This window comes from Eleutherodactylus coqui, chromosome 3 (genome assembly GCF_035609145.1).
Source record: "Eleutherodactylus coqui strain aEleCoq1 chromosome 3, aEleCoq1.hap1, whole genome shotgun sequence".
Classification (NCBI taxonomy): Eukaryota; Metazoa; Chordata; class Amphibia; order Anura; family Eleutherodactylidae; genus Eleutherodactylus; species Eleutherodactylus coqui.
This window is the reverse complement of record NC_089839.1, coordinates 161,486,173-161,558,261: the sequence shown is the minus strand read 5'-3', so window position 1 is coordinate 161,558,261 and position 72,089 is coordinate 161,486,173. Positions and strand designations below refer to the sequence as shown.

Here is a 72,089-nt window from a genome sequence, read left to right as displayed (position 1 = left end):
GGTTCCACAGAAGTGCATCAACCATGCCAAGGCTCATGCAACACGCAACAAATCAACGCCCGTAGCTCTGTGCAAACACATCATTTCACACACGGCAGTAAAAGCAAACCTTTGACAGGCGCTTTTACTGCATGTATGATTATGAAATGTGTAGACATTGCACAGGAATTACCCAGCAGTTAAATGGCCTTCTTACCTTAATATCAAGCCGAGGAGACCGCTGTGGAATGCATATCGGATACAGACTGTCGATGACCAAATCACCGGGTCCAGGAAGGTGCAGGAAGAAAGCGTATCTTCAGCCGCTTGCATTTCTTCGCACTAACTGCAAAACAACTTTTCGGTTAGTAGTAAAAAATGCAATCTCAAAATCAGGCCTTTCAGCTTTCTGAGACATGATGATTGCATAGTCCACTTTTAAAGATTTTTTAGGTCTGATGGGATGGGGCAAATGTAGAACATACTCACCACCCAGCAGGATTTTGGTCTTCTTTCCACAAGATCGACCATCAATTTCGACAGGCAAACGAGAGCTTCAAGAACACCAATTTTCTGGCCTAGAAGACATAATAAGAAAAGATCGAGTCAGTTGAAACAAATAAGTAAAAGATCTTTATAGAAATGTATTTAAAAATTTGAGACAAATAAAGACACTTTAATACTTACTTTGACTTGGTGTTCTCAAACGTTAACTGTGGGCTTCAAGTTTTCTTCAAATTGCATCTCATGCAATCCAAGCTTGATAGGAGGTCCAAAATGCCTTCTAATACCAAAAGGAAGAATAAGCTGCTTCAAGAGATATGGATGAACCATTCCATGGTTCCACAGAAGTGCATCAACCATGCCATGGCTCATGCAACACGCAACAAATCAACGCCCCTAGCTCTGTGCAAACACATCATTTCACAGCGCGGCAGTAAAAGGAAACCTTTGACAGGCGCTTTTACTGCATGTATGATTGTGAAATGTGTAGACATTGCACAGGAATTACCCAGCAGTTAAATGGCCTTCTTACCTTAATATCAAGCCGAGGAGACCGCTGTGGAATGCATATCGGATACAGACTGTCGATAACCAAATCACCGGGTCCAGGAACGTGCAGGAAGAAAGCGTATCTTCAGCCGCTTGCATTTCTTCGCACTAACTGCAAAACAACTTTTCGGTTAGTAGTAAAAAATGCAATCTCAAAATCAGGCCTTTCAGCTTTCTGAGACATGATGATTGCATAGTCCACTTTTAAAGATCTTTTAGGACTGATGGGATGGGGCAAATGTAGAACATACTCACCACCCAGCAGGATTTTGGTCTTCTTTCCACAAAATCGACCATCAATTTCGACAGGCAAACGAGAGCTTCAAGAACACCAATTTTCTGGCCTAGAAGACATAATAAGAAAAGATCGAGTCAGTTGAAACAAATAAGTAAAAGATCTTTATAGAAATGTATTTAAAAATTTGAGACAAATAAAGACACTTTAATACTTACTTTGACTTGGTGTTCTCAAACGTTAACTGTAGGCTTCAAGTTTTCTTCAAATTGCATCTCATGCAATCCAAGCTTGATAGGAGGTCCAAAATGCCTTCTAATACCAAAAGGAAGAATAAGCTGCTTCAAGAGATATGGATGAACCATTCCATGGTTCCACAGAAGTGCATCAACCATGCCAAGGCTCATGCAACACGCAACAAATCAACGCCCGTAGCTCTGTGCAAACACATCATTTCACACACGGCAGTAAAAGCAAACCTTTGACAGGCGCTTTTACTGCATGTATGATTATGAAATGTGTAGACATTGCACAGGAATTACCCAGCAGTTAAATGGCCTTCTTACCTTAATATCAAGCCGAGGAGACCGCTGTGGAATGCATATCGGATACAGACTGTCGATGACCAAATCACCGGGTCCAGGAAGGTGCAGGAAGAAAGCGTATCTTCAGCCGCTTGCATTTCTTCGCACTAACTGCAAAACAACTTTTCGGTTAGTAGTAAAAAATGCAATCTCAAAATCAGGCCTTTCACCTTTCTGAGACATGATGATTGCATAGTCCACTTTTAAAGATTTTTTAGGTCTGATGGGATGGGGCAAATGTAGAACATACTCACCACCCAGCAGGATTTTGGTCTTCTTTCCACAAGATCGACCATCAATTTCGACAGGCAAACGAGAGCTTCAAGAACACCAATTTTCTGGCCTAGAAGACATAATAAGAAAAGATCGAGTCAGTTGAAACAAATAAGGAAGAGATCTTTATAGAAATGTATTTAGAAATTTGAGACAAATAAAGACACTTTAATACTTACTTTGACTTGGTGTTCTCAAACGTTAACTGTAGGCTTCAAGTTTTCTTCAAATTGCATCTCATGCAATCCAAGCTTGATAGGAGGTCCAAAATGCCTTCTAATACCAAAAGGAAGAATAAGCTGCTTCAAGAGATATGGATGAACCATTCCATGGTTCCACAGAAGTGCATCAACCATGCCATGGCTCATGCAACACGCAACAAATCAACGCCCCTAGCTCTGTGCAAACACATCATTTCACAGCGCGGCAGTAAAAGCAATCCTTTGACAGGCGCTTTTACTGCATGTATGATTGTGAAATGTGTAGACATTGCACAGGAATTACCCAGCAGTTAAATGGCCTTCTTACCTTAATATCAAGCCGAGGAGACCGCTGTGGAATGCATATCGGATACAGACTGTCGATGACCAAATCACCGGGTCCAGGAAGGTGCAGGAAGAAAGCGTATCTTCAGCCGCTTGTATTTCTTCGCACTAACTGCAAAACAACTTTTCGGTTAGTAGTAAAAAATGCAATCTCAAAATCAGGCCTTTCAGCTTTCTGAGACATGATGATTGCATAGTCCACTTTTAAAGATTTTTTAGGTCTGATGGGATGGGGCAAATGTAGAACATACTCACCACCCAGCAGGATTTTGGTCTTCTTTCCACAAGATCGACCATCAATTTCGACAGGCAAACGAGAGCTTCAAGAACACCAATTTTCTGGCCTAGAAGACATAATAAGAAAAGATCGAGTCAGTTGAAACAAATAAGTAAAAGATCTTTATAGAAATGTATTTAAAAATTTGAGACAAATAAAGACACTTTAATACTTACTTTGACTTGGTGTTCTCAAACGTTAACTGTGGGTTTCAAGTTTTCTTCAAATTGCATCTCATGCAATCCAAGCTTGATAGGAGGTCCAAAATGCCTTCTAATACCAAAAGGAAGAATAAGCTGCTTCAAGAGATATGGATGAACCATTCCATGGTTCCACAGAAGTGCATCAACCATGCCATGGCTCATGCAACACGCAACAAATCAACGCCCCTAGCTCTGTGCAAACACATCATTTCACAGCGCGGCAGTAAAAGGAAACCTTTGACAGGCGCTTTTACTGCATGTATGATTGTGAAATGTGTAGACATTGCACAGGAATTACCCAGCAGTTAAATGGCCTTCTTACCTTAATATCAAGCCGAGGAGACCGCTGTGGAATGCATATCGGATACAGACTGTCGATAACCAAATCACCGGGTCCAGGAACGTGCAGGAAGAAAGCGTATCTTCAGCCGCTTGCATTTCTTCGCACTAACTGCAAAACAACTTTTCGGTTAGTAGTAAAAAATGCAATCTCAAAATCAGGCCTTTCAGCTTTCTGAGACATGATGATTGCATAGTCCACTTTTAAAGATCTTTTAGGTCTGATGGGATGGGGCAAATGTAGAACATACTCACCACCCAGCAGGATTTTGGTCTTCTTTCCACAAAATCGACCATCAATTTCGACAGGCAAACGAGAGCTTCAAGAACACCAATTTTCTGGCCTAGAAGACATAATAAGAAAAGATCGAGTCAGTTGAAACAAATAAGTAAAAGATCTTTATAGAAATGTATTTAAAAATTTGAGACAAATAAAGACACTTTAATACTTACTTTGACTTGGTGTTCTCAAACGTTAACTGTAGGCTTCAAGTTTTCTTCAAATTGCATCTCATGCAATCCAAGCTTGATAGGAGGTCCAAAATGCCTTCTAATACCAAAAGGAAGAATAAGCTGCTTCAAGAGATATGGATGAACCATTCCATGGTTCCACAGAAGTGCATCAACCATGCCAAGGCTCATGCAACACGCAACAAATCAACGCCCGTAGCTCTGTGCAAACACATCATTTCACACACGGCAGTAAAAGCAAACCTTTGACAGGCGCTTTTACTGCATGTATGATTATGAAATGTGTAGACATTGCACAGGAATTACCCAGCAGTTAAATGGCCTTCTTACCTTAATATCAAGCCGAGGAGACCGCTGTGGAATGCATATCGGATACAGACTGTCGATGACCAAATCACTGGGTCCAGGAAGGTGCAGGAAGAAAGCGTATCTTCAGCCGCTTGCATTTCTTCGCACTAACTGCAAAACAACTTTTCGGTTAGTAGTAAAAAATGCAATCTCAAAATCAGGCCTTTCAGCTTTCTGAGACATGATGATTGCATAGTCCACTTTTAAAGATTTTTTAGGTCTGATGGGATGGGGCAAATGTAGAACATACTCACCACCCAGCAGGATTTTGGTCTTCTTTCCACAAGATCGACCATCAATTTCGACAGGCAAACGAGAGCTTCAAGAACACCAATTTTCTGGCCTAGAAGACATAATAAGAAAAGATCGAGTCAGTTGAAACAAATAAGGAAGAGATCTTTATAGAAATGTATTTAGAAATTTGAGACAAATAAAGACACTTTAATACTTACTTTGACTTGGTGTTCTCAAACGTTAACTGTAGGCTTCAAGTTTTCTTCAAATTGCATCTCATGCAATCCAAGCTTGATAGGAGGTCCAAAATGCCTTCTAATACCAAAAGGAAGAATAAGCTGCTTCAAGAGATATGGATGAACCATTCCATGGTTCCACAGAAGTGCATCAACCATGCCATGGCTCATGCAACACGCAACAAATCAACGCCCCTAGCTCTGTGCAAACACATCATTTCACAGCGCGGCAGTAAAAGCAATCCTTTGACAGGCGCTTTTACTGCATGTATGATTGTGAAATGTGTAGACATTGCACAGGAATTACCCAGCAGTTAAATGGCCTTCTTACCTTAATATCAAGCCGAGGAGACCGCTGTGGAATGCATATCGGATACAGACTGTCGATGACCAAATCACCGGGTCCAGGAAGGTGCAGGAAGAAAGCGTATCTTCACCTGCTTGTATTTCTTCGCACTAACTGCAAAACAACTTTTCGGTTAGTAGTAAAAAATGCAATCTCAAAATCAGGCCTTTCAGCTTTCTGAGACATGATGATTGCATAGTCCACTTTTAAAGATTTTTTAGGTCTGATGGGATGGGGCAAATGTGGAACATATTCACCACCCAGCAGGATTTTGGTCTTCTTTCCACAAGATCGACCATCAATTTCGACAGGCAAACGAGAGCTTCAAGAACACCAATTTTCTGGCCTAGAAGACATAATAAGAAAAGATCGAGTCAGTTGAAACAAATAAGTAAAAGATCTTTATAGAAATGTATTTAAAAATTTGAGACAAATAAAGACACTTTAATACTTACTTTGACTTGGTGTTCTCAAACGTTAACTGTAGGCTTCAAGTTTTCTTCAAATTGCATCTCATGCAATCCAAGCTTGATAGGAGGTCCAAAATGCCTTCTAATACCAAAAGGAAGAATAAGCTGCTTCAAGAGATATGGATGAACCATTCCATGGTTCCACAGAAGTGCATCAACCATGCCAAGGCTCATGCAACACGCAACAAATCAACGCCCGTAGCTCTGTGCAAACACATCATTTCACACACGGCAGTTAAAGCAAACCTTTGACAGGCGCTTTTACTGCATGTATAATTATGAAATGTGTAGACATTGCACAGGAATTACCCAGCAGTTAAATGGCCTTCTTACCTTAATATCAAGCCGAGGAGACCGCTGTGGAATGCATATCGGATACAGACTGTCGATGACCAAATCACCGGGTCCAGGAACGTGCAGGAAGAAAGCGTATCTTCAGCCGCTTGCATTTCTTCGCACTAACTGCAAAACAACTTTTCGGTTAGTAGTAAAAAATGCAATCTCAAAATCAGGCCTTTCAGCTTTCTGAGACATGATGATTGCATAGTCCACTTTTAAAGATTTTTTAGGTCTGATGGGATGGGGCAAATGTAGAACATACTCACCACCCAGCAGGATTTTGGTCTTCTTTCCACAAGATCGACCATCAATTTCGACAGGCAAACGAGAGCTTCAAGAACACCAATTTTCTGGCCTAGAAGACATAATAAGAAAAGATCGAGTCAGTTGAAACAAATAAGTAAAAGATCTTTATAGAAATGTATTTAAAAATTTGAGACAAATAAAGACACTTTAATACTTACTTTGACTTGGTGTTCTCAAACGTTAACTGTGGGCTTCAAGTTTTCTTCAAATTGCATCTCATGCAATCCAAGCTTGATAGGAGGTCCAAAATGCCTTCTAATACCAAAAGGAAGAATAAGCTGCTTCAAGAGATATGGATGAACCATTCCATGGTTCCACAGAAGTGCATCAACCATGCCATGGCTCATGCAACACGCAACAAATCAACGCCCCTAGCTCTGTGCAAACACATCATTTCACAGCGCGGCAGTAAAAGGAAACCTTTGACAGGCGCTTTTACTGCATGTATGATTGTGAAATGTGTAGACATTGCAGAGGAATTACCCAGCAGTTAAATGGCCTTCTTACCTTAATATCAAGCCGAGGAGACCGCTGTGGAATGCATATCGGATACAGACTGTCGATAACCAAATCACCGGGTCCAGGAACGTGCAGGAAGAAAGCGTATCTTCAGCCGCTTGCATTTCTTCGCACTAACTGCAAAACAACTTTTCGGTTAGTAGTAAAAAATGCAATCTCAAAATCAGGCCTTTCAGCTTTCTGAGACATGATGATTGCATAGTCCACTTTTAAAGATCTTTTAGGTCTGATGGGATGGGGCAAATGTAGAACATACTCACCACCCAGCAGGATTTTGGTCTTCTTTCCACAAAATCGACCATCAATTTCGACAGGCAAACGAGAGCTTCAAGAACACCAATTTTCTGGCCTAGAAGACATAATAAGAAAAGATCGAGTCAGTTGAAACAAATAAGTAAAAGATCTTTATAGAAATGTATTTAAAAATTTGAGACAAATAAAGACACTTTAATACTTACTTTGACTTGGTGTTCTCAAACGTTAACTGTAGGCTTCAAGTTTTCTTCAAATTGCATCTCATGCAATCCAAGCTTGATAGGAGGTCCAAAATGCCTTCTAATACCAAAAGGAAGAATAAGCTGCTTCAAGAGATATGGATGAACCATTCCATGGTTCCACAGAAGTGCATCAACCATGCCAAGGCTCATGCAACACGCAACAAATCAACGCCCGTAGCTCTGTGCAAACACATCATTTCACACACGGCAGTAAAAGCAAACCTTTGACAGGCGCTTTTACTGCATGTATGATTATGAAATGTGTAGACATTGCACAGGAATTACCCAGCAGTTAAATGGCCTTCTTACCTTAATATCAAGCCGAGGAGACCGCTGTGGAATGCATATCGGATACAGACTGTCGATGACCAAATCACCGGGTCCAGGAAGGTGCAGGAAGAAAGCGTATCTTCAGCCGCTTGCATTTCTTCGCACTAACTGCAAAACAACTTTTCGGTTAGTAGTAAAAAATGCAATCTCAAAATCAGGCCTTTCAGCTTTCTGAGACATGATGATTGCATAGTCCACTTTTAAAGATTTTTTAGGTCTGATGGGATGGGGCAAATGTAGAACATACTCACCACCCAGCAGGATTTTGGTCTTCTTTCCACAAGATCGACCATCAATTTCGACAGGCAAACGAGAGCTTCAAGAACACCAATTTTCTGGCCTAGAAGACATAATAAGAAAAGATCGAGTCAGTTGAAACAAATAAGGAAGAGATCTTTATAGAAATGTATTTAGAAATTTGAGACAAATAAAGACACTTTAATACTTACTTTGACTTGGTGTTCTCAAACGTTAACTGTAGGCTTCAAGTTTTCTTCAAATTGCATCTCATGCAATCCAAGCTTGATAGGAGGTCCAAAATGCCTTCTAATACCAAAAGGAAGAATAAGCTGCTTCAAGAGATATGGATGAACCATTCCATGGTTCCACAGAAGTGCATCAACCATGCCATGGCTCATGCAACACGCAACAAATCAACGCCCGTAGCTCTGTACAAACACATCATTTCACAGCGCGGCAGTAAAAGCAATCCTTTGACACGCGCTTTTACTGCATGTATGATTGTGAAATGTGTAGACATTGCAGAGGAATTACCCAGCAGTTAAATGGCCTTCTTACCTTAATATCAAGCCGAGGAGACCGCTGTGGAATGCATATCGGATACAGACTGTCGATGACCAAATCACCGGGTCCAGGAAGGTGCAGGAAGAAAGCGTATCTTCAGCCGCTTGCATTTCTTCGCACTAACTGCAAAACAACTTTTCGGTTAGTAGTAAAAAATGCAATCTCAAAATCAGGCCTTTCAGCTTTCTGAGACATGATGATTGCATAGTCCACTTTTAAAGATTTTTTAGGTCTGATGGCATGGGGCAAATGTAGAACATACTCACCACCCAGCAGGATTTTGGTCTTCTTTCCACAAGATCGACCATCAATTTCGACAGGCAAACGAGAGCTTCAAGAACACCAATTTTCTGGCCTAGAAGACATAATAAGAGAAGAGCGAGTCAGTTGAAACAAATAAGGAAGAGATCTATATAGAAATGTATTTAGAAATTTGAGACAAATAAAGACACTTTAATACTTACTTTGACTTGGTGTTCTCAAACGTTAACTGTAGGCTTCAAGTTTTCTTCAAATTGCATCTCATGCAATCCAAGCTTGATAGGAGGTCCAAAATGCCTTCTAATACCAAAAGGAAGAATAAGCTGCTTCAAGAGATATGGATGAACCTTTCCATGGTTCCACAGAAGTGCATCAACCATGCCATGGCTCATGCAACACGCAACAAATCAACGCCCGTAGCTCTGTGCAAACACATCATTTCACACATGGCAGTAAAAGCAAACCTTTGACAGGCGCTTTTACTGCATGTATGATTGTGAAATGTGTAGACATTGCACAGGAATTACCCAGCAGTTAAATGGCCTTCTTACCTTAATTTCAAGCCGAGGAGACCGCTGTGGAATGCATATCGGATACAGACTGTCGATGACCAAATCACCGGGTCCAGGAAGGTGCAGGAAGAAAGCGTATCTTCAGCCGCTTGTATTTCTTCGCACTAACTGCAAAACAACTTTTCAATTAGTAGTAAAAAATGCAATCTCAAAATCAGGCCTTTCAGCTTTCTGAGACATGATGATTGCATAGTCCACTTTTAAAGATTTTTTAGGTCTGATGGGATGGGGCAAATGTGGAACATATTCACCACCCAGCAGGATTTTGGTCTTCTTTCCACAAGATCGACCATCAATTTCGACAGGCAAACGAGAGCTTCAAGAACACCAATTTTCTGGCCTAGAAGACATAATAAGAAAAGATCGAGTCAGTTGAAACAAATAAGTAAGAGATCTTTATAGAAATGTATTTAGAAATTTGAGACAAATAAAGACACTTTAATACTTACTTTGACTTGGTGTTCTCAAACGTTAACTGTAGGCTTCAAGTTCTCTTCAAATTGCATCTCATGCAATCCAAGCTTGATAGGAGGTCCAAAATGCCTTCTAATACCAAAAGGAAGAATAAGCTGCTTCAAGAGATATGGATGAACCATTCCATGGTTCCACAGAAGTGCATCAACCATGCCATGGCTCATGCAACACGCAACAAATCAACGCCCATAGCTCTGTGCAAACACATCATTTCACACACGGCAGTAAAAGCAAACCTTTGACAGGCGCTTTTACTGCATGTATGATTATGAAATGTGTAGACATTGCACAGGAATTACCCAGCAGTTAAATGGCCTTCTTACCTTAATATCAAGCCGAGGAGACCGCTGTGGAATGCATATCGGATACAGACTGTCGATGACCAAATCACCGGGTCCAGGAAGGTGCAGGAAGAAAGCGTATCTTCAGCCGCTTGCATTTCTTCGCACTAACTGCAAAACAACTTTTCGGTTAGTAGTAAAAAATGCAATCTCAAAATCAGGCCTTTCAGCTTTCTGAGACATGATGATTGCATAGTCCACTTTTAAAGATCTTTTAGGTCTGATGGGATGGGGCAAATGTAGAACATACTCACCACCCAGCAGGATTTTGGTCTTCTTTCCACAAGATCGACCATCAATTTCGACAGGCAAACGAGAGCTTCAAGAACACCAATTTTCTGGCCTAGAAGACATAATAAGAAAAGATCGAGTCAGTTGAAACAAATAAGTAAAAGATCTTTATAGAAATGTATTTAAAAATTTGAGATAAATAAAGACACTTTAATACTTACTTTGACTTGGTGTTCTCAAACGTTAACTGTAGGCTTCAAGTTTTCTTCAAATTGCATCTCATGCAATCCAAGCTTGATAGGAGGTCCAAAATGCCTTCTAATACCAAAAGGAAGAATAAGCTGCTTCAAGAGATATGGATAAACCTTTCCATGGTTCCACAGAAGTGCATCAACCATGCCATGGCTCATGCAACACGCAACAAATCAACGCCCGTAGCTCTGTGCAAACACATCATTTCACAGCGCGGCAGTAAAAGCAATCCTTTGACAGTCCACTTTTAAAGATTTTTTAGGTCTGATGGGATGGGGCAAATGTGGAACATATTCACCACCCAGCAGGATTTTGGTCTTCTTTCCACAAGATCGACCATCAATTTCGACAGGCAAACGAGAGCTTCAAGAACACCAATTTTCTGGCCTAGAAGACATAATAAGAAAAGATCGAGTCAGTTGAAACAAATAAGTAAAAGATCTTTATAGAAATGTATTTAAGAATTTGAGACAAATAAAGACACTTTAATACTTACTTTGACTTGGTGTTCTCAAACGTTAACTGTAGGCTTCAAGTTTTCTTCAAATTGCATCTCATGCAATCCAAGCTTGATAGGAGGTCCAAAATGCCTTCTAATACCAAAAGGAAGAATAAGCTGCTTCAAGAGATATGGATGAACCATTCCATGGTTCCACAGAAGTGCATCAACCATGCCATGGCTCATGCAACACGGAACAAATCAACGCCCGTAGCTCTGTGCAAACACATCATTTCACACACGGCAGTAAAAGCAATCCTTTGACAGGCGCTTTTACTGCATGTATGATTGTGAAATGTGTAGACATTGCACAGGAATTACCCAGCAGTTAAATGGCCTTCTTACCTTAATATCAAGCCGAGGAGACCGCTGTGGAATGCATATCGGATACAGACTGTCGATGACCAAATCACCAGGTCCAGGAAGGTGCAGGAAGAAAGCGTATCTTCAGCCGCTGGCATTACTTCGCACTAACTGCAAAACAACTTTTTGGTTAGTAGTAAAAAATGCAATCTCAAAATCAGGCCTTTCAGCTTTCTGAGACATGATGATTGCATAGTCCACTTTTAAAGATTTTTTAGGTCTGATGGGATGGGGCAAATGTGGAACATATTCACCACCCAGCAGGATTTGGTCTTCTTTCTACAAGATCGGCCATCAATTTCGACAGGCAAATGAGAGCTTTAAGAACACCAATTTTCTGGCCTAGAAGACATAATAAGAAAAGATCGAGTCAGTTGAAACAAATAAGGAAGAGATCTATATAGAAATGTATTTAGAAATTTGAGACAAATAAAGACACTTTAATACTTACTTTGACTTGGTGTTCTCAAATGTTAACTGTAAGCTTAGAAATTTCCTCAAATAGCTTCTCATGCAATCCAAGCTTGATAAGAGGTCCAAAATGCCTTCTAATACCAAAAGGAAGAATAAGCTGCTTCAAAAGATATGGATGAACCATTCCATGGCTCCGCAAAAGTGCATCAACCATGCCATGGCTCATGCAACACGTAACAAATCAACGCCCGTAGCTCTATGCAAACACATCATTTCACACACGGCAGTAAAAGCAAACCTTTGACAGGCGCTTTTACTGCATGTATGATTGTGAAATGTGTAGACATTGCACAGGAATTACCCAGCAGTTAAATGGCCTTCTTACCTTAATATCAAGCCGAGGAGACCGCTGTGGAATTTATAACGGCTGCAGACTGTCAAGATATCCATCAGTCATGGCAACAACCTGCTATCCCAATGTGCAGCCACCATATCACGGTCATCTCATCATTTTATCTAATTTTAAATGCAATTGCATATTCTAGTAATTCATTGCTTTTATGGCCTTTTTCACTTGGGGGCAACAGCGATATCGCTGCTAACATATTGCGGCAATGCTGCAGCCTTGTACACGAGATTTTGTAGCATCAGTGATGCTTTTTCTTGCAAAACAAATCTCGCATCGTGTCGCTGCTGCCTGCAATTTTCTTGCGCTAGAAAGTCGTGCGATTTTATTACAAGAGAGTAAATAGGAGTTTCTAATGTCAAATTTGCATCACACAAAAATCACATGTTTGTGCAATGTGATGCGATAAACAAGGAGGCTCCATAGGGAAACATTGGCTACAAAACCTGCAACTATTAGGTTCTATTGAACCTAATAACTTTCTGCCTGCCAATGCTCAAATACGGAATTCTACGGCGGATTTCCGCAGCAGGAAATAAATAGTGGCATGTTCTATTTGTCGTGCAAATGTCACGGAATTACGCTGTGGGAGGTCTCCATTAGGGTGACTACCCACTAGCGTTTGCAAATTTGCTGTTTTTTTTCCCAGGTGTCTATGGGGCTTTCTAATGTTAAAAACGCATCGTGGCAAAATCGCAATTTACTGCGGCATTGCGATTTTGCACGATGTGATTTTAACATTAACAAGTTCCATAGACCCCTGGAGAAAAAAAACGCTGCGAATTTCGCAGTGAAAAAAACCTGTAGTGAGTAGTCACCCTAAATAAGCATTAATGGAGACCACGGAATTCCACGATCATCAGCAGACACTTTTTGTTTTTAAACACGGTACACCCGTGGCATAAATCCGCGGGCATATCCCGCGACGCTTGCGGGCATAAGCCCTTATTTTAACACTATCTTAGTAGCTTTAGATATAATTTCTGCTTGTTATCACTGACTTTGAGGCCATTCGATAGTTGAGTCAACACCTAAACGTTTTTGTTACATTCATTCCTGAACACTTTTTACAGTGAGGAGGGGCATCAACCTGCTGAAGAGTCCTCTGCTATTTAGCACTATTGTTGCCATAAAGGGGCGCTTTTGCTTTACAACAATATTTATGTAAGTGGTTCCTGTCAAAGTAGCATTCATACAATTATCAGAATCCAGTGTTTCCCAGGAGAACATTGCCTGGAGGATCACACAGCCCCATTCACTTCTTCCCATAGTGTATTCGGGAGCAATCTCTTCATTCTTTATCTCATTCCAGACAACTGCTTTACACAACACAATTCTCTCACATATAACCTATTAATAATGGTATCGTTACCATTCCTATCGTTAATAATGGTTACCATTATGGAGACCTGCAAATAACATGGAATGGAAGGCCCTTTATATAGGATTGCAATATGAGAGATGTTGTGGAGTTAATGTGATCAGGGCTATAGCCCTGGTTGTTGTTCCCCCTCAGGACGCCGCAAGGCCAAACATGTCGGGGCAGCTCTTGGTTAGATTTTTTGGTGGTGCTGATTTATTAATCTCTACATAGGCTTTTGGAAGTTGGCCACCCAGGCCTATGTTTTAGGGCTCGGTTAGATGAGCATGTGTTTAGCTCCGATACAAATAAACACTTCTAAAAGAACCATAGGTTTTTATAGAAGCATTTATATGCGAGGAATTTGCAGCGCAAAACGGCGCACACCTAAAATAGATAGAACATGCATTATCTTAGGTGCGCGCCACAGGAGTTTCCATTGACTCCTGTGGGAGCAGGAAACTCCTGCCATGCCAATAGATTACCCGCTGCTTACAGCAGGGCATTTAAAAGGTGCTTCTGGCCAGAAACACATTTTAAATGTCCCGCTGAAAACTCCTGTTACTTCCAGCGGGGATGAGGGGACTCCCCGAGGGTTCCATTAATCCCCGCAGGGAGTCCACTCATCACTGAACACTGTGACAGCACTATCATAGTGTTCAGTGATGATGGGACTCCCCGTGGGGATGAAGGAATTCCCTGCCACAGCTGTCATAGGTGTAAATTTTCCCGGACTAATCCGTACAGCATGTTGCGCAAAATTTTCTGCAGGTTCATATCGGATCTATGCTGGAGGCTTGGAATGAAGCTCTGGTGTGAATATAGTATAGTCTAAGGTGTTACATATCTGCAAATATGTCAAGCAATATTTAAAGGAAAAGTAGCACTAAAACTCTACAGATAAGGAGTCAATGATCCAACAACAATTGTATAAACAATTGCATAGTAAACAGCGGGGGTATAAGAATTGTCATCACATTTAATGCAATGCTAAGAACACTTCTTTGATTTTAAACCATTCAGACAGTGTCCAACCTTTCAAGTGTCCCTTTCTTGGAGGGACAGTCCCTTTTTTTGACCCAAGTCCCTCTATCCCTCTTTGGCCTTTAAAGGAGATGTCTCGAGGAAGCAGTGATTTTTTTTTTTTGCCCAGTCCCCCTAATTAAACATACATTACTAATTACCCCTGTAAATTACTTTTCTAGCTGGTTCGTACTTACCGTTCCAGCGTTTCAGCAACTTATAAAAGTTTCCCCAAGATGGCCGCCGTCTCTTTCCCCGTCGCTCGCTGCAGCCCGACGTGCGCGCTCCCGAGACGCTGCCAGCTGTGTCTCCATGGCAACCGGACGCCAAGCAGCCGCCGACCGGACGCTCCGCAGCCGCCGACCAGTCACCCACCGCCAGGCAGAAGGTAACCGGCGCAGCCCCCCCCCCCAGCGACAGCCCCCCCGGCCTAGCGCTAGTTCCCCCATCACAGCGGCAGCCCCCCCCGGCGCAGCGACAGCCCCCCCCGGCCTAGCGCTAGTTCCCCCATCACAGCGGCAGCCCCCCCTGGCGCAGCGACAGCCCCCCCCGGCCTAGCGCTAGTTCCCCCATCACATCGGCAGCCCCCCCGGCGCAGCGACAGCCCCCCCCCCGGCCTAGCGCTAGTTCCCCCATCACATCGGCAGCCCCCCCGGCGCAGCGACAGCCCCCCCCGGCCTAGCGCTAGTTCCCCCATCACAGCGGCAGCCCCCCCGGCGCAGCGACAGCCCCCCCCCCGGCCTAGCGCTAGTTCCCCCATCACATCGGCAGCCCCCCCGGCGCAGCGACAGCCCCCCCCGGCCTAGCACTAGTTCCCCCATCACAGCGGCAGCCCCCCCGGCGCAGCGACAGCCCTCCCCGGCGCAGCGCTAGTTCCCCCGGCGCAGCGGCAGCCCCCCCCGACCCATCACTTACCTGGGACGCTTCTCGGGGCTGCTGGGCTGGGCTGGGCTTCTCCGCTGGGCAGCTCCAGTTTCTGCACCTTCCTCTAACAGAGGAAGGTACAGAATGGCCGCTCCAGCGCGCTCCCGAGCAGTGACAGCTCGTCTGCGCATGCGCAGAAAAGCTGTAGCGGGGAGCACACTGAAGCGGCTCGTGCTGAATGGAGAAGACCGGACTGCGTAAGCGCGTCTAAAAAAGCAAGCTGCCGGCGAATTTAGACGGAACCATGGAGACGAGGACGCTAGCAACGGAGCAGGTAAGTGAATAACTTCTGTATGGCTCATATTTAATGCACGATGTATATTACAAAGTGCATTAATATGGCCATACGGAAGTGTATAACCCCACTTGGTTTCGCGAGACCACCCCTTTAATGTTCCTCTTTTTGACCTTGGAAATAGATTTGCAATAAACTTACCATATTGCTCCATAAACTATCTGTGTGGTTCCTAACTGTATCTGAGACCCCAATGTCCATATTATTTCATCACATGATGCCATTTGGATCATAACATTTTCTATATTACAATAATTTTTTGTGCTAATACTTAACTAAAAATGATCCAAGTGTCAGATATGGATGGAAAAACTAATCTGTCACACAATGTACCATAAGTGTCCCTCTGTGACCATTCAAAAGTTGGGAGGTATGAGTGTGTAGAGAGTTGTACAGCCCAACAGAAGTGCCTAATGACAATAATGGGATTCTAAATGGGCTTCAAAACTGTCAAAGCTGCTAAAAGTGTCTATGGCTGACATCTAATAATTAATAAAGTAGGTATTAAAATAATCAGTAGAACAAGATGGCGATACGTACATACTGAAACTGTGGAAGCTTGAAGCCAAAATGCAACTTGCTATACTTAGTGTTTGAGTCTGTAAACCTCCACTAGAGATTAGAAATGAGCGAGCACCAAAATGCTCGGGTGCTCGTTACTCGAGTCGAACTTTCAGTGATGCTCGAGAGTTCGTTTCGAGTAACGAACCCCATTGAAGTCAATGGGCAACTCGAGCATTTTTGTACATGACTGGTGCTCCACTAAGGTTTTCATTTGTGAATATCTTAGCAAATCACCAAAGTCATGTAAAAAACACAGAAATGGATAGGGCAGGCGAGGAGCAACATGCAGGGCTGCATTTCGGGCTCCAAGGTCTCACTATTAAGCCACAATAGTGGCAAGAGTGAGACACCCCCCCCCCCCCCCCCCGCACTGTCAGCATAACGATCGTTCTCCTCTGCCACAGCTGTAACAGCTGTCTTTTGAGCGAGAATCATTGGATCTAAATGCAGGGACATCATGCAGTTCTTGTGCATGATTCGTTCATCGTTCAGCTCTAGTTCTCTTGAATTGAGCAATGAACTCTTATCAGCGGGGTGCAGGCTGTTATCACAGTCAGCAGCATTGATAAGATTCTTACAGCCCGTGTCCCGCTGGTAGTTCACAGTGGGACGCCGGCTGTAATTGCGGAGAACAATACAGCTGTATGCCTATGCAGAACAGCTGTATTGTTCGCAGAGTGATAGCGGCGATGTCCTGCTCCACCGGCATAGTTCTTTCATAGCTTCTTAGCTACTATAGATTATGCAAAGATGATCGCTCAAAACTGTCACTCAAACTATTATTTGAGCAACTTTTAAGTGATCATCTGTCAGTGTCAATGGGGTCTTACATGCTGTGGACTTCTAGGTGTGCGCATCACTAATTAGATTAAGAGTGCTAGGAAGTGATATGAGAGAGCATAAAGTCCTGACAGCCGTGGTGCATGGCTGCTAGACTGAGATAAAGAGCCTAATAACACATAATCCACAAAGTGCAAAGATAGTAAAGTGCTTGCTATATGAAGTAGAAAATCAATGCATATTGCTTAAGGGGTCACCCAAGTAGTGGCAGCACAGAGGCTAAAGCACATATATGTATCACATAGCATAATGCATCAGTGCTGAAAGGACCATCCAGGTGGACGGAGCAGGACAACTAACGTGCGGACTATTTGAGCCTATTAATCCCTTAATGACCAAGCCCACTTTTTTTTCCATGTTCATTTTTTCCTCCCCCCTTCAAAGAAATCGTAACTCCTTTATTTATCCATCGATGTCGCTGTATGAGGGTTTATTTTTTGCGGGATGAGTTGTATTTTTAAATGGTGCCATTTACTGTACCATATAATGTAGTGAAAAACTTTTTAAAAATTCCAAGTGGAGTAAAATGAAAAAAAAAAATGACATTCCGCCATGTTTCAGTGCGTCTTGTTTCTACGGCGCACAGACTGAAACAAAAATGACATGATATCTTTATTCCATAGGTCAGTATGATTGGTACGATACCAAACTAACGTTTTTTTTACTGTACTACTAGAGATGAGCAAGCCTACTTGGCCACATCCCTTTTTCGCCCGAGTACCGCGATTTTCGAGTACTTCCGTACTCGGGTGAAAAGATTCGGGGGGCGCCGTGGGTGAGTGGGGGGTTGCAGCAGGGAGTGGGGGGGGGGGAGAGAGAGAGGGCTCCCCCCTGTTCCCTGCTGCTACCCCCCGCGCCGCCACACCTCCCCCCGCCCCCGGCGCCCCCCGAATCTTTTCACCCGAGTACTGAAGTACTCGAAAATCGCGGTGCTCGATCGAGTAATTACTCGAAACGAGTACGTTCGCTCATCTCTATGTACTACTCTTTTTTTTTCAAAGACATTTAATTTTTTTCAATTATTTTATGCCACCATCTTCTGCACGCAATAACTTTTTTTTTTTCCGTCGACGTAGTTGTTTGAGGGCCCATTTTTTGCAGGATGTCCTGTAGTTTACGTTGGTACCAATTCGGAATACATACAACTTTTTGATCACTTTTTATTGTGTTTTTTCTGGGAGACAGGGTAACTGAAAAAGTGCTTCCTGGCGTTCTTTATTTTATTTTTTTGGACAACGTTCACCGTGTGTGGTAAATAATGCACTACTTTGATAGATCAGACCTTTACAGACACAGCAATACCAGATATGTTTTTTTATTTTATGATTTAGATTTTTTATGTTTCAAAAGTATTTATTGACAGTAATTTCAAACTGTTGGCAACATTCCTGCCGCATAGACCCCGCGCAGGGGGAGAAAAGTTATACATAACAACAGGAATTCTAGGTGTAGTTAGAATAGATTAGTTCCAAAAAATATTCATCAACTTATATAAACTTGTACAAATATTAAACCAACAATGTATAGGGCAGAGATTGGGGGGAGGGGATGATAGAGTCTACCGGTACAACACAATATAAGCACTTTGTTGGTGTTTGACAGTAAGTCGGGATGGTGGTATTTTTATTATAATAATTAATCTTTTTTTTTTTTCCTTTTCTTAATTTATCTAGTCATCTATCTTTCCCATTAATGATACGCTTTAGGTACAGGTGGTCGGTGAAGTAGCTAGAGTTGGTAATGTAGATTAGGGATATTGGCAAAGGTGATCCATGGCTACCATACTGACTCATATTGTGCTATCCTGCCCTGGCGTATTGCAGTCAACCTCCCATTCAGAAGAGTCCAGTTAATTCGGGGGATGAGGGAATTAAAGGGTAGATGCGATTGTCGCCAATGATAAGCAATATGAATTCGATCTGTCATAGTGATAAACTGCATAAGCTTAAGGGGAGCATTACGCATCTTTTTCGGTTTATTGCCCAACAGTAGTATGAACGGATCTAATCCAAGAAAAGATGCTGTGACTGAGGAAATAAGATGAGAAACCCTTTCCCAGAAGGCCTGCACTATGGGACTGGTCCACCAGATATATAGTTGAGATCCAATATTGCCACATCCTCTAAAACACAGGTTGGATACCTTGGGATAAATAGCATGTATGCGCGATGGCACCAAGTATGCTCTATGTAGCACCTTTAGGGAAGTCTCTGTGCGACTGACTTGCCAACTATTTTTGCTTAGACTCTCGCTACAATGGTGCCATCTTTCTATAGATAAGGAAGCATTTAAGTCTAATTCCCATTGGGTCATGTAAGGCAATTTGTCTTGTTGCGTTTTATTTAGTGCACTGTAGAGGTGTGACAATGTACCTGGATAGATTGGACAATATTTGCATAGTGCCTCTAGTGGGTTCATTTCTACCTTAGACTACCTTAGCTGACCAGAAATGGAATACCTGAATTATTCTCCACCACTCGGTTGGGGGTGGTTGGAAATGGTTTCTGAAAGCGGATATTGAGGTTAGCCTACCATGAAGCAGAAAGTCATTGAGGGTAGTTATTTTATGAAACTGCCACCAGGAGAAACTAAGGGTAGCGGAGTCAGAGGTGACAGACCGGAAGAAGACGCCAACCTGAATCGGGCTTGACGCCGTAGTAAGATGGTGAAGAAAGAAAGTGGAGCTGAATTTTGGAGAGTAGAGTCGACCAGTTATGGGGACAAACTTGCATATTTTCTATGGAGACCCACAGAGGGGAGTTAGATCCTGCATAAATTGGTGGAATTTAGGCTAGTCTGGCTGCCTTATAGTAGTTAAGGAGGTTGGGAACCGATAAGCCGCCGGACTTCTTGTGAAGGAACATGATTCTCTTTGTTATCCTGGGGCGTTTATGAGACCAAATAAAGGACATAATTCCTTTTTGTAGTGCATGTATGGCCTGATGTAGTACTTGAACCCGGAGTGTTCTAAAAAGGTACAGTATCCTTGGCAAGAGCACCATTTTGATACTGTGGATCCGGCCCATCCAGGATAGGTAGGGGCTTTCCCATTTTAGTAGGTCTTGCTTAAGTTTACGGATAAGGGGTTCGTAGTTCCACTTGTAGATAGAGTCTATATTACTTGTTAATTTGATTCCAAGATAGGGTAAATAATGTGGACAGATGTGAAATCTGAAATTAATATCTATGAGTTTTTAAATGTGGGTGGGAACATTACAATGAAGAATTTCAGATTTTGATTGGTTAATCTTAAGGCCTGAGACCATTTCAAATTTTCCTAAAACAGACATTAAAATTGGGAAGAGAGGTCAGGGGTTTTGTCAGGGTTAAGAGAAGGTCATCAGCAAAGAGGCAAATTTTTTAATTTTGCGAGTTCACTGGGACCCCAAATATATTAGGTTTATTGCGTATGGCTACAGCTAGGGGCTCTATTGCAAATGCAAATAAGACTGGGGAGAGTGGGCACCCCTGTCTAGTGCGTCTTAGTATATTAACAGGAATGGGTCTGGTAGATGGGATTTTAAGAAATGCTGTGGGTTTAGAATAAAGGGCTGACATGAGGTTTAGGAATGGCCCCCCAAATCCTATTCGATGAAGAACGAGTTGCAGGTAAGACCATGATAAGCTATCAAAGGCTTTTTCAATATTGAGGGTGAGAACTGTTAATGGTGTTTTTTAGTGGTTTGCAATGAGGATTAGGTTAATTATTTTGCGGACATTGTCAGGTGCCTATCCGCCTGGGATGAACCCCACTTGGTCTCGGTGCACCAAAGAAGGGAGGAGTTTATTTATTTAGATTTTGTAATTCTAGATATGGTAAAAGGGGGGTGCCTTAAACGTTATAATTTTTTTTTACAATAAATAAAACTTTATTGCTCTGATTTACACTTTTTTCTTAAGTCCCTCGGGGGACTACAACATGCTTTGATCGCTCCTGCAGTATGACGTAATGCTATAGCATTACGTCATACTGCTTTTTGACAGGAAGTCTATCAAGCCACCCCACGGGAATGGCTTCATAGGCAGTCTGCCAAGGCAGCCCTGGGGCCTTTCAGAAGGCCCCCGGCTGCCATGACACCTGCACGGCACCCCCGATCTCAATGCGGGGGGGCAGAACGGGACCCCCGAACATTGTTCGGGGAATTTAAATGCCGCTGTCAGAATTGACGGCGCCATTTTAAGGGTTAATAGCCGCGATCAGCCGCATGGCAGATTGCAGCTATCGCCCGCGAGTGTCAGCTGTAATAAACAGCTGACGCCCGTGCTATATGAAGTTGCCTCTGATTGGTCACAGCCTGACCAATCAGAGGCAGGTTTCACTCACACACCCATTCATGAATTCATGAATGGGTGAGTGACTGCTGCCTCTCATTGGCTCAGCGGGACCAATCAGGGGCAGCTCCCGCTGAGCCAATGAGAGGCAGCAGTCACTCACCCATTCATGAATTCATGAATGGGTGTGTGAGTGAAACCTGCCTCTGATTGGTCAGGCTGTGACCAATCAGAGGCAGATCATTCAGCAGGCGGGGATTTTAAAGCCCCGCCGGCTGAATAGTGCCGAGAAGCAGTTCAGGAGAACTGACAGCGGCCGCGGCAGAACTCCGGCTGCAGCGGAAAGGTGAGTATACAATTTTTTTTTATTTTAACACATTTTAGGATGAATTGCAGGGAAGGGCTTATATATTTAAGCCCTTCCCGACAATTCATCCAGCGCTCGCCGGCAGCCCATTGCTTTCAATGGAGACGGTTGTATTGCCGGCTCCATTGAATTCAATGGGCAAACATCGTTCTTCTCTGCCACAGCTGTTACAGCTGTGGCAGAGAAGAATGATTTGTATTCTATATGTTCTCAATGGGGTCGGCGCTGCTGCCGCCGGCCCCATTGAGCGCATATAGAGAAGAGAACAGAAATCGCAGATCGCACATAGGTGCGATCTGCGATTTCTGTTCTATAATTTATCGGACGAGCGCATTAAAAAGCGCTCATGTGTCCGATACCATTGCAAAGCAATGGTTTTATAAAATCGCCGGACGCATGCGCATGCGCAAATCGCGGCTAAAAACGCCCGTCTGACTATGGCCTTAGGGTGCATGCACACGGGCGGATTTGCATTGCGGAATCTGGAGCAGGCGTCATTCTGCTGCAAATACTGCCCATAGAATGCAAAAGTGATTCACCATGCACATGAGCATCAACCTATTGCAGTTTCCGCCCGCAGATGAAAAATTACAGCATGATCCATTTTTGCACGGATTCCCTGCGGCCGGTTTCCATTAAAGTTAATGGAAGCCGTCTAATCTGCGGACCTTCCGCAATTGACATTGCAGAAAGGTCGAGGATTATGTGTCTTTGCTAGGCGGTGACGCAGGAAATGAGGATTTTTAAAAAAATTTGTACTGCGCATGTCCGACAGCTTGCCGTGCACACCATTTGCAGTACAGATGAAGCGAAAGTGGATATGCGCGGACGCCGCTGCTGCCAGGGCCGGATTCTGCTGCCGGATTCCACATGCGGAATCTGACCAGCCTTTGTGTAGGGGGCCTCAGTTGAGGACACCCAGTCATGTAAGAGTTCAGCAGTACAACATCTGGGACTCATCTGTGATCACTAGAATAGGGGCAGCAGTGTTATTTATGGGGAGCACTGACTGCTGGGACTATAGTTTTTAGCAGCCCCTATATGAGGACCGTCTGCTGGGACTGTATAAGGAGGCACTCTGCTGGCTCAGCTGTTAATAGGGGCTGACCACTATGGATAGAGATATATAACAGGCAAAAACAATTCTCAAATCTCTTTACATTTTTCTGTAAAGCCGGCCAGTACAGCAAGAGTCCACGGGGTCGCTTTATGAGGTTTTTAGACAAATGCCCCAATATTTTCTTTACTGTATATATTAGCTCACAGACCTGGAATACACCATCCTTCTGGACCACAAAACTCTGCAAGAATTAGAAAAATGAAAGTTTGTAAAACTTCTCAGGATTCATGAACTCTCTACTGCAGAGCCTCGGCCACAATGACGTTACCACCATAGTGACATCCGCTCTGGTCGGTCTATTCTCTAAAGGCTTCAGGCGCAACAACATCCCTAGTAGTCAAGCAGTGATATTTTGTCTATAGAGATGGAGAGGTAAGGGATGGAGCAAAACCCAATAATGACAAAGGCTTGAGTCCCAGATAAGTGACCAGGACTCAAAAAGCCTTGAGGAGGGTTGTGAAGAATAGGCAATGGAGGTGATACCAACCAGGTTGACCCACGGACGGTGGGCGGACTAGATCTGCATTGTTAAAACAAAGGCTGGTATCTTGGCGTCACTCTATAACAGAGATAATAGGAGGAAATATCTAACTTCTCATTTATTAAATGAATTAAAAGCCAGCAGATATGTTTTTGGGGGGTGAACCCCCTCATCAATCAAGTGGGGTTGGACTAATAGAAAAAGGACAGATGAAATAGCTGCAACATACAATGTTATGTGAAAGAAGAAAGGGGGCTTAAAAAGAGGAGAAACAAACAATAACAACAAATAGAGGATTCTGAACAGGTAAATAATACGAGTCCATAAACAAACAATAACATGGCTGAAGGTATTTAGTATATTATGTTTCCCTCTCTTCTTACCTGTTAAAAACATGTTATTCAGAATGTATTTATTATTTATTATCTCCTCACACTCACGTATATATATATATATATATATATATATATATATATATATACAACTATTGCCCTCCACAGCATTACACTTTGTCAATATGAATCTTTTAGTTTTATTTGAAGACCTGCTGTATACGGTATTACCATCTTATATATGCTCATCCTGATCTGCATGTATTTTATTATGTTATTTCATTGTATTTGTTTTTGCCTTTGTCCTTCTGCCATCTGCCTACCGACTGCTGCACTAGGATCATTCTATTCTACCATTTGGCTTTGTACCATTCATTATGTAATGTACCATGACCTTCAGCCATTGGATTGTTTGTTTATGGACTAGTATTATTTATCCAATTACCTGTTCATATTGATTGATTTATTTTTTTATTATTGTTTGTTTCCCCTCTTTTTACGCCCCCTTTCTCCTTTCACACAATATACACATTGTATGTTGCAACTATTACGACCATTGCATCTGTCCTTTTTCTTTTAGTCTTATCCAGCAGACTGATGAAGGGTACACCTGAAACTCGTGGATACTTCAACCTGTTGTCTTTATTGGAGTGTGGCGCCAAGGTACCAGGTTTTTTTGGCATATCAAATTTTGCCTATAGGGATGTAAGATCCAGTGCCATTCACTAAATGATGAGGCAATGATGTAACTGTGGATGCAGTATTGATGCAGTCTAGTTACACAGGGGGGCGCAGGAGCTGTACATTTGGGTGCAGGAGTTGTACATTTGGGTGCAGGAGTTGTACATTTGGGCGCAGGAGTTGTACATTTGGGCGCAGGAGTTGTATATTTGGGCGCAGGAGTTGTACATTTGGGCACAGGAGTTGTACATTTGGGCGCAGGAGCTGTACATTTGGGTGCAGGAGTTGTACATTTGGGTGCAGGAGTTGTACATTTGGGTGCAGGAGCTGTACATTTGGGTGCAGGAGTTGTATATTTGGGCGCAGGAGTTGCACAGGGGGCACAGCATACATTTCTAGACAGAAATGCTGAACTATTTCCTTCGTGAACATTTTGGGCAGCATGCTGGAAGCCGGACAGACCCCGTAGTCAGTTAGGTCAGTCTGACGCTGCTTGAGTCCAGCATGTGCTGAATACAGCTCTGTCAGTATTTTTGTTGTCTGGCAGCGATAATGGAAGCAAACAATGAGAATTATACTGAATATTAAAAGCAGGTGTGAATGTGGCCTTAGGAAACTTAAAATTGTTTCAATATTTGGTTCTCAGAATGCCGTTTCCTCAGGTTTCCAACACTGGATTTTTCTGCATATTCCACAAGTAATAATGACACTTTTTCTAGTATATTATATGTTTTATTCAGGACTACAAAAACAATAAAATAGAAAAGTGTAAAGGAGTCGCTGTTGTATCTAGAAGGTTCTGGCCGCAGTTGTTCTCCTATTAAAGCCCCAGCTGTGCATCACCAACAACAGGGGGCGCCACACACCAGCGAGAGCCCCTTACACAGAAGTACTTGTATACAGACATACTTATACCGCCAACCTGTACCGTATACATAAATAGTACCACCATACACCGTATATACAGATAATGCCACCAGATACTGACTGCACAGAAAGTGCTAAATGTATACATAACACCTCCATATAATATATCCATACACTGTATATATAAATAGTATCTCCATACACTGTATATATAAATAAATCTCTATATACTGTATATATTACCGTACACTGTATATATTAATATCTTCATACGCTGTGTATACAAATATATCTCTATATACTGTATATATTATTGTACACTGTATACATACATAATATCTTCATATATTGTATAAACAGACTCTAATCCAGGTACTTTATACATAACATGGCTATACACAATGTACACAGAAAATGCTGCGCCACAGTATGTATAAATCATAACACTATATACATATATACTATATACTGTATATATTACCGTACACTGTATATGTAAATATCTTCATAAGTTGTGTATACAAATATATCTCTATATACTGTATATATTACTGTACACTGTATATATACATAATATCTCCATATATTGTATAAACAGACTATAATCCAGGTACTTTATACATACCATGGCTACACACAATATACACAGAAAATGCTGCGCCACAGTATCTATAAATCATAACACTATATACATATATACTGCATATGTACTTCTATCCCATTTGTATGAGTACTGCTATAACGCTGCCATATTTTGTAGTAAAGCCATTCTGGGAATGTAAATCCACGAGTCAGAAGGCTAAAAAGACAATTCTCTAATATGTAATAACACTCTGATGTCAGTATCACATGATATGGAGAGCAGTAATAAACATGTATTATTATACTAATATCATTATACTGTACTGTATAACATAAAAGCCAACACTAATGAAGCAATGCTGTAAACTGCAGTATGAATGTGATGTAAGTACTGCAGGATGTACAGCAGTCATCACTCCGCAGCCGGGTTATCACTTATCTGCACCAAGCCTGAAGCCAATGCATGTGATCACAGCCAAACACGTGTATGGCCTCCTGCAGACGGACGGGTCGGATCCCGCTGAGAGAGCGGGGTCGGCGTGTCACTAGTCCTGTGGAGGGCTCTGCGAGGCTCGCGCAGAAATAAGACATGTCGCGATTTGTTTACTGCGCGTATTTTCACGCAGTCAAATCAGAGCTGTCTGCATAGGATTGCATCATCTAATGCAATCCTATGGCAGCGGGCACAGGCGGAAATTCTGCGAGAAATCCGCCCGTATGTAGGAGGCCTAACACTGATCACTTCATATAAATGCCGTGTTACATTGTATCTTCTTGAGTCCTACTGCACTTTGTTCCATACTGTCCATACCAATATCTTGTCTTATTTACCCCATAAGGTGCCATTACTACACAATGTACCAATATCCACTTACTATATGGTACATCATGTGATCCTGCCCCCAAATCAGCACATTCCTGTCCCTATAATCTCATATTACCCCTAAATATCTCATAGTCAGAGTTCTTCTGGGCTCCAGCAGCGGTCATCCTATATTGTCCCCATTACTTTATACTTCCATACTCCAGCACAAGTCATTTCCCTCAAAGAGTCTCCTTCCTGAAAGGCACTTGGCAGTTGTTGGACAGCGACCCAGGAGGCAGGCGATGAGTCTTTGTGCTGAGATTATTGCTGGGCCGCGGTCTCTTACGACATCACCACATTCCAACTGTCATCACCTAGGCAACAGAATAAAAGCAAGCATCTGATTGGTTGCCTCTAACTGTCATTGTTAAGTGACGTGAAAGCAAGCAGGCATCTGATTGGTTCATTCTGTCACTGATGTAAAAAACAAGAAACAAGCATCTGAACATTTGAAGGTTCCAAGTGGGACACTACATATGGAGGATGGAAAGATGCATCACATAATATGGTGCTGAAACACTTTATATCTATGAACCCTTTCCTACAAAACACAGAAAGTTCTTATACTTTTCTCTTATTTTTAGGGCAAAACAGGGGCGTCATTTGTATCATCTCATTGCTAGTCCGCTGATCTCCCCCAATGTGCTTCTAATACAGATCGCACTGTAGTAAATATTATCAATGAAGTGCAACATTGTAAGCTTTTCCAAAGAAAATGACCAAATGACTTCCATGAGAAAACGTTTTTTTGGATTTTTGCAATCCTTTTTTCCCCTCCACTTTTCCAGAGTCGGATGCTTTATGTTTTTTGCACATAGGCGTGTTTTCTGCTGGACGAGTTATATTGCTTAATGACACCATTTAAAGTGCTGAAAAACTTTAAAGTGGGGTGAAATGGAAATGATGCCAATGCGCCATTGTTTGGGGTTTTTACAGCATTTACTGTGTGGTAAAAATGACATAATCACTTTATTCTGCCGTCACTATGATTATGGCGATCATGATGAATCGGGGGATGTGATGACTACTGAGAATCAGCTTGTAAAGCCACAACGGCATGTACCACGTGGACTACTTGTGTGCGGACACATAATGACAGGACCGCTCCTCTCATTATAAGCCGATGCCTATGTAGTCCACGGGATACAGCTGTGGCTTTCCAAGCAGATAAAGGGGGAACACAGAGGAAGGGAAGTATAATAGTTATATCTCCGCATTCAGCGTATCGGCTCCTACAAGACCAGAACTTTATGGGGTTCATAGGAGCGGACAGATTTCCTTTTATCCGGGCCAAGGATGGTGACAGAACACACAGAGCATCGCAGGTTGCTGAATATGGAGGGGGTGGTGTAACTGTAAGTCGGTTGGAGCGCCCATGCTGGCATCTCTCCACTGCCAAGAGCGCCTAAAATCAGCATGTGAATACCAGAATTGGATCATGGAGCAATAAAAGCAGATGGCCTGGCCTGATGAATCACCTGTTCTGTTAAATGTTGTGGACTTCTGAGTGTGGGCATCACTAATTAGGGAAAGAGGTGGCACCAGAATGCACTACGGGAAAAAGAAAAGCCAGCGGAGGCTGGGTGATAGTCTGGACAATGTTCTGGAAGACCTTGGGTCCTGCAATTTCTGTGGAGGTTACTTCACAAAAAGATGCATTTACCACTAGACACTGGAGGCCCATTGTCTAGGACGGCTCCAAATGAATGGGTGCTGCCTGGAGAGGCATTAAACAAAAAAACTTTTATGCCAGAAATACGGTTATTTTAAAAACAATCTATTATAATTTTGGTCTCATGCCCATGGCTGTCCGAAACGGCGCCCCAAAAAGACCCTTACTCACCTGTCCGGATCCGCCACGCGAGTCTTGTCTGGCGTGCCGGTGTGCATGTGCAGTACAGCGCATGACGCGCTGGCAGTAAGCGATGACGCGTATTCACGCTATATTTCTGCTGTGCTCACAGCGGAAGTATCGTGTGATGGCCGGCTTCCATTGACTACAATGGAAGCCGGCCACGCATTTTTCCACAGCAATTAGAGCATGCCGCGATTTCTTTCACGCGGCAATTTCCGCGATAGAATCCCACAGCGTGAACATTGACCTATTAGGTTCAATAGAACCTAATAACTGCGGGATAACGCCGCCGATTTCCACCACTTCAAATGCCTGTGGCCATTAGTCTTAAGTTAGAAATGTGTTGTAAAATTATATTGTTTGAAATCTTGATGTAAGAGAATGAAAATGCAAGATTTTGTTTGTAAGGTTAAATGTAAAAATTTTAGTAAAAAGTGATTAAACAAAGTAAAAATTTACCCCTCCCCTGCCTCCTGCTGGACTCGATAGTAAAGTGTAGAGCATCCCTCACTCTCCACCTCACCATACCGTGCACATCTCCAGCCCTTTACCTTCTGTATCACCCCATTACTTGTAGTATGTAAGCCCGTTAGAGCAGGACCCTCACCCCTATTGTTTCCATCAACTGATTACTATGTAACCGTGGTTCTGTAATGTTTGTACTTTTGTCTCTCTGTATTCCCCGTCTATGTAAGCGCTGCGGAATATGTTGGCGCTATACAAATAAAGATTATTATTATTATAAAGTCAGCGTTTCTCTGTGTGGGGGGATGGAGACAAGTCGGACGACAGGATGAAGCACAGGTTATATTAGCAAAATGTTTTAAAACTCACTGAGAAGAACCTTCATCTTTCCGGTGGAGGTGAGGAACAGAGATTGAAAGAAGAGGGAGAAAAACAAAGAACGCTCTTTCCTCTCCTCCGCACTGAACTGTAGAGTGAGAGCTGACTGGTGGGGCAGCCATCAGCAGGAACCGCCATCTGCTGCCCCACCAATCAGCAGAGTGCATCCTGCAGACCAACTCTGCTCCTCACCCCCAGAAAGGAAACATCACCAGAGCTGCAGGGGGCAAATCCCAAGGGGTGAGGGCTGATCCTATATGCCCAATACAGACTCTTAGATGAAGAATGATGTTTGTGTGACTTACTGTAGGGTAGAAATGGGCAGGAGGCTAAGATGTGAGAGAACATGGAGGAAGCATGGAGTTGGGGCGACAGGCTGGAGCGTTAGACTACAGTAAATTAGCGTTAAATTAACTTAGGGTTAAAGCATTTTTTTTCTCCCCTGTCCTTCTGCACACAGTCCTATCCAGCCGAACTGACGAAGGGGTTCTTCCCCGAAACGCGTATTCCATTGCTGGTTTTTAATTTCTGAAAAAATAATAAAAAAGAAGTGCTTTCACCATCACACATTGGACTTTGATCTACATCTTCCAGTAGCTTAGAGTGTTGCGCCTCCATACCAGTTCTTTTCACTTCCTTTTCGCTACACTTACGCCCACACTGGTGGAGCGTCATCTGGTTGGCAGCACCTCCACCATTCAAAATACTCAATCATTGAAAACTCTTTGTACTCCATAAATATTCCACTACCCTCACTGGGTCTTGCTCCACCCTCCTTTTTCATTTCTTTTACTTACAGTAAATTAGGGGAGACAGGAAGGGGTCTGAGATCCGGTGGAGACATGTTGGAAGCTTAGAATAGGGGTGACTTTCAAGGAGGTGAGATTTCAGGTAAAAAGGATGCAAGCTTAGACTAGGGGTGACAAGTTGGGTACTGAGATGTAGGGTGATAGTGTAGTGGCTGTGATGGGGTAACAGAAGGCACTGAGGACAAAAGAAAAGGGATTGACACTTGCACTCCTTTGTAATTTACATGGGGAGGAGGGATAAGACAAAAGGATAATGATTGGACTTTTCCTTGATGTAACCCACCAAATTAATTCTGTTAAATGGGCATTTCAGAGACTTAATGCTTCTTCAAGTATTCACCCACCTACTGGATAGGAGAAAACCGATAAATCGGTGGGGGTTCGACAGCAAGGAACCCCACCGATCCTAAAAACGGAGGTCTGGTAGGTCTCCAAGTGAATGGAGTAGAAGTCATTCAGGCACACCGCTTCTTCATTAACTTCAATGAGATTAGCAGAGTTTACCTGATTCTTGGACAGCATAGTGCACCCTGCATTTCCCAATAGACTACATTAGTCCATAGCTGTGAACACTGGGACCTGGCTGTGCTCTAGGCAACAATATCAAGTGTAAACTTCACTAAGTAGCATTTACATTTATCAATTGTGTCCCGATGACAATAATGTTTATGGCATCACAACGGATGATAAATAATAGTTTCATAGTTGATAACACTGACTAATTTAATACAATTGCTCAGAAGCAAGAAATTATGACACTAATTAGTGAGTGTAAATATCCCTCTAATGGGTGTAGTAGACAAGATATGTCTTCGTCACACTTCCATAAAAAGGTGATGCCCAAGAATGTTCCAATTACCGCACCGTCACCCTCATACCTCACACGAGCAAAATCCTTGTAAAGTTCATACAAAAACGCATTGTGACAATTATTGAACGGAAACTGCCGGACATTCGAGCTGGCTTCAACAAAGGTCGTGGCACCAGAGACCAAATTGTGAACCAGCACTGGATTATGGAGAAGACCCGAGAGTATCAAAAGGACGTGTACATGTGTTTTATCAACTACAGCAAGGCATTTGATTGTGTTGAACATGACAAGCTTTGGAAGTGTCTGAAGCAAATGGGAGTCCCAGAACATATTGAACAGCTGATAAGGTTGCTTTACAACAACCAAGAAGCAACAGTCAGGACCGCTTATGGAAACACGGATTGGTTCAGAATCGAGAAAGGCGTACGACAATACTGCATTCTAGCACCAGTCCTTTTCAATCTGTACGCAGAAACGATCATGAGGCAATGCAATCTGGATGAATCAGAAATCGGAGTCAAAATCGGTGGCAGAAATGTGAACAACCTTCGATATGCAGATGACATCACCCTGCGTGCGGAAAGTAAAAGAGACCTGGAATACCTTATCCAATGAGTGCAAAAGGAAAGCGAACGCATGACTGTACCTTAACAGCGAGAAAACGGGAGTCATGACCGCGGTAGGCAACGGTACAGTGAACATAAACATGAACAATGAAGAAGTCAAGATGGTCCCAGATTTCATTTTCCTTGGATCCAAAATCGATTGCAACAGGCAATCTGGACCTGAGATCAAGAGACAGATTACACTTGGTAGGAATGCAAGGAATGAAAAAGATCTGAAAAAGTAAGGATATTTGCATTGCAACAAAAACCAGACTGGTCAATGCAATCATCTTTCCCATAACTGTGTATGGTTGTGAATGTTGGACGCTCAGGAAAACAGACCGAAGGAAAATTGATGCGTTTGAACTCTGGTGCTGAAGGAGAATGCTACGGATACCGTGGACCGCCATGACATGAACAAGGTAGTGTTAGATCGTGTCACACCGAAAATATCACTAGAGGGCAAAATCATGAAACAGCGGCTCTCTTGTTTTGGACACGTGATGTACGCTAACTAACAGGAAACAGTACTGATGCTTGGTAACGTCAGTGGAAAGAGAAGATCAGGCCGACAAAGAACAAGATGGCTAGATACAATCAAGGCCACCATTAACATGTCAACCGCCGAACTGAAAGAAGCCATAAAAGACAGGAATGCGTGGAGAACCTTGATCCACAGAGTGACCGAAGGTCGGATACGACTGAATGGATAATCATGAAATGTCCCTTCAATGGGGGTATTCAGGCTCAGTGCCTAGGGCAGCATGAGCTGGAAGTATGACCCTGAAAATACCTTGTGGCAGAGCAAGTACACCGCTTCATGGTAACGATATTTCAGGCTGTTGTATTCATCTCCAACTCCTCATATCTCAGTCTGATCAAGTATCTGTCAGTCTGAGATGTGGAGGAATAGTAAGTTTGACCCACAGAGGGCGCTCCTCACCACTTACAAGACTGATCTGCTATGAATGTATTCTTGATGCCAGATAGCACAGGACACCTTAGGACATTGTGTGAAGTCCATGTCTCCATCAGTCAGAGCTGTTTTGGTGACATGAGAGGGACCTAAACAATATTAGACAGGTGTGTGTTTCTATATACTATATATACAAATATTGCCGGCCATTGACCAACACAGGTGGTTGAGGTTCCAGCTCCATGCAGTTACTGCATTGTGAGGTCTCAGGCATCCTTACCACGAACGGATTTCCGCCGCGTAATTCGCGGCGGAAATCCGCTGCGTTGCCCGCAGCTATTAGGTTCTATTGAACCTAATAGCTCAGTGCTCACGGTCCGGAATTCCACCGCGAAATTCCGCACCGTGAATTCACCCGTCCTCACCTGCGGCATGCTCTATTTGCCACGGGTGTACGCGCGGACGGCTTCCATTGCAGTCAATGGAAGCCGTCCATTCACGCTATCTTCCGCTGCAGCACAGCGGAAGATAGCGTGAAAACGCTTTCCCGCCGCCGCGTCATGTGACGCTGTGGGCGTGTCACATGACGCGGCAGAGGTGGGCGGGGAAGCGTCATGCGGGAGCGAGGACGCCGGATCCGCAGGTAAGTATGGGGTCTCCTAGGGGGCACCGTGACGGGCACCGCCGCGGAATTTGGCGGTGGAGCCCGTCACGGCCGTGTGCAGCCGGCCTCAGTCTAAATGGGTGGGATTTATTAGGCAGCAAGAAAACAGTCAGGTCTTGAAGTTAATGTTGGAAGAAGGAAAAAGGTCAAGTGTAAGGATACGAGTGACGTTGACAAAGCTGAAAATGTTATGAAAAAGAAACACATGTGAACTCCAACACCGTAGATAAAAATGTAGAATTTTATTGAAGACTCATAAAACAAAGGGCAACGTGTACAAATAAAATCTGCTAATGTGATTCATCTCTAGAGGAGCCTCAGTCTTAGCATACTGAACACTGGAATGACAGGTCATTTATAGAAGTGGACATGATGTGTCCAAAACTCTTAGTAGGCATAGACACACCATTGCAGAAATGAGATTGATGAAGTGCTATCACAATAATTCAAAAATGCGTATATATTCACAAAAATCCTTATCTCAACTTTACTTAGAAGATTTTAAGCTAAATTCTCTAAATGAAATTAAAACTAAAAGTCCATAAAATGGCCGAGTAGAGACTAGTAATGGTTCACCAGGAGGGTGCAGATAGAGAACAGAATCTACATCCTGAACAAGTATTATCAGCAGTGTAGTGAAAAATGCTCTGTAATTAAGCCACATTTATAGCGCAATGCTCTGCAGTATGGCAGTATGATTAAGGGCTCATGTCCACGGGGAAAATAGGATTTAGGATCCGCAGCGGATTTCCTGCATGCGGATCCGCACCCCATAGGGATGCATTGACCACCCGCGGGTACATAAATACCCGCGGATCGTCAATAAAAGTGATTTTAAAAAAAATGGAGCATGAAAAAATCTGGACCATGCTCCATTTTCATGCGGGTCTCCCGCGGGGACGGCTCCCGCGGGCTTCTATTGAAGCCTATGGAAGCCGTCCGGATCCGCGGGAGACCTAAAATAGGAATTTAAAGCATTTACTCACCCGCAGCGGACCGCGAAGCTCTTCTCTTCCTCACGGCCGCATCTCCCTTGCTTCGAGTCGGCGACGTGCCGCCGGCGTCAGGAATTCATCCGCCGGCCGAAAATGAAGATCCGGCCGTGAGGAAGAGCTGACCTTCCCCGCCCGCGCCGGATAGGTAAATGCTTTTAAATTGCTATTTTCGGCGCTCATGTCCGCGGGGCAGGAGGGACCCGCTGCAGATTCTCCATGGAGAATCTACAGCGGATCTGATTTTCCCCGTGGACATGAGGCCTAAGGCCTCATGTCCACAGGAACAGATCCGCAGCGGGTCACCCGCACGCGTGATCCGCGCCCCATAGAGATGCATTGGACACCCGCAGGTATTTAAATACCTGCGGATGTCATTTTCTATTGAAGCCTATGGAAGACGTCCGGATCCGCGGCACACCCGCAGCTGAATTCCTGCTCTCCGGCGCGGGAGAGCAGGAGTTAAAAAAAAAGAGTGCACGGTGCATGTGCGCGGCACGCTGCTGGCGTGCCAAGCACATCCGCCGGGCCGAAGAAAGAAGATCCGGCCGCGACGGAGGGAAGACCCGCAGCGTCCGGACAGGTAAGTAATTCTTCTTTTTAGGCCTTATGTCTGCGGGAAAGAAGAGACCCGCTGCGGGATTCTGCATGAAGAATCCGCGGCGTGACCGATTTTCCCCATGGACATGCGGCCTCAGGCTCAATGTCCGCGTGGGAGATCCGCAGATCTAGAAGCTCATAGGGATGCATTAGCATCCGCAGGGCAATTTAATGCATGCAGATGTGATTTTTTTTCCCGTCGTGCACACGCGTCTAGAAATCGCGGCATGCTCCTTTTTCCGCGGATCTTGCAGGGATGGCTTCCATTGAAGTCAATGAAAGCTGTGATATCTGCGGTACAGCTGTCACTGTGGCTGTGCCGCAGATCCGCGAGAGAGCAAGAGATTCAAGATATAAAAGGAAAGCATGGTGCATGCGCGCGGCATACCACCAGCATGCTGAGCGCATCCGCTGGGCAGAAGAAAAAAAAAGAGGAGCGCTCCGCAGCGTCTGGACAGGTGAGTAAAGTGTCATTTTTGGCCTCATGGCTGCGGGCATAAGTGGAGACCCCGCGTGCCCGTGGACATGAGGCCTAAGAGCAGTTGCTGAGAACAATGATCAGCAAATACAGAGGCTGCGGTCAGCAAGGTCATGCTAGTCTAGCAAAAGGGCGACAGCACCATATTACTGTGTAAGAACAGGTATAACTCCCACATCTGTGGCCTCACACATTGGAATATACACACGGCTCATACACTGGAGAATATACACATGTACGTTGTGCTGCAGCATCCACCAGCCCAGCAATAGCGACAATATGACTTTCCGCCAGAAGGTGGCGCCAAGCTCAGGAGAGACGCGGAGGCGCTGCGTAACGTTTAATAGGTGCGCCGATATAGTGTCGTCACTTCCGGCGCGCCGGCCGTGGATTGTAGGGCTCTCGTAGTGGCGCTGTCAGTGTAGCGAAAATGGTGAGTTGGGAATGGATGCATAAGGGAATATTGCTGTATGACCTGCGGCTCTCCTCCCGTCGGGGACCACGAGTCCCAGCATGCCCCGACAACGCAAGGAATGCTGGGCATTCTGGTTCCACTGTAGATAAGTTGCCGACCCACTTGCTATAATGACGCTAATATACAGTGCGCTCTCTCTATATATTTATATATATTGATATCAGCTACGGCTGCAGCATCCGATAGTAGTGGATATGAATGGCCATGTGGGTGTGGGGGGCGCTGTGGTGCCGCAAAGTGCGTATAACTTTTTACTGTGGTGTTCCATAATGAGACGTAAAACTTTCACGGCCCGATATCGCGCTCCTGCTTGTGTAGGCATGGGGAAAAAATTGTGGTATGCCCTATCTTCTGGCGTTCATGCCTCGTAGCACTCATTGTCTTCAATAGGGCCGTCGCAGCATCTCACGGCGTTCGTGGTGCATGCGAGCGCGATGCGAGGTTTACCCATTGAAGACCATGTGAAACCCTCTGCCGCAGCTAGATCGCTACTTCCCTGAAGTGATGCAAGGCAGTTTTAACTGAAAAATGCCTCCCATCCGCGCGGACGTCGCACGTTGGTGAATGCGGCTTAGCCGTAGGGTAGGATCACACGAGCCTCGTTTAATCGTGTGTTCTGTGTGCATAATACGCAGTCAATGGATCCAGTGAAAGTACACGGATTTCATTGATGCATTCACGTTTGCGTATATACATTGTGTATAATACGCGCGCAAAAAAGAGCGCAGTGTGTTCTATTTTACCGCGTATTATCTGCGATAGACCCATTGTACTCAATGCTGGACATCTGGGTAGTTAAAAACCAGGAAGACTGCGCGTGGCAGCATGCGTGAGATAAGTCATGTGCGGTCCAAAATCACGCAGCGTTTTACACATACGCTCATGTGAGCCGGCCCATAGGGTGCGTTCAGGCATAGCGGATTTGGTGCTTATATTCTGCACCAGAATAGTCCACACCAGAATCTGCACCATAAATGGAAATATAGGGCCACGAATCCAGCAGGCATATCGCGCTCCCCACCATGTGAATTCCCTGCAGATACGAGGTGTTTTCATGTCAAAGCAGCCTCACATCACTTTGGAGAAGAGGCGATCCTCTGTTGTGGCTGTGACAGCTGTGGCAGGCGGATCGCAGAGTTTCTTCCATTGCTTTCATCGGGAGACCGCGCATCGCGTGCACCTAGCATGTGGCGCGCTGCTGCCGCCAGCCCCATTGAAAACAATGGGCGCTGTCATGCGAGGGCACACAGCCAAATAGAACATGCCACAATTTGTTTCCTGCATCTCAAAAGAATGGGGTTCATATTTGTGCATCTGGCAACGCACAAATCTCACACTATTTTCTCGTCCGTGTAAAGGAACCCTCAGGGTAAGTTCTCACACGGTGTATGCGCTGCATGTTTTCTGCTGTGGATTTGGATGTGGATAATGCACAGCGTATTACAGTACAGGCGCAGTGCATGACATTTCAAGAAATCTTATCCACTAAGGGCTCAGTCACATGAGCGGAGATCCGAGCGTATCAGCAGCGATCTGCGCGGAAAAACGTCCGCAACTGTCAAAAAAAAGAACATATGGGTGGCAATGGAGCTGGTCATGCGGATTTTCGTCCACACGGATCGCCGCCCATTCAACTGAGCCCTAAGGCTAACTTCACATGGGCGTATCTGCGTACCCAAAATGTGCCTATGTCATAACTGAAATTGTCGAACATTTTCCCTATAAACTCTCACCATTTTCTTCTCTCAACCACAGGCTCGTAATGCAGAGAAAGCCATGTAAGTATCTTGGCACTTCCTACGCACACCTTGCGTTGTCTTGTCCCTGTAATCGTAGGATAGTTGGGCAATACGAATATTGTAATGCTTGATGATATTTCATATATCAGGGACGTCTTGTGTCCCGTTAACCCTTTCCAATCCAATTCCCTGCCACCCGCACCCTCCTTGGCTCTTATTCATTTTGGGTGGGAAAGTGCATTGTGCATTCCTTGGAATTGCGCAATGGAAAAGCATAAAAATGACCCATGATCATGATTTTATTAGCAATGGTTAGCAAATTAAACATGAATTAATATGTATATTACAGTATGCAGAGGAGAACTCTGTCAGACCTCTTTCTTGCAGGGTGTAATCTTGTATATAAAACATAATCTGATTGTTTGTGTTGTATACAAATTCAGTTTTGGTCCGATTTGAGTGAAATTTTGCACGATCGTTCTTCAGCACCAGGCGACAAATATTGGCGGAATTAAAAATTGAAAACTCACCCACTTCCCCTGTAATTTTTGTTTCCAATAGCAACCAATCACAGCGCAGCTTTTATCTTACCTTAGATGTGTAAGAAATGAAAGCTGAGCTCTAGCAACCTGTCACAGCGCAGCTTTAATTTCTTGTACTGCTGAGGTAAAATAAAAGCTGCGCTGTGATTGGTTGCTATTTCTTAAAGCAGCTTAGAGCAGTACCAGTCCTCTGGAACGCGCTACCCCAACAATCCCCAACACAAAACTTCAGATGTGCTTTAATAATGCACCTCTTCAGGGAGGCATAACATATCCCCTAAACCAAACCCCTCTGTACTCCGCCTGATAACCTGCTCCCTGTCCTACCGGCTGCAACTCCTGCTAGCCGTAATTAACCGCACCCTGCAGTCATACCAATTCTGCTGTTACACGGCTTATGTCTGACCATTGTCGATAGCATCCCTCACTCTTCACCTCACCATACCGTGCACATCTCCAGCCCTTTACCTTTTGTATAACACCATTATCTGTAGTATGTAGACCCTCACCCCTATTGTTTCCATCAGTTGATTACTAGGTGTGACTGTGGTTTTGTATCTATGCCCCCCTGTCTATGTAAGCGCTGCACCATATGTTGGCGCTATATAAAGATTATTATCTTATACTGCCGAGGTAACATGAAAGCTGTGCTGTGATTGGCTACTATGGGCAACGCAGATTTTCTTTTGGACAGCTTCCATAATAGTGCAGGGCTCATTTTTGTGGCGCACTTCATATATTCCAAGACTGATATTCATAAAATCACCGTGTAGCACAGGTATATCAGCTAGTATACATATACAGAAGAGAGCTGAGATGATGGACCTCTCGCCTGCATAGTGTTAGAAACACATGTTGGCCCTCTCCAGACATGGAAGCTATGCAGGTAAATCTCAATGTTGGTTGAGGTCTGACACTGGCTTGGAAAGGGTTAACAAGTCTGTGAATTTGCACCCTCTGATGGGAATGTTGACCACCTCGCTTTTGCTGTGATTAGCCGAGATTTATCATGTTATAGCACCATATTCCAAAGGTGCTCCAAAATGTGACATATGTTGCTGCACATCCAGTAAAGCCGAATAAAATCTTGGACCTCGTATATGAGGGAAGAAAATGAATCACTTCAATTCCAAACTGGCTTTAACTCCTTAAGGACCAAGCACGGTAAATATACAGCGCTTGGTCCTGGGCTTTAATCTCTGCCAATAGCAGATGTACAGCGCAGGATTAAAGTCTCTGTTCCTGAAATCAAGCAGGAGCAGGTCGGTTTCTCAGCTGTTGGACATTGTCGAGGACCTGGAGGAGAAGGGAGATGTGGTTTTTAACTTCTGCCTTCTCCTTTCCCGGGTACTTAATGCTCAATAAGCGCTATGTACTAAAAAGTGAAAGTATTACTTCATTATGCGACCCGGCGATCACATGACCGCTGGGTCCCCCTGTTACAGCAGAGCTAACAGACCCTGATCAGCTCTGCCAGTGACTATTGTCCCTACAGGGGGATGTTTTTCCTGTAACTGGAGCTCCTAGGGATGCCACAGCTATGAGAATGACCCCAAGAGGTCTTATATGACGTTATAGTGACATTAAAAAAAAAAAAATGGTCACAAAAATAAGTTTATTAAAAAAAAAATGGCAGAATAAAATAAAAATATATACATAAAAAAGAAAATGAACGTCCGACAACGAAAAGCAAAACCGTAGCTTTATCCGCCCTGTAATCCATAACTGTGCATATTATATATATCAAAATGTCCGAAACAAAATGAGGAACCCGTTCCCTTACTTTATAGTGCAAATATACTCAGCAAATAGAAAAAAACTAATTGTTAACCCCTTAGTGACGAAGCCTGTTTGCGCCTTAGTGACGGAGCCAAATTTTGGAAATCTGACATGCGTCGTTCAACGTAGCATGACTCCGTAAAGGCTTTACATATCCAAGTGATTCTGACATAGTTTTTTCGCCACATGTTGTACTTCATTTTGGTTGTAAAAAGAGACCGATAGAATTTGTGTATATTTATTAAAAGTGCCAAAATTCGGAACATTTTGAAAAAATTTTCATTTTGCACTGGAATTTTGCTTGAAAACGTTTTAGGCCCCATAGCACTTTTGTAGAGCCCTTGAGCGGCCAAAACCAAAGAGAACCCCCACAAGTGACCCTATTTTGAAAACTAGACCCCTTAACGAATTTATCTAGGGGTGTACTGCCCATTTTGACCCCACAGTTTTTGAATGAATTCAAGCAAAGCAAAAGGAAAAAAATGTTGCTTTTTTTGTACAGCACACACATGAATGAAGACTTGCACCCCAAAATGGATACCCCTGTTTGTCCCGTGTTCAGAGACATAACCATTGTGGCCCTAGTCTTTTGTCTGGATGCACAACGGGGCCCAAAATGTAAGGAGTAGTCGGTGGCTTTCAGAACTGAAATTTTCCTTGAAGGTGTTTTAGGCCCCATTGCCCACTTGTAGAGCCCTTGAGCGGCCAAAACGACAGAGAACCCCCACAAATGATCCCATTTTGAAAACTAGACCCCTTAACGAATTTATCTAGGGGTGTACTGTGTATTTTTACACTACAATTTTTGAATAAATCTAAGCAAAGCAGTATGAAAAAAATTACAATTTTCATTTTTTTGGCAGTTGTATCAATTTAAAAACAGTTTTTTTTTGTACAGTGTACATAGGAATGAAGACTTTCACCCGAAAATGGATACCCTGTTTGTCCCGTGTCCAGAACCATACCCCTTGTGGCCCTAATCTACTTAAAGGACACATGGCTAGGCCTATAATGGAAGGAGCACCTGTTGGATTTCAGGGTACAACGGAATAATCTCCAGGCTCCATTGCCCACTTATAGAGCCATTGAGCGTCTAAAACAATAAAGAACCCCTTCAAATGACCCCATTTTAAAAACCAGACTCCTTAACGAATTCATCTAGGGGTGTACTGCGTATTTTGACCCCACAGTATTTGAATGAATCTAAGCAAAGCAGAAGGAAAAAATTACAATTTTCATTTTTTTTGGCAATTTTGTCATTTTAAAAACATTTTTTTTTTGTACAGTGTACATAGGAATGAAGACTTTCACCCCAAAATGGATCCCCCCGTTTGTCCCGTGTTCAGAAACATACCCATTGTGGCCCTAATCTACTTACAGGAAACATGGCAAGGCCTATAAAGGAGGGAACACCCGTTGGATTTCAGGGCACAACTGAATAAATTCCAGGCCCCATTGCCCACTTGTACGGAATAAAAATTGACACCTTAAAAAAATATCCCCCCCACACACACTCCGCACCCTTTTCGGCGTTCCCCAAATCTTAAATAAAAGTAATAATGTGAACTGTGTGGTATTTCCGAAGACAGGGGTAATTACGGGGGCTGGTTGGGATGGGCCCATGGGGCAATAAAACCGTGTATCTCCCCTCCTCTCATGCTTTTTGGGGGTCATTTCTTGACCTCAGTGGCGGATATGGGGTGTAAAAAGTGGCGCTCTGTGAGTCTCCGTATGCTTGATGAGGTGTGGCGGTCTCGCACAGAAGACGCTCAACAAGCTGCTCCTGGAACTGCAGGAAGGCAAGCGTTCCCGGGGGCTTCTTGTAAATTTACGGATTACAGGTAGCGGTCTAAATAACGCCGGGCTCACACGGCCGTAGGTGGAATCTGCTTGCGGAGGCCCGCAGCGGATCCCGGCTGTGACCCTGCGTACGGCCATGTAATGTACTGCGCATAATTGCGTACTCACACAGGCGGTCATGCGCAGTATATTGTTTTTTGTTTGTATTTCCCGCACCGTCGCTTAGCGATGACGCGGGTACCCGCAGCCCGTATACAACGTAGTTGCGTATGGGCAGCGGGTATATGCGCGACCACGGAGCACAATGGGCTCTATGTTGCGGATATCCGCGGTAAAATAGAACATGCTGCATTCTCTTTTCTGCGAGTGGATTACGCAATTCCGACCCACTAATGTGAGCGGAATTGTGTAATCCAATGCGATTGATCTACGTAATACCGCGGATCAGACGCATGCAGAATCCGTAATTCCTATCCGGTCATGTGAGACCAACTTATATTAGAGCGCTACTTTTGTATTACGTGACCGGTGACCGCTCAACGAGGCCACCCGTCACTGCTCCGGGCTCTCGGCAACCGTTGGTCGCTGGGAGCAAGGAGATTATAAATTTCCTGTGCTCCCCGACTTCTGCGCATCTGTCCGGTGTTTTGCCGGCGGTCGCATGCGCAGAATCCGGGAAAGTTCACGGATGAGGATCGCGTCGTGGTGCAAATACGGAGGCCTCCGGTAAATAGTTTCATCTCCCCTCACCGATCGCATCAGTGAGGGGAGATGAAGCTTCACCTTTTTTTTAACTTTTACGTGATCGCCATTATCCATTGTATAACGGCGAACACGTGATCAGGAACCGCTCACCGCGTGAAATCTCCAGGCTCTCGGATAAATTTTGTAGCCAGGAGCAGGGAGATTTTAAACTACGCTGGCAATCCACAGCTTTTGCGCATGCGTCCACCACTTTGGCGACGGGCGCGTGCGCAGAAGCTTGGGTTAGGTCCGCGGATAAATCCGCGGGCCTTAGGTACATAATTTCATCCTCCCTCACGGATATGATCCGTGGGGGGTGATGAGACGTAAGATTTTTTTAAACTTTTTTTTTTTACTTTACTTTACATGATCACTGTCATCCATTGGATAACAGTGATCATGTCCCTGGTGACATCCCTCTGCTCCGGGCTACACATGGCAGCCTGGAGCAGAGGAATTTTAAATTTCCCGGGGCTCGAGCCCCTCTGTGCACGGGCCTGATGTCAATCATCAGGCACGCATGCGCAGAGGGGGACTTCGGGTCCCGGAACATCGGGACACCGGTGAGGACCGGGGGTGAGTATTTTCACCTCCCCTCATGGATCCAATCCATGAGGGGAGGTGAAACGGACACTTTTTAATACTTTTTTTTAACTTTTTCGCGATCGCCGCTATCCAATAGATAGCGGCGGGCCGGGGCTCCCGGCTACCTTCAGGAGCCGGGAGCCAGGAGATTTTATATTTGCCGGGGGCTCCCAGACTTCTGCGCATGCACGCGACGTCATCGCCTGGCGCGCATGCGCAGAAGACCGCCGGTGGGTCCGGGAGGACCAGATTCATTGGGGGCAGCGCGGAGAAGGCAGGTGAGCATTTTCAGCTGCCCTGATGGATCCGATCCATCAGGGCAGCTGAATCTTTACTTTTTTACACACTTTTATTTACTTTTTTGCGATCGGCGCTATCCATTGGATAGCGCCGATCGCAATGCCGGGGGGGACTGCCCGCATCCTGGGATGACAGCTCCATGCTGTCTGCTACCTGCGGGCACCGACAACATGGAGCTGTCGCGTCCTCAGGCAAGTGGGCATTAATCCTAAGAGGATGCATAAAACTACGTCCTCTAGGATTAAAGCCCACTTTCTGAGGACGCAGTTTCCCGATGGGGCAGTCGTTAAGGGGTTTAAAAAAAAAAAAATCTTTTTCGCAGTAAAAATAATTTTGGTAGCTGAAGAAAAAAAGTTGGGCAGTACAATCCCTAAATTGTCTGGTCTTTTAGAACCAAATATCCTGGTCCTTAAGGAGTTATTTTGTGTTGGGAATATGAAACCCTGAGTCTGGCTGGTTCTTAAGGGCCCCTAGTCTCTATACCTCCTGTAGAGCAGCTGTTTTTATTCTATTCGTTCTTTTAAATATTTTCAATAATTTCATTAGTAACTCTTTACATAAAGCAAATATTTCATATTTTAGTGACCATTAATGAAACCTGATGCGGTAGTTTCTGGTTCCTGGGGTTTGTAAGCCTCATGTATTTGTAATGCTGAAATGTATTTGTATTATAATAATCTAAATATTCTTGTTCTAGGACGGCTTTGGCGAGGTTTCGCCAAGCCCAACTTGAAGAAGGGAAGGTTAAGGTAAGAAGATGGAAGTTTTGTAAGGTTGGCCGTACACATTAGACTGACAGTTCTCTCTCCTGACCTACTTGTACAAGGGCACACTGGGCCGCTCATGCATGTCTTCTGAATGGAGAGAGGGGCTTAAACTGCTTGCAGACCCCTCTGGCTAAGGCCGCCTGCACACGGGCGGAAATCCTGCCGCGGGATTTCCGCCGCTCATAGCCTGCATAGGATTGCGTTAACAAACGCAATCCTATGCAGACGGCCGCGGTTTGGCTGCGCGAAATCTCGCGCGGCATAGCCTCTGCGAGCCCCGCACAGAAACGTCACTCACCCGGCTCCGGTCTGTGCATGCGCCGGCAGCCAGCACATGAAAGAGCTGGGGCCGCCGGGCGTGGGTGAGTATGCGCTCATCCCTGCAGGCGCTCGGGTCAGGTCCCGCGGCGAGAATCCTCGCCGCCGGATCTGTCCCGCTCGTCTGCAGGCGGCCTAAAGCTGATTTTGATCAGAGAACAAAAGGAATAGGGCAAGTTGAAGTACGGATTCTTATTTTCCCTTTCATCAGGGGAGAGTAGGAAGGCTACTAGATACATCAGATGATCAGGGGGTTCAGCCAATAATGGGCATGTAGCCAGCTTAACTGTTTCTGTTACTAGAAGTAGATTGTGCCAATTGTCATGTGATTGGCTGAACCACCTGACAGTTGAGACCAAACTCTGCTACAGATGAGTGAACTTAAGGCTACTAGAACTGCTCCAAGGGAGCGAGGTGGGCACTAGGAAAATGTGAAAAACGTTCTCTAATGCACACCAGGCTGGTCTCACACGAGCGGACTTGTATTGCGGATTCCACGATCGCCGCCCACACGGACGATCTGCGATAAAACATGGGCATTGAAAGACATACTTCTTTTGAATTTTCATACCCCTGACATTGTGGCTCCCAGTGATGCCAGAGTAGTACAGTACATACTGGCTATATATACATAAACTGAGGGAATGCAAGCTCTTGATCGTGGCAGGAAATAGGGGTGATTATTATGGGGGGTTGTCTTATTTTATGCAATTAGCAGCCATTGTTAGATACCTTTCCCCTGTATAACAACATTAATTGGATAGCTATTCCCTGCGTTCTGTTTCTGTAAATAAGATTCTATGAATGTGATCAATCCTTGACTTGTTATTATACTGGCTGATATGTAGCCTTTAGTGTTTCTCACTTTTATAGTTTTTTCATATTTGTAAAAAAAAAATGATTTCCCTTCCCAAACAGGAAAGGCGACCGTTTCTTGCCTCTGAATGCAACGAGTTGCCGAAAGCAGAGAAGTGGAGAAGACAGGTATGTGATCAGTTTCATTGTGTGGTGTTTTTTAACCATTTAAGTTACTCCCAAAGGAGAAAACTATAAATTTGAGTCCTTATAACGGGTGGAAATTGAAAGTGTTACACCCAGAAGGAATTGGTATATTTCAGTGGAACATGGTAGATAGATGATAGCAAATTAGAATGCACCAGTTTATTACTGTTTGGTATGGGTATTACTAAGAAGTGTGCCCACCATGAGCCCCTATACCTTCTTGGATCCTTGCAGGCATTGAATCAATAAGTGTTCGGATATCTTGTTGGGGTTTCTCCCAGCCCGTATGACTTGTGCAGTCAGTTGTTGTACAGTTTGTGGTGGGTGGCCATGTGACATAATGTATTTACATATGGCATCTATTGATGATAAATCTGGTGACTGCGTGGGCCAGTCCATGGTCGTGACACTTTGCAAGGCATGGCTTGGTATTGTGGTGTTGGAAGATACCATTTTGAATGGTGGTCAAGAAGGGGATGACAACAGGGTGTACCACTCTGTCTACATACAGTAGTCATTGTGTCTTCAGTAAACAACCAACTCAGTCCTGCTGGCATAAGATTGTCCCCCAAACCATGACTCCAGGAGTTGGACCAGTGTGGCACTCAGCATGGTTGGCCCTTTCTCCAAATCGCCGGCAGATACGTTGATGATTACCACTTTGCCCCAGACAGAATTGGAACTCGTCAGTAAACACAACTGTTCTCCATTCATGTGTCCAATTGCGTCTAGCAGTACATCAGGCTAGTCTTTGCTGGCAGTGAAATCAAGTTAACGGATCACATTGCATGGGGGTCCGAGAATGCAACCTTCAAGCACTGGGTTTACAATTGTAGGCTGACTACGACTCCAACCACTGCTCGGATCTGTGCTGCAGTCGTCCGTCTATCAGCAGCTGACATCTGCAGAATTCGTCGGTCTTCACGTGGTGTTGGCCTTCTATGTGGACCTGTGTCCGGTCTGCCAGTACTGGAGTCTTCCTGCGTCCTCTGAGTGTAACTACTATTCTGACATTGTACTATGGCCACTACGGGAGATTCACGATATTACGCCCCCATACTCAACATGCCAATCATCCAACCTCTCTCACAGTCAGACATTTGCGTGTACGGAGGTCGAACTCTACGATCCGGCATACCTGGTCACCGAACATCTGTGGACAAAAAGGGCCTTCTTACATAACTCACTTTATGGCTTATAAACTGAAACAATGTAACGTTTTCTATAACAAAGGGCTCCTTAATTTGTATACTAATTCACATTATCCAATTTTTAATTATTTAATCCACTTAATATGGAAAGACTTTCATCCAAGTTTCATAAACTGTTTGCTACTTTATTTGGATGTATCACTTTCAGTTTCCACCGGTGTATAACGTGTGTTATGATGGTGGAAAAATAGTTTTTCAGAACTGACCATTACTTTATATAAGAAGGCTCTTTAAATGGGTTAACGGCTTTAAACTTGATCTTGTCAGTAACCATATTTTATGCCAGGCGGAGTGTGATGGAACCTTTTGTTTAAGGGAAACTGCTTAAAAATGTATCCCAAGGGATATTTTTTACGGCTGCGGTTACAGCTATGTATAGTGGTGGCACAGCAAGTGGAGACATTGGATCTCAGCACTTGCTTGCTATACAACCAAAGGGCCTATAGGACATAATCATGTATTGACGCTGCTGGTTCCGACCCACGTATGTCACTTGTTACCTCGCCTGACTTTCCAACAATAGTTTTTAAAAAAAAATCCTATGCAGTAAGTACTCTTGATATTTACTGAACAAAGGTTTGCGGCCCCCCAATGATCCTAAGAACGGGTTTGGTTGGGCCTCAAGTGAATGGATTAGAGAGCAGCCGCTGCATTTACTTCAATGACAGTGCTAGAGATGACAGAGGTGAAGTGCTTTGACACTCTCTGGTTGTCATTGAAGTGAACAGCTTTGTGACCTTCACTCCGACCATCTGGACCCCGCTCCCAGTGGTTGGACCTCCGCCGATCATAACGTTTTTCCCTATCCTGTGGGTTCGGGATAACTTTATAATTTGGTACAACCCCTTTAACATCCCTGTATTTAAAACCAAATTGAAAATGTTGGAAATTGACAAAGTGTGTCCCATCTCTCTTTTATTAATACAAAGAAAGTTAGATTAAAGCTGTCCGTAGACAAAGGACTATGTAGTACAAGACGTGCTTGGCTTTATCAGTTCTGATCCCCTGCAGCCGTGTTACTTTGGCTTGGTCAATACTGATGAAGTAATTGACAAGAGGTATCTTATCAGCCCATTATTTCCAGAGGACACCATGTGATACAAGTAGCAGAACCTCCTGTATCTGCACATAGGCTAAACGTGACCATTTACTGCAGAAATGTGACTTAATCATGGAACTGGCGCTATCTTGTATCCTCTGGGCTCCAATGGTCATATAGCCCATATAGGAGCAGCAAGGGACTTTCATTTGCAGATCTGCGGTAAAATATATAGATAAGTATAGTTAGCAATTTATGGCTTTTTAAGAAAATTTTCCTGTAAAGTGACCACCCCTTTAATTACTCATGCCAGTCCAAATCGCAATGCAGCTTACAATGGAATTGCTGAATAAAATATATGCTGTTTCTCAAGATTAGTAGATGTGGGAGGAGGAGGGTTCTGAGAATTTTACAGTATGAGGCCCATAAAAGTCCGTATTTCAGCCCTACTGAAGGGCAAGGCCTTCCTCACGCAGGGCGTTTGCAAAACGCTGCCCTTTCATTTCAATGGGAGACTCAGGTGAAAATGCCCAAAGATAGAACATGCAGCGTTTTCAGCCCTGTGTGAGCAGCCCCATTGAAATGAATGGGAGCCTTGTACAGCGTTTAGCACTGGGCTGAAAACGCTGCTGAAAACGCCCTGTGTGAGGGAGGCCTTAGGTATAGTGTATAAATTACTTGCTATTTTAAATAAAGGCTTTTGTGCAAAAAAACGTAACAAACAATCCGCAAATGCCCGTGAAAACACAAATATGATGCGGTGAATGCAGCAAGAGGGAGGGGGCGGGGAGTACACCCTGACAATTAATCACCCCTCCCTTCGAGTTGTCTGAATGACTGTGGTTTAAACCTAACGACGAGTTAACGAACTAGCGACTATGTTTATGCAGGCTGAAGCTCAGCGACCAACTACAAGTTGATGAATAGTGCGCGATGGCTTCGCTTTTACACGTAACAATAATTGCTCACTTTGGTTCATTCGAATGAATTTTGAGCGACAATCGTGTAAATGGGCCATAATATTTCTCGGTTATCCTCCTCAATTTGATCCTCTGTAGGATGCTGTGCTCTTTCTCCTGGTGTAACTAATTCATGTATTTGCCTTTTGATAGATCATTGGTGAAATCTCTAAGAAAGTGGCACAGATTCAAAATGGTAAGATTGTATGTAACAGTGATGTATCCTTATTGTGTTTAGATTTTAAGCAAAACCTTAATTTAGAAGACATTTTACACAATCATTAGAAATCCCCATTGGAATCAATGAGGCTCAGTACCGTGTTTTTAGCGGCCATATACTCAGGGCTCGTGTTTACGACTGTTTTCACCGCACCTTACGTTTGCTTTGCACAAGCGCATGGTACGTGGTGAATGGAGTCAATGGTCTTTCATTGATCCATGCACATTTGGGTGTAGATGCTGTGTGTCGATCCGCACAATAAATAGATTGCAGCATGCTCTATTTCTCTGCTTACGCACACTGCCCGGCACCTCATAGGTGAACCACACTAGCTCCCCCTCCGTTCTAAGCCGCATGTTACTGATAAATACCGATAAATATGAGGCATTGGTTAATATTTTGGCCAAAATACACAAGCAATACCTTGTATGTATCTGTTACATGCAGTGTGGCTTTTAACACCCAGGGTGCCAGTGTGGTTCACCTGTGGGGTGCAGGGCAGTCCACAGGATTGAAATATGGCGTCCTTAATAGGCTGTGAGCCTGCATGCTGCACTACATGTACCATGTGGCCTCACCCCCTGTATATGCATTTTTTGTGCAAGTACAGTACTAAGCAGCCTCCCCTCAATATAAGGAGGTGTGAGAGTGGTTGTTTGCCAGTACCTTCACCTGTACATCTGCTCCTCCATATAGCAGTCTGGCTGTCCGTATGTTGGGGGAAAAGTGGTGTTTTTACCTGCCCTTCTGTAATTAGTATATCCGTAATTATATGGCTGCTTTCTGTTTTGTTTTTTTTTTGTTTTTTTTTCTTCTTTTTTTAAAGACCGATATGTCCATCAATATTTGTTACTCGTAGGAAGTCCCAAAAAAATGCTCCCACAATCCTTCTTCACCTGACATTTTCCAAGTTGCAAGAAGCTCCAGAAACCTTTATATGCATAATCGTGAATTGCGTCAAGAATTTGAATTTAAAAAAAATAATAATTTTTTTTTCAGTGGTCCTATAGGAGTCCTTCTGAATGTCAGCATGTTAGAGAGGAGCGAGCATACTTGCTAAGGACAAATACTCAAGCGAGTATTGTCCTTTTCGAGTACCTGCCCGCTCGTAAGAAAAGATTCGGCTGCCGGCGGGGGTGAGCAGGAGGGAGCGGGGGGAGAGAAAGATCTCCCCCGCCAGCTCCCGAATCTTTTCTCACGAGCGGACAGGTACTCGAAAAGGACAAGACTCGCTTGTGTATTTGTCCTTAGCAAGTATGCTCGCTCATCTCTACAGCATGTACTTGGCCATGTCCTACCAACAGTGTTTGTTTTTATACATTTTGACGTTTCTTTGTGCCTGTTTGTTGTTCCCTGGACAGATGTAACACTGGAGTTATCACATCTACAAATAGTTATTATTTCGACAAGCGCCATGTATTGCTTTTAGCTGCCTTGTTAAATGCATGTAGTGAGGACGGTCTAATCGTTGAGTGTTCTCCAGTGTATTGCTCTTAAAATCCAGATAAAGAGTAAGAATATATATATTTTTTTTCAGTTTTGACTCTGCATTGTCAGAACAGCCAACAGATTCACTTTACATACGTTTGATCAGATTCATCAATGAGTTTACTCCAGAAACTGGCATATGAAAGTAACGTTTTTTTGCACATGCCATGTTTTACACCAAAATTTGCTACTTATACCTTTTTTGACCTTTTTGAAAAGGAACGGGACATTGGTGGAGGTGATGGGGCTTTCTGTAGCCCATTAGATTTTATTATATTGTACACACCAGAATTTAGCGTAAATTATATTGTAAATCTATTGCAGCTCATAGTTCACGATTTCTATTCAAGTTCACAGGGAGCCAGAGATGCACCTAATTTGAAGTGTGCCCCACTTAGAAAATTAGGTGCATCCTAATTTCAGCACCCTATTAAGATGGTCAATGAAATGCGAGTCTTAATAAATGCACTCTTTGGTCTAATTTAGAACTCTTTGTCGCCATTGAGCTGTACCTGCTGCTCAAACATTGTAAACCAGTTGCATGCAACATTTATATAAAATTGTATGTGAATTATTGAATTGTCACAACAGCAAATCCAAAAACATGACTTCTTCATATCCTAGGAAGGCTCCCTGTCCACGGACGTCTATTCGCCGTCGGTAAACCGCCGGTGAATCACGCTGGCCGACGCTTTCCATAGCATTGCTATGGAAAGCGCCGGCCCCTGTCCACGAGCAGAGAATCATTGCGATTCTCCGCTCGTGGCGGGCAATTCGCAGCATGCTGCGAATTGCCCCGAGTCTCTGTGGCCAGCCTATCTATCAGATAGGGCTAACCGGTGGAGATTCGGCGGCGGCTCCCGCAGCAGAGATCTGCCGCGGGACTTCACAACGCCCGTGGACAGCCAGCCTAAGGCAGTATGACAATGGTGAAGATCATGTGTTGTGCCTTTATATTGAAAATCTGTTTCTGTTTAGCTGGTCTTGGCGAATTCAGGATCCGTGATTTAAATGATGAAATTAACAAGCTAATCCGAGAAAAGGGTCACTGGGAGGTGCGAATTCGGGAACTTGGTGGTCCTGATTATGGCGTAAGTAAAACTCTTGGATTATTCATACAAACTAAGATTTTTCTAGAAAACAGATCAAAGACAGAAAGTTGTCTCCCATAGAGAACCTCTGTCCACACACTTTTTGAGGGTATATTGACCTCGCAGAGGGAAGTTGCTTCTCCGGATCTCCTCTCTGAATCTATTATGACAGATTTGAGCTGTAATATTGCATCCCTCCTGTAAGGAAACTTACCGATTGCCGGCAAAATTACCATAGCAGCGAACCGTAATGGCCTATTTACACGGTACGATTATCGTTCAGAGTTGTTCAAATTCCTGCGCTCCCGCTGAGCGATAGTCGTCCTGTATAAATGCATGCAGAGACTGAAAGACTGCCTGCTTTCAGTGAATTGAGGCAGGCAGGCGGAGAGCGCTTACTGGCCTGCTCCGCCTTCATGCTGGACGCGCTCTCTGCGATGCCAGCAATATTTTCTCCTTATGTTTATTGCATTTCAATGCACCCATATACATATTTTACTTTCTTTTTCTGCCTTACATTAAGGTCAATTAATTATTTCTAGAGATGAGCGCGTATACTCGCTAAGGCACATTACTCGAGTGAGCAATGCCTTAGCTGAGTATCTCCTCGCTCGTCTGTAAAGATGCGGGGGGCGGGAAGCGGCGGGGGAGAGCGGGAAGGAACAGAGGGGAGATCTCTTTCTCCCTCTCCCTCCCCCCCCCCCCCCCCCCCCCAGCCCCGCTCTCACCTGTCACCGGCCCCCGAATCTTTAGAGACGAGCGGGGTGATACTCAGCTAAGGCATTGCTCACTCGAGTAATGTGCCTTAGCGAGTATACTCGCTCATCTCTAATTATTTCTCAATATTAAAGACACATGAATTTGTCATGATTTTTTTATTTATTTTTTCTTCTTTTGGTGTGTTTTTTAAATCCTAGCGCATAGGGCCCAAGATGCTCGATCACGAAGGCAAGGAAGTGCCAGGAAACAGAGGTTACAAGTACTTTGGGGCAGCCAAAGATTTGCCAGGCGTTCGGGAACTGTTTGAAAAAGAGCGTAAGTTCTCTGTCTCTTAGAATTAAAAAATGTCACTAAAAAGTTAAAAATCCATCTTGAGTAGATTTGTAAGTTGCAGTATTTATCTTCTGCTGATGCTGAGATACAGACTGTATGGGGGCATTTTCTAATTTAGCAGATTTGTTGCAGAGAATATGGTTGAACAAGATTGGTTCTGCAGCAAGCACATGGGGCCTCATTCACAAAAGTTTTTACTCCAGTTTCTGGCATAAAAAAGTCAAGCATTTTTGCGCAAGCAGGTATTTGTTACTTTTTTCTTTCTGTGCCGTCCCTGCCACTCTTTTGAAGTGGGTGCGGTATTCCTGAAGGGGGTGTGTCTGCCCCAGACCGACAGACAGATGTTTAATTTCACCAGAGACTGGTGTAAATTATATCAGAAATGTGCGCCAGGTCGGACCTGGCCTTCATTTCTGAGAAGGCACGTGGAGGTGCCATGGGTGCGCTTAATACATAAACAGGCATGCACCTCTTCATCTATTAAGCACATGGTGCACTGGGGGAAATTGCACTAAGTCTTGTATCAGAAATGCTGGGCTTAGTAAACGTCCCCCATGGGTTTTCTGAAAGCAATGGAACAGCTGTAGAAATGTCTGTAACAAATCTGCCACATATGGATTAACACTTGCAGTCTGGAGTAAAATCAACGACTCTGCTGACTACAAGAATGGAAGTAATCCTTGCAGTCTCTATAGAAAGGCAATGGTGAGTTGCATTGGATGCATAACGTGGTTTCATTGCTCAAATATTGTACCTTATTTGGAGAACTAAGGCTGTTTCACATCTGCATTGGAATCTCCGGTCGTAGGTTCCACTGCAGATCCGGCTCAAAATGCCAGAAGGGAAAGTGCTGCATGCAATGCTTTCTTTTGTCCAAAAGCTGAGCACCTGAGCGGAAACTGAACGGGCCCCATTATAGTAAATAGGGCCCGTTCCGCGGTGTTCGCTTCCGTTTTGAGACTGAGTCATTTGGCCGCAGGGATTCCCCTTACTTGCTCCCTGAACCGAGCAGGAAAACGGAACCCCTGACACGGATGTAAAACCTTCCTAACATTTTTTTTTTTTTTTTGGAATGCTTTATTTTTCTTATGTCCTTTTGAAGCATTTATATGAGATTCTTTCTAATCAAACCCATATTTGAATGATACGTTTAATGTCATTATAATTTGAAATTTCTGCGTTATTAAATTTCCTAGAGTTATTAAATAAGCAAAATGTAATTTAAAATTTTACTTAATTAAAATCAAGTGGCTTCATTTTCCACTATGACTGCAATTAGGAAATTAGTGTAATCGGGTGAGTCAACTTGAGGTAACGGATGAACTACTTGCTCATTGAGGAGATGCTGCATCACGCTGGACTCATTCACTTTAATTTATTGCACCAGCTCAGTCACATGAGATGAGATTTAGCGATGCCGCACTCCTTCATTACATTTAGTTCACAAATCACTCCAGTCATGCAACTTTTTTTATTTTTTACTATAATTGTAACCAAGAGCTACTAAGTCATATTGGGACTAAGTCAATAGGCCTATGTATTGGGACTATGACTTGTTTGTCAAAAAAGCTACTATACTATCTGTTACATTCTGCAATCTGCAATCAAGTCCCTAGCTACACCAATAACTGATATTTCATCCTAGTATGTTATGCTGGCCGACGAGACAACGATGATCTGACTGTGAAAGAACTACGTTTGTTCTAAACAATGGTATTTTTTTGTTATTGACCAAAATTGCTTTGGGTCTAATGTCCACGGGCAGATTCGATTTGCAGAATCCGCGCGTAAGATAAGCAAATCAAGCCGCCCATAGGGAAGCATTGGGCGCCCGCACTTCATTTAACACCTGCGGATTTGTTTCTATTTATCCATGCGCGGATTGTAAATCACAGCATGCTCCATTTTACCGCTCCATTCATCTCTATGGGAGCTTACGATCCGCTGGGCATCCGCAAATACATTTGGAGATTCACTGTGGATTTGAAAGTTAAAATCAATTATGGAGGTGGGGTTGAAGATTTTTTTTTCGTGTGGAAAAAAAACGCAATTTGCAATCTCCTGCAAGCAATAAAAAATCAATTTATTGATGACTCGCAGTGCATCCGCTACGGAAATCCGCATGAAAAAATTGCGTGTGCCATGGACATGAGGCCTCGGGCAGATGATGTGTGTGCTGGAGTGCATATAAATTATACTTGCAATTTTTAGAACTCTTTGCAGTGTAGTCTTTGCACAACATCTTCAAGGTGACAGGTTCGCAATCTTCAGCAGTACAAGCTGAATAGATTGATACAGTTCTGTAGGATAATATTCCGTTTAATCTGTATGTTGTTCGTTTAAAGCCCTGTTTATTCTGTGGGCGGTCCGATCAGTGGCTGACAGCCTTCCCCGGTATTTGTGTACATACAGAGATAAGACCGCCCACTAGACCTCAAAGCCAAGCTTGAACTGAGATTGAAAGTGATATAATAGAAGTTGGGCCAGGCTCACACGACGGTATTTGCATTACGTATTAGCACGCAATGTACATAATACATGGTAAATGGTGTCAATGAAAGCTCACTTATTTTCATTGTTCCACTCACACTTGCGTATATTTAATTATGCACATAAAGAAGAACGCAGCATGTTCTGTTTTTCAGCGTATTACACGCTATTGTTTTCTATGGGTGTGGTCAGAACGCAGTGCATATGCAATTATATTACGTATGTACGGTGTATTTTACGCATGTTGCTAGGAGACATGAGAAGAAACTGTAGAAAAAAAAAAGAAGCAACCATGAAGTCAGTGAAGGACAGAGAGCATAACAAAGCGTGACAATACGCAGTTCTATACGTAGGTAGGACGCTGCGAGTTTTTTTTGTTTTCAAACGCAGCATATTACGATTCGGTCGTGTGAGCCCGGCCTAATTGTATACCAAATTGCTCAGCTACTCTGTAACTTGCCACGTACAGATTAGACTACATGTTCTAAGCGACTGGTTTCCTTTAACCCCTTAAGGACTAGGGTGTTTCAGTCCTAAAGGAGCAGACACTTACATAGTATGTTAGGCTGACTGAAGACAATGTCCATCTAGTTCAGCCTGTTTCAACTTCCCCTTTGTTGATCCAGAGGAAGGCAAAAAAAAACAGTGAGGCAGAAGCCAATTAGCCCATTCGGGGGAAAAATTCCTTCCCGACTTCATAATGGCAATCAGAATAATCCCTGGATCAACCTCTGATGGTTCGTAACTAAATATAAGACCCGGAAGTACAAACCCGCTGGTCACCTAATGCCTATATCCTATAATATCCTTCTGATCTAGAAAGACATCAAGTCCCCTTTTAAACTCCTCTATGGATTTTGCCATCACCACCTCCTCAGGCAGAGAGTTCCACAGTCTAACTGCTCTTACAGTAAAGAACCCCCTTCTATGTTTGTGATGAAACCTGCTTTCTACTAGATGTAGAGGATGCCCTCTTGTTACCGTCGCAGTCCTGGGTATAAGCAGATCATGGGAGAGATCCTTGTATTGTCCCCTCATGTATTTATACATAGTTATTTGATCACCTCTTAGCCGTCTTTTTTCCAGGGTAAATAATCCCAACTTTGATAGCCTCTCTGGGTATTCCAGTCCCTTCATTCCATGTATTAGTTTAGCTGCCCTTCTTTGAACCCCCTCAAGCACTGCAACATCCTTCCTGAGCATCGGTGACCAGAACTGTACACAGTATTCCACGTGAGGCCTGACAAGTGCCTTATATAGTGGGAGGATAATGTTCTGTCCTTCGCCCCTATACCTCTTTTAATGCATCCCCAAGACTCTATAAGCTTTTGCAGCAGCTGACTGGCATTGATTGCTCCAGTTAAATCTACTAGTCCCTCTAGGTCTCTTTCCATATCACTTTTCCCTAGCGGTACCCCATTTAGTGTATATTTGTGACATCCGTTTCTCCTGCCCATATGTATAGCCTTCAACATTGAACTTGTTGGGGATTTTACCCATATGGGGGGTTTACTGCTTTATTTTCTTCAGCTATCAAAATTATTTTTGCTGCGTTATTTCTTCCTATAACATATAGAGCTATTTCTACACTGACTTTATTTTTATTGCAAATAAAAAGCTGTACTTTTTATTTTTTTTAATTAATTTAAAGTTTTTTAGTTTTAAAATTCATATATTAACGCAAAAATAAAGTATGGGAATGGGTTCCTCATTTTGTTTCGGCCGTTTTGGTATATTTGTTTAGTTTTGGATTACAAGGCAGATATGACTGTTTTGGTTGGCGTTGGCGGTGGGTCATTTTCCTTTTTTTTTATGTATATATTTTTATTCTGTAATTTTATTACTTATTTTTGTAATTTTTTATTTATTTATTTATTTTTACCATCAAGGTCCTCCATGACATTATATAAGACTTCTTGGGGTCATTCACATTGCATTCCTGTTTTTTTCTTTTTTTAAGGCTGGTTTCAGACGAACGTATATCTGCTGGGTTTTCACGCCCAGCCGATATACGTTGTCTCTCTCTGCAGGGGGTGGAAAAGCCAGGAGCAGTGCTCTGAGCTCCCGCCCCCTCTCTGCCCCCTCTCTGCCCCCTCTCTGCCCCCTCTCTGCCCCCTCTCTGCCCCCTCTCTGCCCCCTCTCTGCCCCTCTGCACTATTTGCAATGGGGAAAGGTGGGACGGGGCAGGGGTAATTCTCAGAACTTAGCCCTGCCCCCATCCCGCCTCCTTTCATTGCAAATAGTGCAGACGGGCGGAGAGGAGGCAGAGAAGGGGCGGGAGCTTAGTTCCTGCTCCTGGCTCTTCCATCCCCCCCCCCCCTTCCCTGCAGATGAGGACACCGTATATTGGCTCAGCGTGAAAACCGAGCCGATATACGGTCGTCTGAATCCACCCTTAATGTCATACTTTTTTCCACTATAGCTGGGGCATCCATAGGCGCTCCAGATATAGGGGAAAATATTCCTCGGTAGTGACAATAGTCACTTTCAGAGCTGTTCAGGGTCTGCTAAGACATTGCAGCTCTGCTGTGCCAGAAGGCTCCCGGCGGTCACATAATCGCCGGTTCACATAGTCGAAGTAATATTTCCACCTTCACTCTTTAGTACATAGCACTCGTTGAGTGTTATGTAGCCTGGAAAGGAGAAAGCAGAAGCTGTGAAAAACTGCTTCTCACTTCTCCTCCGGGTGTGTCTGACACCTGAGGACCTGACCTGCACCTGCTTAATTGCAGAAGCAGAGGCTTTAATTTGGCACCGTACTTCTGCTATCGGCCAAAATTAAAGCCCAGGAGCAAATAACATAAACTTATCGTCCTTGGCCCTAAAGGGGAGAAAGGGGTTATCTCATTAAGAAAACTGCATAGCTCCTAAAAGGGTGTACGGTTGAAGCAACCCTCCAGTCCTTGATAAAGATGGTTGCTCCTCTTCTCTGACTACCTGTTTCACACTAAATTAGCATGCATCATTAGTCTAAAGGCCCTTTTACACAGGATGAGTGTCGGGCAAGCAAATCATTCAGATTCCCGTGCTCATTGACTATCTGAATTATTGTCGTTCAGTGTAAAAGTATGCACAAACTGAACTACCAATAATTAGTTCGTCATTCAGTTTATGCATGACTAAAAACTAAATGATGAATCGGTCCCTGTAAGTGATCAATCCTCTATGAATGACTGCTTGTTTACTATGACTGGAGGCGTGCAGGTGGTTAAGAATGGTGTTCTTAGTACCTTCTCACAACTACAGATGTGACTAGGCCTTCCTAATAATTCCCTTTTTAGATATTTCCAACTCCGCCATGCACTCGGAGCCCAGTTTGGAGGACTGAACATGCCCCTCGCACTGACCTGGCTAGAGATGCTGGCACAGATGGCCAACATTCTGAAGCCGCTCTCCTATTTTTATAGACCACTGACAAGGGGTCTTGCCTTGCTGAAGGATGGGGCTCTTGAAAAGTGGGGCTTGGGCATACTGGACCTAGACTCGGACGACCGGGATGGCCTTTTGGATTAACCTGTCCCTTGTACTGATCAAGGGCGGCCCGCCCTTGATCAGTACAAGGGACAAATTAATCCAAGTCAAGTTCCTACATAGAATCTACTATACTCCCACCCGTTTGTGTACCATGGGCTTAATCCCCAATGCAGACTGCCCAAGATGCTTGATGAGTGCGGGCACAATCATGCATATGATTTGGGAATGCCATGTTTTGCAGACCTATTGGAGAGACGTCCTTGAGTTTATGGTGATGCACCTAGGGGCCCCACGCATCCTGCATCCTAAAATTTGTCTCTTTGGCCTTGTGGAGGACATTCTGGTTAACACAGTAACATGCACTCCATATAAATTGCTGTTCTTTTATGCTAAAAAAAGTTATATTGCTTAACTGGAAACATCCAAAAGGGCCCTACTAGGGCTGCTTGGCAGCGTGAAGTGAATGGGGTCATCCCTCTATATAGGTTGACATATATGGCCCGAGGCTGTCCCGCCAAATTTGCTAAGCTATGAGGTCGATGGGTTGACTGTCCTAATACTGCATCAGGCATATAACTAGTTTCTTGGCCAAAGGGAAATTTGGAGGTTTTTCTTTTTCTACTCCTTACTATGTGCAAGGATATTGAATGCCTGCTGTGTTGATGGCAGTGTCATGGGTGAAATCTTGTTTTTATGTTTTAGTTACTTCTATTTCCTAGGTTGAGAATCTTGGGTTCTGTTTTTTTTTTTTTGTTTTTTTTTTTTTGGGGGGGGGGGGGGGGGTAATAAATAAAAGGGTATATGTAATTACAAAGGACAGGAGTACAAGAGTTCTGATTTTTAAATTTGCAAAACACTGCTGATATCTCTTCCTATGCATGTTTGTATTATACTGTATGAGAATACCCAATAAAAGTTTCTTTATTTAAAAAAAAAAAAAAAAGAATCGAGGCCTGCAGGCCAGAATGATCTCCGTCTGCTCTGCCTCCATACTCTGAGCGATGATCGTTTTTGTGCTTTTACACAGGGACGATCATCACTGGGAAGACCTGTCAGGTGTCTGCACCCGACAGGTTGTGGCGTGTAAAAGGACCCTTAGACTACAAATGTATACTAATGTACAATGTGCAACAGGGAGTCAGAGTAGTGGTACAGCCATCTTTGTTTGTCCAGGCCCAGAGAGTCCCTTTAGCATAGAGGAAGGGTCCACACTGGAGAGCTAGAAGAATGAAAATTTAGCAGGCATGTAATACTCTATTACCCCAATGACATGTTACCCTGGTGATAACAGCTGGTAGCCATGGGAAATTTCTGAACCTGGATTTGAGGCAATCAGCTCTTCTATTTGAAAAGGGGTTGTCTTTATGAGGGAGCCTTATTTAACACCTAACTAATCAGATCTAGTCCCCCCAGGACCTTTCATACTAAATCTAGTTATGTCTGAAGAAAATTCGAAATAAGACTCGGTGAACGGTTACATCTCTTACTCTTGGTATTGTGGAGAACAGTAGCTGCAAATCAGTTTGTATAGTCATAAGAGTTCAATTATATATAGCGTATATGTTTTTTCATTTTATTTTTTACATTTTTTTTTAGCTGTTCCTCCACCGCGGAAAACACGTGCTGAGCTGATGAAAGACATTGATGCAGAGTATTATGGGTATAGGGATGAAGATGATGGTGTGTTGGTCCCTCTAGAGGTAGAGGAGGAGAAGAGAGGTAAGGCTTCCAAGTTTAATCGCCATGGATTAAATGTCCATGATCTCTCTACATTCCCAGTCCTGCAAAATGTCATTACTGAATTTTTAATATTAGATGACTAGTATGATAGCATTGCGCTCATATATGTTCCTTACCTACAAGTTATTTAAAGGGATTTTCTACGAAAATACTATTGATGGCTTCGTCTCGGGATCAGTTATCAAGTTGATCGGCTGGAGTCCTCCGATAAGAACTATGGCCAATCAGCTGACTGGGAATCTGCTGGCAGCTCTGCAGTACACAAGGGTACAGAGCGGAAGCTACAGAAGCCGGTGCTTGTAATTGCAGGCACGGCTCATTACAATCAATTACTGTCTGCAATTACAAATGTTTTCCGCTACTCAGAGCGAAGCCAACTGCTTCTGTTCTGACTCCTGTGTATTGCAAAACTGATAGCGGGCGCCCAGTTGGCTGATCGGCCAGGGTCCCAAGCAGCAGACCTTAACAGATCATCAGTAGTTGATGGATCTTGATAACAGTTCATCAATAGTATTTGCGGGGAAAACCCATTTAAGTGTTGTGTTCTGATACTTATGTCGTAACCTCAGCTGACGGTTATTTCTATGACGTAGATATTTCTGATCCATGAAATGCGATATGCGAACTAGAAACCAGGATGGCAAAAACTTTATATAGTTAGTAATGATGCATCATAAAAAGGTGAATACCTTTTATACATCACTTCCTGGGCCCCATCATCACTGAGATCTATTTAGGGTATTGCACCATTGTAAGATTATGTGATGACTGGATTCGATTATTAAGGCCCAATGTCTACGGCTGGGTTTGATTTGCGGAATCCGTGCCTTAAGCCGCCCATAGGCAAACCTGGGCGTCCGCAAATGAAATAAAGCATGCGGCTTCTGATTTGCGGACCTTTTGGTCCGGAAAACAAATCGCTGCATGCTCTATTTCAGTGTGGATCTTGCACGGATGGCTTCCATTAAAGTCAGTGCAAGCTGTCCGATCCGCGGCCCGTCTGCAATTGAATTACGGCTGCACTGCGGATTCTGTGGGAATGCACGAGTTAGAAAAAAAACGGTGCATGCGCGACAGCTGGCGCTTCTGCACACATCTGCAGACCAGGAAATAGAAGACCTCGACAGTATGCAGAAGACCCGGACACGTAACGCGGTGTCCTCGGCTGTGGGCAGGGTTTAATTCCGCTGCGGGCTCCTGCATGCAAAATCCGATCTGCCCATGGACCTAGGGCCTAACTATATGTATGTTCTTGTGATCCTCTTTATAATTCTGTTGCTGTTTTCACTGTTAATCATTTGAAACTCTTCATGAGAAAATATCTGATTGTGTTCCTGCAATAGTTGCACGTCACTGCAGTATCCTGGTGTGGTCACCTCTGTGTTTCGTTTCTTTAGCCATTGCCCAGGCTGTGGAGAAATGGAGATTGGAAAAGGAAGCCCGTTTGGCGTCCGGGGAGAAAAATGAGGAGGAGGAAGAAGTGAATATCTACGCAGTGACTGCAGATGAGGTAGGTGCACATTTTCCAGCCCGACGGGTTACACTACCACGGAACAGAAATAGTTACTTTTCATCATCTTACCCTGCTCTGTGCTGCCAGGGCTTGCAGTGGGCTGCATTACCTTGTAAAGAACTACAGTTGCCATGATTCCTCTCGCATATGCCTCTATAACACATAGTGGTGTAATTACTTGCTGTCTTCATGTACAGCACAGTTCTGCTGTTTTGTGGCTTACTACGGTAAGCATAGCACTACTTGCTGCCCAGCATGAGAAACAGGGAGGGAGACGGGAGAGTCATGGAGTGCAGATAGAAGGCATGGGCCGTGTCCTGTACTACTGACAGGGAAGAGAACCAGTGAGTCTGAAAGCCATGATTTTTATGTTGAAAGTGAGCAGCAAACGAATGTAAACAATGGCTTTGTATTTACCTCAATGCTGTGATGTAAACAAATCGCCGTATGTGCTATTTTTTTAGAACGCATCACACAATGGGACAGTCAAACACATTGCATGCCATGCGGTGTGCACGTGAATGCGAAGTAATGTTTCCCATTGAAGTCAATTGGAAACAATTAACGACCCTCTGAAGTGTGTGAAACATGCGCCGGAGGATCGGAGTTTCAAGTGATGCGAGGCGTCTTTGCATGAAAAGTGCCTTGCATCCATGGGTAAAATGCACGTTGACAAGCGTGATCTCGCGCTCACCTGTGTGAAGGTGGCCTAAGTTATGGGCGTTAGACCCGCCATCAGATCTGGACTTCTGATTTACAGTTGTCTGAATGAGGTTTTAAGGTCCGTTTACACGGAGCAGCAATATTCTCCTAATATGAACGGTGGTTCTTGATTATTAGCCCACGTAAACATATCCAGCATTTGAATATAAAAACGTTGTTGATCCCATCTTTTATGGGGACATATACACCAAAAGTAATGTAGACCGTTTGGGCATGAACGATCACAGAAATGATCGTTGGGCTAAACGTGCTGATTGCTGCAGTTAAATGAAAGTTAATGAGTGCTAGTCGATTTTGCTAGATCGATCTACGCTCATTACGGGAAGAGTATCTACCGGTGTAAATGGGCCTTTACACAACAGCCATTCAAATGAATCTGGGTAATGATTAGTTGGTGCGCACAGCTGAAAGCTGCAGTAATGGAGAACGCCTCTATGCAATCTTTCCCTAATGTGTATTTCCAGAAGAGAGGTTAGCATGTGCCTCTAATTACACTATTAAGCTGCTATGGGGTGGCTAGAAAATCTGAAGCCGCTTTAGGGATACTAATGCAGTTATATACAGCACATGACACGGGGATGATGATGATATAACTTCCTTGTTTCCTGCTTTCTTTGATTGAAGTTAGTGTAACCCCAAAGTCCATTTACACAGCACTAATCTGGTTTGCACGAGTGAACAAGCTGGAGGCATCATCACCAGCTTGTTCGCGCTCAGGCAGCCGTTTAGACAGGTAGATTCATCGTTGACTTGTTCCCTTTTCGTTCAATGTTCGCTTTTCCGATGTGAAACGCTGAAGATCAGTGTTTTTAATGGAACCACAAGTGAATGAGCCAATGATTTTTAGTGTTGCAGAAACTGAACAGGAAGCGCGTGATTCTCGTTCAGTCGTTGGCGCGCGTTTAGACTGAAGATTCACTTCTGCTTGTTTGAACGATAATTGGTCCAGCTAAAAGCACCCTACTTGGGCAATGTACTGTATGTGATGGTTCTTGACGTTTGTGTGAACTGTTGGCAATTTGTTTGTCTTTCCTAAAATCACATTTATTTAAAGCCCTGGCTAGAAGTGGCCGTACCCTTCTCTGACATCAGAGCCCCAATGATGGTACTCGGTGGCCTTAACATGTGATGACGGCCTAGTACAGCATTAAATGGGTTGATTTTGCTGTCCAAACCGTTCTTCTGTTCCCTGATGCTGGACTAAGCTGCAGTGATGTAGCATCCATCAGGACGTAAAATCTTGTAATCGACTCATTCAATGGCTGTAAGAAGTGGTGATGGTTTTAATTAGTTTTTGAATAGCTAATGGCACACATGTTAAACACAAGTTCTGTGCGCCAAGTCCGACCTACAGCCTCATTTTATGTGGTCCGCCATCCGTACACAACTACTCACTCAGCCGGCAGGTCCGGTCCAACAGCGGCAGTGCAGTCTGAACCCTCCCCCTCGGCGTCTGTGTGCCCTGCCCTGTACCACTCTGGGGAACCCTCTTACTACAGGGGCCTCTGAGGGTCACTCTTAGGGCTTGTTCACATGGGCGTAAGTTCATTTCAGTCACGCAAATACCGAAAATTGCTTACATCCGCATTTTTTGGCAGCTCCAGGCTGTTTTTGTTTGCCCAAATACACTGCATATTTGCACAGGCGAAAAATGAAGACAGGCCCGTTGAAATGGTGCACAAATATGTAGTGGATATACAGATTTTCTGAGTATTTATGCTGAACCATTCATTGCAATGGCCTACTGCAGTGCGTAATAACTGTGTTCTATTCACTACGTATTACGCTTGTGTGAACAAGCCCTTAATATGCAGTCGAAGGGTGCATTCACACGACTGTATATCGGGTGGGTTTTCACGCCCAGCCGATATACGGCGTCTCTCTCTGCAGGGGGAGGAGGCTGGAAGAGCCGGGAGCAGTGTTCTGAGCTCCCGCCCCCTCTGCCTCCTCTCCGCCCCTCTGCACTATTTGCAATGGGGGGGGGGGCGGAACGGGGGCAGAGCTAAGTTATGGGAATTAGCTCCGCCCCGTCCCGCCTCTCCTTGTTGCAAATAGTGGCAGGGGGGTGGAGAGGGGGCGGGAGCTCAGAGCACTGCTTCCGGCTCTTCCAGCCTCCTCCCCTCCCTCACCCCCTGCAGAGAGGGACGCCTTATATCCGCCGGCGTGAAAACCCAGCTGATATACGGTCGTTTGAATGCACCCTTACAGTTACAGTTGGCCCTTTTACGTCTGTAAGGCCACATCCGCATTACAGACGTAAGGCAGATGTGGCTTTTGGTAAAAATGAGTTTGACACTCTTGACTTATGGCATCATGACTTTAAATTACCACTTTTACACATAAGCCTGCAGTGCTGAATATGTTGGCGCTATATAAATATTATTATTATAAGCCACCGGCCAGGACAGTCACACATGACAGGTCAGCTGTGGATTTTACCTATTGTTTTTAGTGGGTTCGTTCACATGAGTGTATTTTGTGCATGCATTTCGTTCGCACAAAAGAATACGCAGTGTGCTCTATTTTTAAAAAATATGGAACTTATTAACTTCCCCATTTCATTAAATAGGGGATTGGTTGTGTTTCTTTTTTTTGCATGTGCAAATGTACACCACTTGCACAGGCAAAAAGTACAGTAAAACATGCGCAATTGTAGCGCTTGCAAATGCCCATACACCTCTCTAACACTGGCCTTAGTATTCTAGTCTTTGGAGGTGGTGGGAAGAGGAATATGACTTGTCTTATGTACACAGTATATTGCACATAGCAGCCAATCAGAATCCACTTTTTTTGTTCTCAAGTGCATGTTGGGAAAGGTAAGCTGAAATTGGGTTGCTTTAGGCCAGTGTTTCCCAAACTCAAGTCCTTTATGATTCCCCACAGGTCACGTTTTCAGGATATCCTATACTAAGAACACCTGTGGTAATGTCTGAGGCACCGACAATAATTAAATCACCTGTGCAATAGTGAGGAAATCCTGAAAACATGACCTCCTGGGGGTCCCTGAGGACTGGAGTTTGGGAAGCAATGCTTTTGGCAATATGGTGAGTTTTTAAGGCCTTCTTTACTAAAGTATGGTGCCTGCACAATGTGAACTTTCCAGAAAGTTGTTTTGGCTATAGTTAGGCTATAGGTATATGGACGAGTACGAAATGTGGGCTGAAATCGCACTTACCACTGTGTTTTTCACGACTACGTGAGGTATTTTTCATATGGCGTATCCCATATCCCCCCCCCCCCCCCCCCCCTCAACCGGTAATGAGATCGCAGGTTGCCGTGTGGGTGTCATGGCAGTCGGGGGCCTTCTGAAAGGCCCCAGTGCTGTCATTTCAGAATGCCTATCACGCCATGCCTGCGGCGTGGCTTGATAGAATGCCTGCCAGATCGTGGTATAATGTAATGCTATGGCATTACATCATACTGCAGGAGCAATCAAAGCATCACATGTTCTTCTCCCCACCGAGGGCTAATAAAAAGAAAAGTAAAAATAAGTTTTTAAAGTTTTAATTATTGAAAAAAATAAGAGTTTAAAAAAAACCCCACTTTTGCCATATTTACAATAAAGTAATCTAAATAATAAAACAGAAACGCATATATGGTATTGCTGCGTCTATAAAAGTCTGATCTATCAAAATAATACGGTATTTACCCAGCACGGTGAACGTCATCAGAAAAAAACTAAACCGCCAGAATTGAGTTTTTTTTTTTTTAATCACGCCCTCTTAAAGAAGAAATGTAATTAAAAGCAATCAAAAAGTCGTATGCACTCCAGGAAGGTACCAACGGAAACTACAGGATGTCCCATAAAAAATAAGCCCAAAAATGTGCTGACAAAGGAATAAAAAGGTTATGGCCGTCAGAAGATGGAGACAGAAAATAATTTTGAAAAATTAAATATCTTTAAAAAATAAAAGTAGTACAGCAAAAAAAACGCTATATAAATTTGGTATCTTAGTAATTGTACTGACCCATCGAGTGAAGTTATCATGTTATTTTTGTTGCAGTGTGTACGCTGTGGAAACAAGATGCACCCAAAGATGGCGGAATTTCGTGGTTTTTTTTTTTTTCCTCCCTTTTTCTATCTCACTCTACATAGAATTTTTTTAAAGGTTTTTCAGTACATCATATGGTATTTTAAATAGTACCAGTGAAAAATACAACTCGTCCCACAAAAAACGAGCTACGTCAATGGATAAATAAGAGTTATGATTTTTTGAAAGGGGGGAGGAACACCCCCAAAATGGGGGGGGCGGGTGGGAAGGGCCATGTCTTTAAGGGGTTAAAGGTCCTATTGGAAACAATGGGTGAAGCAGGAATGCCAAAAGATAAAACCTGCTGCGACTTTTATTCTCGCAGCATTGCTGTGAAGGGGAAAAAATGGTTCATGAGTCCATTCAGAAGAAATGCAGTTCATATTCATGAGAGGTTTGTGCATATCGCCACGCACAAAATTCGTACTAGATTCTCGCCCGTGTGAGTGTAGCCTTAGATTGTACAGGTTTGCGTGCCTTTCCTACTTTCCGGGTAAACTGCCCCACTAAAATTCCACAAAAAGCATATGTCCTATTGAAAGGTTTGGGCACTCCTGGTAACAGCTGCTCAGAAGGAGTCTAAACAGAACCTTTGCCCTTTTTAGAAACCTTTTAGCATGCTGGCCCCAATGGTTCATGTGTCCGGAACGTGATACTAGACAAGGGCGCTGTGTGACACAGGTCATATGATTAGGGCAGAGCGTGACGGGATCTTGTGCCCAGAACAATAGTTCTGCATGTCCAGGAGTTGCCCAATGTTTATTGATCATGGAGTCCTTAGACTTGGGCAATGTTTACAGCAATGATACTAGATCTTCTGGTTTATTTGGGGGCATGGTTTACTCTTTCATCCTTTTATTTATGTACTGTCGTATGTGGACTTATGTTTGGTGCTGCTCACGTGAGGATTTGTCCATAGTAGCTTTAGGTATGGACTTTCCCATATATATGATGTATCCTCGGATGACCGTACAGAACACTAAGGCCACATGGGCAGAAGCAGCCCAAAGTGTCAAACTACTTTGACAGTGGCCCACAAAATCTTCTAGGTGCCTAAGGAGTAGTATCCAAAGGAAACTCATGAAAGACACTGCCATTGATCTAAGGCTAAATTCACACGGGCCAAGAAACTCTGCCTGATATTACGCTTGCCAACATGTTTTTCACATCAACGCGAGGCGTTTTTGGTTCTGTGAAATTGCGATCCTCAGGCACGTGTTTCACGCACGTCAGAGGATTGCAGGGGTTTCCCATTGAGGACAGTGGCGAGCCGTTTCGCGGGAACTCCCAAAGATAGAACATGCTGCGACTTTTATTGTATACTGTGAGAGAGAAAAATTGCTCATGTGAAGAAATCCATTCAAAAGAATGGAGCTCATATTCATGCGAGTTTTATGCATCTCGCAACGTTCAAAACTCAAGCAAGATTCTCACCCGTGTGAATAAGCCCTAAGGGGCTACTTTTATAGCGAAAGCTTAAAATGCTCTCTGGGACTTTGTACATGGAAGTATGCGACTACAGAATACAGAGATATACACGGGACACCTTGCTGCTGCTTGTTTCATATCTATATGGCCCTGACTGACAATTGTTCTATTGATTTGTTTTTTTTCAGTCTGGAGAAGACAGTGATGATGAACAGGAAAGAGAGGAGGGACAGCAAAAATTTATTGCACATGTTCCAGTACCATCTCAGAAAGAGGTAATGTCCTTTTATAAGTCCCTTGGACTTATGGCTTGGTGTTTTATGCAATGCATTCGGAAGGTCTCCCTTTCACTTTTTTTCACCTATTGTTATGTTGTGGTCTTGTGCATATTAAAAAAAATTCAGGTTTTCCCCCATCATTCTGCACTTAATACCCCATAATGGAAAAGTAACAAGAGAATGTTAGAAATCTTTTGTAATTAAAAAAAAAAAAAAAAAAAGGAAAACAGTTTGCATTGACATACGTATTCAGACCCTCTGGTATCCCACTTGAAATGTGACTCTGGGGGCCTCCTTGATCATATGAGATGTTTCTGCACCCTCATTGGAGTCACCTGTGGGAAATTCAGTTGATTGGACATAATTCTAAGCGACACACCCCTGTGTATATAAGGTCTCACAGCTCACAATGCATATCAGAGACAAAAGCAAGCCATGAGGAGGAAATAACTGGCTGTGGAGCTCAGAGATTGAATTGTGTTGAGGCACAGAATTGTAGAAGGCTGCAAAAAAAAATTCTGCAGCATTGAAAGTTCCCAAGAACACAACGGCCTCCATAATGCTTACATGGAGGAAGTTTGGAACAACCAGAACCCTTCCCAGAGCTGGGTGACCCACCAAATGAAGTAATTGGGGTTGAAGGGCCTTGGTAAGAACCCAATAGTCGCTCTGGGTGAGCTCCAAAGATTTTGTGTGCAGATTGGAGAAATTTCCAGAAGGTCAACAATCACTGCAGCACTCCACCAATCAGAGCCTTATGGCAGAGCGACCAAAAAGAATCCTCTCCTCAGTAAAAGACACATGAAAGCCGCCTGGAGTTTTCCAAAAGCACCTAAAGGACCCTCAGACTATCAGAAACAAGATTCTCTGGTCTGATAAAACCAAGATTGAACTTTTGGCTTAATTTAAGCATTTTGTCTGTAGGAAGCCAGCTACTGCTCATCACCTGCCCAATACCATCCTTACAGTTAAGCATGGTGGTGGCAGGTGCTGTGGGGTGTTTTTCAGCAGCTGGGACAGGGAGACTGGTCACGGTTGCTAGAAAGCTGAATAGAGCAAAGTACAGAGATATTCTTAATGAAAACCTGATCCAGAGCATAATGGACCTCAGACCGGGCAGAAGGTTCACCCTCCAACAAGACAATGACCCCTAAGCACACAGCCAAGACAACACAGGAGGGGCTTAGGGACAGGAGTGGCTTAGCGCCCTGACCTGAACCCAATCAAACATCTCTGAAGTGATCAGAAATTGCTGTCCATAGAGGGTTCTTCAAGAAGAATGGCAGAAAATCCTCTAATTCAGGTGTACAAATCTCGTGGCATCAAACCCAAGAAGGCTGTGGACTGTAATCGCTGCCAGAGGTGCTTTAACTGAGCACTGAGTATAGGGTGTGAATACTTATGTCAATGATAAATGTAACTTTTTAATTTTTAGCAAAGTTTCTAACATTGTTTTCAGTTTGTCGTTATGGGTTACTGAGTGACATTTGAAACTTTTTCATTCATTTGCAGAAGGCCACAACATAACAAAATGTCAAAAAAGTGAAAGGGTCTAAAGACTTCCCGAATGCATTGTAAATACCTGCTGGCAACTTTTTCTGTGTGATCCATCTGCTTTATTGCACCATTCTGGCATTGAATAACTTACTTGCCATGTAAATATTTGCTGATACTACTGTGCTTTAATTATGGTTCAACTTAGAATTCAGAATAGAATGTATTAATCATTAAACTCTGTTTATTCTGCTACATATTTACAATCAAGTAAGGAAAAAAAAAATGCTTTTACCTGTTTTTAAGTAAAAGTCACTCACTTTCAACCAGCATAAAAATTATTGCTGGTTCGCTCGCTTCTCACTGCGTCTTAATGCTTCCCGCTTAGTGTATACATACAATGTGAAGCACTCGGCGAGAAGTGAATGATTTTCAGCGGTGATCTGCCTGCCTAAACGTTCTGCACCAGTGCTAACAACTAGCGGTGACGCCACCAATTCGTGCAGATCGTTTAGAGGACAGTCGTCCCGTCTAAATGGGGCATTAGCCTAACTTCTGGGTGTTGGTGCCCCCTAGGTGTGACTCTTTGCTCAGTAGCCTTTCTGCTATAATTGCATTGTGCTGTTTGTGCGTACGCCCCTACACGGAGTAACCTCTCGTATTTTCTATCTTTTCAGATTGAGGAAGCCCTAATACGACGAAAGAAAATGGAACTCCTTCAGAAATATGCCAGTGAGGCTCTCATGGCTCAAAGTGAAGACGCTAAACGGCTTCTGGGCGTATAAAATTGTAAATACATGCAGCAACCCACTAGATCCTTGTAAATGTTCCTATTTTTGTTATATTTTATACAGAAAATGAAAAATATAGACTTTTTTTTCACAAAAAATCGCTTTGTCATATGGGTGATTATTATGGTGAGTCTTTACTTGACCGGACTGGAGGGGATGTGACACCAGCTGCCCCCTTCATTCTGCTGATTCCAGGAGAAGAGAGCATCAGCGTTTAAAGGAGTGGTCGAGGACTGAAAAACATGGCTGCGGTCTTGCAAAAACTCTGGCACACCTGTCAATGGGTTGTTTCTGCTACTGCAGCTGAGCTCCATTGAAATGAATGCGGCAAGTTGTAATTCCACGCACAATTGTCCAGACATGGCACTGTTTGAGCGCAAGCAGGCATGTTTTTCTAATCCTGAACAACCCATTAAGGCGGCCTTCATACTTGTGATAAAATTGCGTCATGTGATGGTGAGTGAAAATGCAGAATTATGAAACCAATGATTTTCAATAGTTTCATTTCCATTTGCGATTGTTTTCAGTCATGCGATGTGGCGTTTAAAGAAAAAGATTGCAACATGTCCTATCTTTTTCTTTTTCTGCCTTTTGTTTTTTTTTATCTTCCATGCTTTATCGCAAAGCGCGAACTTGTGACTTTCTTGCGATGTGTTTTTAACATTAGAAACTCCTACTGTCTATCGTGAGAAAAACGCGCATGGCAATGATTTTTTTTTTTGCAAGAAAAAGCATCGCTGACGCTCAGACATCTCATGAGCAAAGTTGTAATTTTGCCTGGATTTTCGCGCGGCTATATCGAGATCGCCAGTGTGAAGGAGCCCTTAGACACAGAGAACAATTTGCTTGTACATGTTAGTTTGACAGAAATATAAAATATTTTCCACAGGATCTGCCAAAGACCTAATCACTTAGTGCCAGCCAGCATAAAAATGCCCACTGATTGTATGTACATCTTTTCGTTTAAACAGGGGGATGTACTGCCGGCCAATGGGGACGAACCATTGTACTAGCGATTATTTGTCCCATAAGCGGATTCTTGGCCCATGTTAAAGAAATTAAAAGACTGCTGATCAATGTGTGTCAAATGAGACATAAACGACTTCTCGTCCGTCCTTCAGTTGGTTGCATGCATTTACAATGAACGCTCGTTCAGATCCTCACTGGATTGCGACAATCCGAACGATAATCGTTCCGTGTAAAGCACCTTTACAGACCCTAGTCTCTCATTGCTTGGATTTATTCCTATGATGACATAAAACAACTGTTCAGATACCTGCCTGCAGGGTAACAGAGCATGCATTATTTGCAATTCTAATAGCCGTGATTGTTCTTAAAGTAATTAGCATAAAACAATTACTAAATGTGATCTGAAAACGTCCTCACACATAAAAGTGCAGTCTGTAAGCCTGTGGGGCCTGAGAGACTGAGGGCAAGAGCTGCTGTTTGCGGATTGCAAATGTGTTCATTGTAAATTTGTAAGTCTAGACTTGTGAAGACATTTGGATACAATTAGGAGGTAATGTAATTAAATTCTATGTTGATTTGATCATTTTGAGTACAAAATATACCTAATCTGGGTCAAGTGAATGCGTACTTTGTGAAACACACACTTCGCTCTAAAATATGTCCCCAGGCGTCACAAAGCCCACTTTTCTCCTTTTCCCT

General features: G+C 43.7%; 1 protein-coding gene across 1 annotated transcript; it reads left to right on the top strand.

The window, feature by feature from the left end:
• Positions 1-35,709: 35,709 nt before the first annotated feature.
• On the top strand, positions 35,710-70,535 carry ISY1 (ISY1 splicing factor homolog). Its single transcript, XM_066596466.1, has 11 exons — positions 35,710-35,780; positions 37,578-37,600; positions 44,009-44,060; positions 45,315-45,380; positions 48,761-48,803; positions 51,294-51,406; positions 52,324-52,441; positions 60,020-60,142; positions 61,561-61,673; positions 68,047-68,133; positions 70,308-70,535. The coding sequence occupies exons 1-11, from the start codon at positions 35,778-35,780 to the stop codon at positions 70,413-70,415; spliced, it is 849 nt and encodes a 282-aa protein (XP_066452563.1). The 5' UTR covers positions 35,710-35,777; the 3' UTR covers positions 70,416-70,535.
• Positions 70,536-72,089: the final 1,554 nt, after the last annotated feature.

What these genes read in the sequence shown, in the direction of transcription:
- ISY1 (XM_066596466.1), top strand. An exon ending in TTGGTGGTCCTGATTATGGC is followed by an intron (nt 51,407 to 52,323) that starts GTAAGTAAAACT and finishes TTTAAATCCTAG; the next exon opens with CGCATAGGGCCCAAGATGCT. An exon ending in CAGTACCATCTCAGAAAGAG is followed by an intron (nt 68,134 to 70,307) that starts GTAATGTCCTTT and finishes CTATCTTTTCAG; the next exon opens with ATTGAGGAAGCCCTAATACG.